Source organism: Vipera ursinii (genome assembly GCF_947247035.1).
Source record: "Vipera ursinii genome assembly, chromosome: 8".
Classification (NCBI taxonomy): domain Eukaryota; kingdom Metazoa; phylum Chordata; class Lepidosauria; order Squamata; family Viperidae; genus Vipera; species Vipera ursinii.
In genome coordinates, this window is record NC_139519.1 from 24,609,452 (window position 1) to 24,681,540 (window position 72,089).

Genomic DNA, 72,089 nt, shown 5'->3' on the forward strand with positions numbered 1-72,089 from the left:
CTGCAGCTTGGCCACCTTGGGTTTATGACTGTCATATTTACAGGCGAAGACCTGCTGGTGTGTGAATGTGTGCATGAGATATTTACTTACACCTCTTTTTGGCTGATGCTTCTACCAGCAACAGTGACACCTCTGGGTTCTGTGACAACGTTTTGTTCCTCCCATCGGCTGTGATTTCTTGTTCTCCCAGGGATGTATTCACTTTTCATGAATGTATAAAGCTGAGCACTTTCATCATTAAGAGATTAATGTCTTCCTTCCTTCCTTCCTTCCTTCCTTCCTTCCTTCCTTCCTTCCTTCCTTCCTTCCTTCCTTCCTTCCTTCCTTCCTCCCTTCCCTTCCCTTCCCTTCCCTTCCCTTCCCTTCCCTTCCCAATATTTATCTTTACTTTGAGAGTGAACACATGCTTTCTGCTACAGTTTTGAAGTACCCACCCTTAATGAGATATTTATCCTTCCAAATCTGAAATAAATTAAACACACACACGCACCACACAAGCACACGCAGAATAGTGAATTCCTGCTGCAATAAGGCAGCCGGGCTGTTTAATATTACCAAAATGATCCAATTCTTTGACATTACTCAGGTCTAAAAAAAGATGCTGATGTTTCCCTTGTGTTCTCCTTAACACCCCTTCCTAGTTCCCACATTCTCCTGCTTTCAAATCCTTCTCAGCCAAACCCTGGTTTTTGGCAGCTGTGGGGTAAGCGGAGTGAAGGGATCCCTCTCCCGCCAAGGCCTCTGACAGAGGAAGTGCCTGACAAAACAAGTTGTGTGACCCTCTGGCCAGGATTGGCTTCAAAGCAGATCAGCTAACAAAACTGAAATTCAACCTGCTTTGAAGCCTCTTCACTCTACAGGTGACAGGAACGGGCCATATTTCTGTCCCCAAAACAGACGATGAAGGACCTGCCCCAGGGAGTCTCTGAATGAGCCCAACAGAGTGACTTTCCTGGGCTCCTAGTTCAGCTTTGGGAATTCTGAGGAGGAGGAGGATGCTTTCCATTCAGTCAACTCTTGGCGATTCTCTGGGCTGTTCTTTCCACGTCTTCCAATCTTGCACTGGTTCTTTGAGTTGCTCCGTGCTCTGGCTGGCGTCAGCTTTGAGGGTGTCCAGGCACCCCATTCTTTGGCACCCTATTCTTTCCTTTTACCTCTCACTCTTCCAGATATAATTGCTTTCTCCAGTGAATTCCCCCCACGACGTGGTCAAAGTAACTGAGACTCCGTTTTGTGATTTTGTTCAGGAATTCTAGTGGTAGCTGTCTGATCATATTCTATTTCAGAGACTTCCAGATGTTTCTCTGAATGTATTCTGGGGTTGAGGAAGTCTGCTTATGGATTCCTCAACAACAACTCAATAAACCATGGAAGCTTCACCTTGGTAGGACCACCCCTATGCCTTTAAATCTCAGGTCTTATTCCCCAGTGATCGCTTCTTCTTTGATCAGCTTTTGGCAGAGACACAGCCAGCCTGTAGAAGGCAAAGAACAACCATTTGAAGAAGCTGGTGTATATTCAAGAAACAGTTTTTATTTGTTTGCTTTGAACTTTTTACTTACCACCCACCCACCATTCTAGTTTCTTTGCCTCCCTATCTTCTAGCTTCTGCTTTGCCCCAGAGCTACCTTACAGGTGAAAGTGAGTCTCCAATCTTCTGCAAAGTTCTTTGGCTCCATAGCTGACAGAAATCCTTTGTATTTTGCCTTTTGGAAACAGTTACTAATAATACAGCTCTCAATTTCCATTTAAATGGAGCCATTCACCTCCGCAAGGCTAAACATAATCCTTAGCTCAATGTATTTCTAAGCCACTCAAGCCAAATACAGCCAAACAAGTCCAAATTGAGAAAAGGGAAGCTTTGCTGTGTGATCAGCTTGTAGAAGTTCACAGAATGGGTTGGTTAAGAGTCCAGCTCTCTCATGAGCTGATCCAACCATCCTTTCTCAAAGCCAAGGAACAGCCATGAGGAGCAGAGCAGAGGATGTAGATGGTGTACATCTACATGAACGGTTGAACGTGCCCCTGACGTGGAAAGGTCAAAGTTTAGTTCCTTCACCTTTGTCCCAAGGTGCTTTTTCCAAAAGGCAACTGGCCTTCCTTGGGTTTTTCCTTGAATTTGTTTTGCTTCTCATCGAAGAAGCTTCATCAGAAGAACTTCAAAGAACTGAAGAAGCTTCCTGGATGATAGGTGACATGCTTTCAAGGAAAAACCAAGAAAGTCCCATTGCCTTTTGGAAAAATACCTTTGGGAGAAGCATGACCTTGGACAACCGAGGATCTCCATAGACATCCCCTCACCTTTCTAACTGAAGAAACACCAGGGTCAGGCCAAGAAAATCTGATACCCTTCAGATCTGTTGGAGTTACAACTCCCAGAATTTCCAAGTAGCCTTGGAAAGTCTGGAAGCTCCGCCCCCAGCACATCTGGAGCTGCAATCTGGGGAAGGATGGATGAGATGGAGCCAAGGGGGCCTGTTGTATTCAGAAGATCAAGCCTATCTCATCATTCATGTGTCACCCTCAGTCGTGATGCCTTGAGGTGCCTAAGGGAAAGATGCAGATGGGACCTTCTCAGTGGTTGTGCCAAGGCCTCGGAGCTCTTCCTTGAGAAGCCCTGCCAACTCTTCTCTCCAGCAGCCTGCAAAGGGTTTCTGTTTAGGAAGCCCTTTTGGTCAGTGGAAATAATTTAGTGATGCAGCTGGTGCTTCATCTGTTAATCAGTTGCTACTTTTAGCTTGCGTTTGTCCTTTTCCTCCACGCTCTTTTTAAACATTCCTTCCCTAAAGAGCTTTTTTTTAGCAGTGCTATCATTTCCCCACCATTTAGGAGTTCATTTCAGGGTGGTGGGGTGCAGATTGGACAAATAAAGCCTTCGCCATGTTGTGGTTTAAACTGAGGCTGTTGGAAGGAAGCTCTGGTGCCAGGCTGAAGGATGAGGCCACATGACCCACTCCGGTTGGTCGTTGCCAATGCTGAGCTAGCAGGCAAAAAAAAAAAAAAAAGACAAAAAGAAGCATTTCTCCTAACTGTTCTCTTTTCTTCTGCTTTGGAAGAGTGACATCTGCAGCTCCTTGACCTTTTCCCTCTCTCTGTCACTCCTCTCCGAGACGAGGGTGCCCCTTTGCTCTTTGATGTCTCATCAACTCCCCGCTTCGCCAGAGCAGTTGCCTCTGGAAAATCAGATAGTCACAAATAACTTAGATGGCACCTGAAATAAATAAAGGATCCAGAAGAAGCACCCGGAGATTGGAAAGATCTCATTACTGGTGAAAAATAGTAGGGTGTTCAATTGCCACAGCTTGCTCTTGTCCCCATTTAGATAACTCAGCTCTTCATATAAGGACATAAATATCTGAACTGGGAGGGAAAATCTTTAAGGAGGTTTTCCCTAAAATCAAAATTGGATGGGTGGGATTTCCCTGAAGACAGGGCTGAAAAGTCTCTTTGCCCTTCTCCTCTTTTGTCAACCCCCCCACCCTACCCCCAGCCTCAAATGTTGCTTTTTTAAAGCAGTGCCAGGAGATGTCTCTATCTCTACGTCTGACCACGCTCAGGGGTTGCACACCAAATCCTTCAGAACTTTCCAGATGCTCCCTTCAAAAATAGAATCGTAATTGAAAGGTCTGCCTGTTGGGTTCGGAGTCTGCTTTTTATTTCAGTCAGAAGCATTTGAACCTTGGCGACGGTTCCTCTGGCCATAATTACTAGTTTGGGTTGTGTGGAGAAGTTGGCCCAACCTCTATGATTTGGTGGTTCTCTAATTACATCAGGGTTGCAGGTCACTGAGCAGGCTGCAGAAAGGAGGACAGGCAACTCCTCCTCGAAAGTGGATTGCGTTCTTTCAATTTTGGGGCTGAAAATGCCTCCTCTAGTTTGCAGCTTGTTTTATCACAGATCTAATAGAACTAGGGAGAGTCTTCATCGTGTCAGATTAGATTTTTTTTTTTAAAAAATGAGAAGTGGGCATTGTATTTTTAGCTTATTTTATGGGTTCAGTGGAGGTAGAACAACAAATGAAGACATTTCATGCTCAGACGCTTCTTCTGCCAATGAAGGACTCTCGAGGCAAGTCACTAATCTGGAATCTCAGGATTTGCAGAGACAATTCTGCCCTCTCTTGCAGAGCAGTTGTGATGGCTGAGAAGATAGATGTCTGCCATCTTTCCAGATGGGTCAGGATAAACCCACTGGACAGGGCTGAAGTAAATGGCAGTTGATTAACGATGTAATTGATTGGTAGCTCTTATTAGCAGGATTCTGCAATGGAGTTGACTGCCAGCTGCACTAATGATTTTAAGTGTAAATTTTCAATGTTCTGGAGAACAGCCAATAGCCAGGACTATTTTCCCTCAGCCTCTAGTCCACCTTGGGCAAAGCTTTGCTGAGCTTCCAGACAGCTTTGAGTTAAGTCTTGAGCTCTGTGCTTTGGCTAGGAGGTCATTTGCCTCTGGTGAAAATTATTCTCTTCCTGGCTTGTAGCAGGAAAGCTCACTAGAGTCCATTGAGCAAGACCTGGAAGCCGGGTTGTCTTCTCCAACTGGGAAACAGAAGTAGACATGTCTGCCTGTCCAATCCAGGTCTAGTGGAGAAGCTTCTTAACTTGGTTTCCATTGGTAGGCCCACACATTGTTTGGGCAGATCTCTCAAACCAGATCTACGTAGAGATTGAAAATTCAAGCCTTTTTCATTTGACAATTTTCATGACATAAAAGTTGCAGTCATATAAATTTGATTGTCTGATATGCTTGGGAAGAGTTACTGGTAAATGGAAATCAGGCCGCCAAAGAACACGGTGGATGGACACCATCAAAGTTGACATCAGCCAGAGCCCAGAGGACCTCAAACTAGTAGTGCAAGATTGGAAGATGTAGAGATGAATGGATAAAATCATCATCATCATCATCATTACTTGTCTTCATAGTAGCAATGGAATGGCCCTTGACTCAATGCTAAGCAACAAAGCCAATTTTTGTCAATCCATTATTTGGGCTGGATTCACACTATGGTTGTCAGGACTTCCTGGCAATAGTCCTCCAGACTATTGCAAATATGAACCCACATTCTTGTTACTCCATGGATGTGTTCTACTTTCCTATTCTACTGGCTGATCAGCTTTTCTCAAAGCGGATATTGTACAACCAGTGGATTTGGTGGTCCAGTTCAAGCTCTTGGAGCCAGAATGGGTTCAAAGGCAATTGTATTGGCCAATACAATTTCCAATGGTCTCGGGAATCTTAAAATGACCAGCTGTAGCTATGCTGTCCCTTGAAGTAGATGCTATTCTTTGCGACCAGTGGTGGGATTCAAGTATGTGAATAACCGGTTCTCTGGATGCTGCTTCCACAAGTCCATTCTGGGCCTTTGCAACAAAAAATTAGCTATTGGTTCAGCCGAAGTGGTGTGAGCCGGCTGAATCCCACCACTGTTTGCGACTAATGCAACAATAATCTAAATCATCCAACTCTTAAAAATATGGTAGGTGCTCCTACCATATTTTTTTGAATACAGGATCTGGTCCAGGTCAAGGGAGTGGGTACATTTCCTTTGCTTTGTGGTTGAAGGTTTCCCATTAGAGTCTCCGGTACAGATTCTCCTTGCATTTGGAACAAAACTCTCTGAGCCCATCCCAGCTCGCAGATCGTCACGTGGACAAGAATCCACTGGAAGACGGACATTCCCAGGCAAGGATCCAAATGGCCGTGGGACAGAAAGCCATTAGGTGGGCCAGTATGCCAAGTTGGATCTCCACACGGCTAGTGGACGATCACTGAGCACAGCAAATTGGCCCTGCGTTTAGTGCTCCAAGCACTTGGGTGAGTAACCATTAAGCAATGTGGGCCGTTAGCCAAGCCGATGCCAAATGGAGAGTGACCAGACACTTCAGGAGGCCTCCAAGGAGCAAATTGGCCTGAGCTTACATCCCTGTTGCATAAAAACTGTACAGCCTGTTTGTTTATAAATGCAAATATGTTTAGACCCGCCTACTTCCCAAAAGGCACAGCTTAGAAAGTATCTATTCACATTCCTTTGTGTAGAATGCATTGACTGTCTGATTTTTAAAAAAAATTCTTCGATCTGTTCTAACAGGTCAAGGATAGGTTCTACCAATTTAACTTCTGCTTAACTGACATTGGCATCAACTCCCAGTGGTGGAAAGGTCATAAAACATAGACTCATAAGGCTGGGAGGTCTTCTAGTCCAACCCCCTACCCAAGGCCATAGTCCTTATACCATCCTGGACAAATGCGGCTGTGACCATGACACACATCTGAAAAATTCATTCCCTACTGCTATCTGTACCCATGTTGATCAAAGGAGAAATGTGGGGTTGTCTCTTATATGATAAACTGCTATCTAATTATTGTTTATCTTTTTTCCTTTTGACAATTACGTAGATCCTGGGAGATGGGTGGCCCTGGCGTACATGTCAAAACAAGATGCTGGCAATCAGTTTGCTGCAATTGTTTGATGGAAATCCTGTGATTGACAGGTGGATACATGTTGTGTATACTTATGCTTGTGTAGATACATAGGTTGTCCTCATTTTGTGACTACAATTGGGGCCAGCATCTCAAGCAGGGTGGCTGCTTGGCGTGTGCTTCTGATCTTCAGCTTTGCTTTGCTTTACTGGCCAGCGAAGATTGTCGGTGCCAGGACTGATTGCCGCATTGCTTTCTTTCATCCCCATCACAACTGCCAACGGTCACTAAACCAGGCAGTTGCTAAACAAGGGCCCCCACAAAGCCATAGATTTGCTTGCATATCTATCTACGGTTTGCATGGTTTGCCTGCAAAAGAGATGAGCTGTCTTCCTCGCCTGCCTTCCTGAATGTCTCCCCGCTTGCTGGCTCGCCAAGAGAGCGGACTAGGTGCAGGGCGACGTAATTGAAGTCGCAGAAGAGAAGGATTAGTGGCTGAGTTGGGGGAGCGGGCAGATATTGTTTGCAGGGATTAGCTTTGCTACTGAACAGAATGTTATTGCTTCATAATTTTGTTTCTGCTTGGGAAGGAAAACAACCCCCCCACCCCCCACCCCCCACCCCCCACGGCCTGGTTTGGTCTCTTTCTAGACAAATCAGTTTCCCACTTCAGGATACAGCAAAATGCTTCTTCCTTTTCTTGAGAAGGGATAGCAAACTCTTTCTTTCTTCTGATAATGCCAACGGTTTGGAGGAGAACAGACCTTTGTACCTTAATGCCACCATCTCCGGGCTTGCTGGAGGACAAAACCCCATCATGTTGTAGAGAGAGTGGCTTACATTTAATAGTGATTATGGAAATGGTAGTCCAATGCATCTGATTCATAAAGCAGAGCCAGGAGGGATAAGGAGAAACGGGATCTCAGCAAATTCTTTAGGTATTGGGCCTATGGAGGGGTCCTGGGAAACATCATCAGAAGGGAGGGGGGTTTGCAGAGAGGAGGAGGAGGAGGAGGAGTGTGGGTTTCTTGGTACTCTGCCAGTTTGGTTGTTTCCTTGCAGATATTTCATTATCCAAAGTACATAACATCATAATTGTATTCTGCAAGAAAACTACCTAAACCCAGAGCACCAAGGACCCCTCATTTCTACCCCGTGCTACAAATATTCTCTTTTATTGGTACTAGATATGTTTCTAAGTGAATTGGCCTACAGTAATTTACAACCTGGCATAAGGGCTGCCCTCATATTTTAGCTAATAGATAATGCAGTTAATCTGTATGTTTCTGAATTCTGCGATATAGTTTCCTCTCAAATGCTGCATATAGTTGATAAAGTTACTTAAAAGTATTCATATCAATGATTAATGTACAAAGAAAGTGGCCTGGTTGTATGAAAAAAACACCTCAATGCAAATTGTGTGTGGTGGGCTGCATACAAAATGAGTGTGAGTTTGTTTTAAACATTCACAATCTAAAAAAAGAGAGAGAGAGAGAGAACACAGTTTGTTTTGAGCACAATCTGGCTATAGAGAGAGATGTACGCCTTGACACCGGTTGAAAGAAAAAAATGGAGCAAAATGGCTGGGATAGGAAGGATACAATTTTAGCTATTAATTCTGCAAAAATATGTAGGCTCCTTGCCTGACGGGGAGAAATCAGATGCTCCCAGATCATAGGAGAAATTTCCAGATATCCCACGTAGGAGTTAGGAAAACGTCTGGTTGGTATTTAGATTAATAAGTTACGAGAGAGAGCCAACCTTTCTTCTGGTTTGTAGAAACAAAGCCTGAAGTTGTTAAGCTCCCTTGGGGCTAAATTTGCATACAGCATTCATGTAATGACCACATTTGTTATGCAACTGTTCAAATACATTTTGATTGGCACCTCAAATTATTAATTACAGTCCCTTCTGCCAACATGCATCTGAGTAGAACCTTCAATTTCTCTACAGAAGGTTACTTTCACATTTGATGGGATTTCATATCTTGATCTTTGCTAGGAATGTAGAATAGAATAACAGAGTTGGAAGGGACCTTGGAGGTCTTCTAATCCAACCTCCTGCTCAGGCACCATTCCAGACAAAGGGCTGTCCAATCTTTTCTTAAAATCCTCCAGTGATGGAGCACCCACAACTTCTGGAAGCAGGTTGTTCCACTGGTTTATTGTTCTGACTGTCAGGAAATTTCTCCTTAGTTCCAGGTTGCTTCTCTCCTTGATGGGTTTCCATCCGTTGCTTCTTCTCCTGCCTTCAGGCGCTTTGGGGACTAGCTTGACTCCCTCTTCTTTGGGGCAGCCCCTGAGATATTGGAACACTGCTATTCTTCTCAACACTCTTCCCTCCCCTATTGTATTATGGTAATCGGAACTGGACACCATATTCCATTTCTAATATGTTCAAAGCAATCCTGCCCTATCAGCTGGCAAAGGGAAGCCGTTCTTAGCAGTGGGCAGGCTGGCTGGGGACTTCTGGGGGTTGAAGTCCATGCATCGGGAAAGGTTGCCATAGTAGCTTAATGAAACAGACACAGGTACAAAGTGGATTACTTTCTAGTCAGACAAAAGTTCCTTCTGGGCCTGTCTGTTGACTGCCTGCATGTCCAACAATAAGAAAGATAATGAATTTGATAGCAAAAGTGGCATAAATCACGGGCTCTAATAAAGGAAGGATCAGTTTACTCTTGGTGCTTACAGACGTCAGATGCCCAAGGAAATATCGCATTTCTTTTTTAATATCCAGTAGACCAAACAGTTAATTGAATTTGGCGCTTGCGCCATGCCTGAAGCCAAACACCTGGGTTGTCCTCCATACGAGGCTCTGTTGTGTATGCGCCAGTGACTGAAATAGCTCTTGTTATTCCAAAATGTGGAGTTCTCAAAGGTCACAGAGCCCCGTGCTGCACGAGGTGAACTCCCTGAGTCGATCTCAGCTTAGGTTACCCCAGGATCTGTTTAGCTTTCATAAGATGAGAGGACCTTTTTGAGGCCAGGGAGGGGAGGAGAAGCTGTACCTCACTTTGGAATGGTAATCATTAGCCAGCCGTGAAGGATCCGCTAGGGCTTCCCAGGCAGCCTCTGGCGTTCCCTGGGGGAGCCTTCTGAATTCAGCTGAGTTCCTAAAACAACCTTCCTCTTTGGAAAGGTCACTGATTCCATCTTATTCTCCATGCTTTTGGGATCTCAGTCCTGTCTCTCTGTGAGTCCTTATCCACTATGATGAAAACCTGCTTTTGGGGGGGTGGGGCAATAGGCTGACTCTGTAAAACCGCTTAGAGAGGGCTGCAAAGCACTGTGAAGCGGTATATAAGTCCAAGGGCTATTGCTATCCGCTCCCGCTTGCCTGCTTTTACTTTTTGCTTCAGACAAGTCTTCACAAGCTGCCAGATGAGATTTAAGGAACAACCTGGGAATAAGATGGAGATGGGTAATGTGCAGAAATATGCCAAGCCAGGAGGAGCGTATTGCTCACCCAACTTTGATTTCTTATACCACTTCTTGGATTTCAACACAGCTCAGCATAACCACTGCACAAATACAAAAATACAATAACAACAACAACAACAAAAGAATAGGAACTGGGCAAATTAAAATATCCAATGCATAATTTTTCCCCCTGGTGGTTAAGAGGTTGATGCTGGGCGAATCTCTCTTGGGAATGAGTCCTAAAGCTGGAATTGATCTTTACTAAAGTTGACCAACCCCATTAAGTCCAAACCACATGTATAGCTTAGAGACCCATGTTCCATATTTTATTGCAGTTTGTTACAGTACAAAATACAAATAGAAAAGAAAATTAGAAAAGTTAAACAGGACAGAAGACAGGTGCAGAGAAAAAGAAAGGTGGAAAAAAAATGTAAATGACTTCCAACTTTATGACTTCTGGACTTCAGCTCCCAGAATTCCCCAGCCAGCATGGAGAATTCTGGCAACCGAAGGCCACAGATGCTTGCTGGGGAATTCTGGGAGTTGAAGTCTACAAGTCATAAAGTTGCCAAGGTTGGAGACCCCTGCAGTAGAGGACAAAAGAAAGTTACAACCTCGAGCTTTGGCTTCACATTTCTAAATATTTCCTGCCATTTCTGTAACAACATAGTCATTCCAGTCTTCAGATCTTATAATCAAAGTTTCCCTGTTTTCAGTTTGGAGCACAAAATCCACAAGTAGTTTCCAAGTAGTAACAAAATCATTTCTCTTTCATTAAAACAGTCGATGTTGCCTTCTCGGCCAACTCCATCCCCTTGACCATCCATTCTTCCTTGGTGGGAACTATGAGATCTGTGTTTTGAGTGTCTGGGAACATGATTCCACCTGTGTTACATCTCCTTTAGACCTCTGTCTTTTTTTTTCTGTGGAGTCTAGTCATTTAGCTTGTCCCTTCACCTCCAGCCTCAGTGATGCTATATTTGTATTTCTGAGCTGAGTGGGTAAGACAGCAAGAGACAAAGGTAAACAGGACTCAGGAGCTGGAAGGAGACACTGTCCTTTCATTAAGAGAACTCTGCTGTATGCAAGGCTATTTCATTCTGGTTGCTGCCAAAGGGACAGGATTAGATTGTCAAATAATTGCTAGATTGCTGGGAAGGGAAGCCAGGACAGGAGTATTTGGCAGAAAAACGGACTCCCGCAAGTCACCCTTTCTGAGTCAAAGGCACTTTTTGGAAATGAAGACAAATGGCTGACTATTTAGCAGTACTGAAGCCTTGTCTAAAGCGAAACATGCAAAACAGAACTAGGGGTAAGGGAGGGGAAGAGCGATCCTAAGCACAGTTTTGGGAGGAGTAGCATCAGGGAAGAGGCTGGAGGTGAAAGGACAAGCTAAATTACAGAGTGGGTGAGCTGTGGTGGCACAATGATTAGAATTCAGTATTGTAGGCTAACTCTGCCCCCAGCGAGCAGTTCGATCCTGACCGGTTCAAGGTTGACTCAGCCTTCCGTCCTTCTGAGGTTGGTAAAATGAGGACCCAGATAGTTGGGGGCAACAGGCTGACTCTGTAAACCACTTAGAGAGGGATATGGGATAGTAACAGTGCTTGCTTGTGCCAGAAAGGGACATCATAAATGAGAGAGTCACATATCTTCAACCAAGAATTACTGTTCTTCAGAGATCTCTCTACTACTGGTATATTCCAAGAGTTTAATCCTTCAGTTGTCCTGCTTTGCATTTCTCCATTCTTCTTTTACTTTGAATTCCTTTTCTCAGGTAGTAGAACGATATATTTCACCAGTGCTCTAGACTTATAAATGCCACACATAATGTCTCATTACCTCTGATGGCTGTTGCAGCCCAGAGAACATATACCTCGTATGCACGTCTTCTCACACAATGCACTGCATGATTACCTCCAGCCACCAGCAAGGTGGAGCTGTGTCCACCCTGAACATCACCTTCTCATTCATCAGCCTGGCTTGACAGTTCCATCACTCTGTGGCTGAAGGAAGGAAAAGGAACATCTGGAACTTTCTCTTGATAAAAACCAATCCTTGGGCTATGGGCATTCTCAAGAGTCAATGTGGTGAACAGCTTATTGCATATCTGACTTCCAGCCCGGAAGACACACCACACACTAAGTTCTGGCCACTCCTCCTCCTGGGTCTCTGATCTTGGCATTTGGCAGAAGGGATAAATATAAAGGAACTAAATATAATCCTTGGAAGAAACAACAGAGAAGGGAGTGGCCCTCACTGCTATTGGGTTGGACAAGCCAGCTGTCACCAAACGATCTTGTCTGGTGAAGATACAAGCCGTGCAAGCAAAAAGGAGAAAGGAAGAGGAGGAAATAAAAGAGAAGGTTGCACGGGAACCTTGTTCTATCTCTGCCTATCTATCAGCAAATAAGAGCCAAGCATTTGACCCACTCCGTAATCCAGATCTGTCGGATGGAGATAAAACTGAGATAGTAATTCAGATGTCTCCACTTTGAGAGCTACAGTACAATTTTCATCAAAGCAAGTCATTTGTCTTTATTAGCTTGCTTGCTCTTTGAGGCTAATTGCCAGGTCAAAGTGGCCCTAAAATAAAAGGAGAATGGTCATTGTGAAATGAGCACAAGTAAAATATCTCCAGTGATGCAGTTCAGGTCTTTGTACCCACAACTATTGCAATTTCTATGGGATGGCGCTGGAGGTACTAATTTTTTCCCCCCAGGTAAGGCACTTTAAGGGACCCTCTTTCTTGTTTTTGAAAAGTTGCCTGCTTTCCATGTCTACAAGCAAAATAAATCGACAGCCAACCCCTTCCCTATTCTGCTTTCAAAAATGCTTCTCCATTTTGTATTCCCAGGTGTCTTTAAATAGTACACCCAATTGCACCTCCCTCCAACATCCAAACATTAATTGACTACTGTTTATGCACACTAAAATGTTAGGTGTGAATGTTCCCCAAAGCCCTTCTGCTAACAGCTCAATTATCCCTGTATTTCCCAGATGTGAGAAGAAAAACAACCGGTGGATCAGATCTGGGTCTAAACAACATGGATTTGATGAAACCTAAATACTGACGGGACAAGAGGCCTGTTTTAGGAGCAGCTTTTCTGCCTTTATTTAACAGCAAAATCTATTTTTTTTGCTTGGGTGAGAAGGAATATCTAGAATATATGTAGAAATATCTCTGGTTGTTCAAGAGCTTGCGGCAAGAGTTTGCAATATCAGCTTGTGCCTCTCTTGTGGTCTTCCTGATCTGTTTATAAAAATGTATCACTACCGCCGTCAAGGCAGACATTTAATTTTCTTGCTATGCTGAGATCAGTGAACTGTTTGAAGAAAGAAAAAATGAAGCTGCTTAGCAGGAGAAACCAAAGGACAGATTTACAGTTAGCAGCTTATTTGCCTAGAAAAAAATGGTCTGTTGTGAATGTCCCATCTAGAAATCAAAGTGGGGGAAGTTTTGCAATGGGTGCCTCAGCTCCCAAAAAAGCATAGAGCATTCCCACATTTTCTAGGAGTGCTTGGGTGGACAGTGTTTGCTGCCATCTTTTGTATCCCAAATTAGCCTTGTTGCTAATTCGAGGCTTCTACAAGCTTCTACAGGATTGTATTTTTCAGGAAAACATTGAAATGTTCTGTGCAACTGTGGTGCAGACGTAGCTTCAGTACCTGTAAACGCCTAGACAGATCCTTCAAAGTAGCCAAAACCAGATCAGATGGGATTGTCTCAGTTAAACTTTGAGGTAATCCTTCTTCTTGATGGTCTGATCAGTCCTTCTCCTGGGTCTCTCATCTTGGTCTGACCACTCCTTCTCCTGGCTCTCTGGTCTTAAGTCCTGTTTCTTCTCTGCATCCCAATTCCATTTCTCTGCCAGGTTGTTAAAAGTAAAGGCAGGTCAAGACTGAAATGATGATGATAACTTTATTGTCACTTTGAATGTACACCAATCGGCATACATCAAAATGAAATTTCGTTGCATACAGTTCTCAAAGGGTCACCACCTCCGATATATACTCCTTGTTTGGGGCCCGCTCAAATTTCAAGAGAAGGGAGATTCAGGTTGAATATTAAACAAGTTTAATGAATTTCTGCATTGACTGGGGATTGGCTTAGATGAACCAATACCTCCAAAGGTCATTCATTTAATGTTGGATAATTATTGCGTCTGTTGCTAGGCACAGCCAGTGAGCCGGCTGAAAAGTTCAACCAAGGCTTCTCCGCAAGGTTGACTTCTTCAGCAGTCAATCCTCCGTTATACTTAGCAACCCTTCGGAAAAGAAACACCCCAAATTGCTTTGGCCTGTTAAATACTATTAACTCCTTGATGGCATACACACTTTCTTGGACAATTATTAAAGTACGATCTGTGGTAAAGTGCATATTAACTCATGACTGAATGTGGCTAGGGGTGTGTAGATTAAACAATCACGTCAGGAGAAAATGAAAAGCAGAATATCCAAGCCGTGATAATTACATTATAAATAATGGTCGTTCACCAAAGAGTTGTGTGTTGCATATTTCTGCTGATTACATGCTACCGATATATTAAGTGCATTGTATTAATACAATTAATCTCGCGTGTGGGTATTATACAACGAAACAAACGCTTGTCAGCAGAGTTAATTCTAATACACACACAAACCTGTTTGGCAGCAAATTGCTCCCTCCCGTAGCTCTCCCTGCCAAGCAATTAACAACACCATTAAAAGCAAAGGCATTCTGCACACTAAAATTAATGACAAGTGCAAATTAAAAAGGAGAAGGGTCACTAATGTTCCCAGCCCTGGGCAAAGTAAGGGCTTTTATTATATTTTTAATTTCTCATTTCTCTCTCTCTCTCTCATTTTCTCTATCTGGTCTCTGGTGTGGGACAATAGGAAAAGCTCTCTTTGTGTCTGTCAGATGAAGCTGTGAAGAGGAAATCCAACGGAATTTCTAGAGCCAGGCTGAAAAATTGTGATTATTTTCCCCTACTGGCTCAAATGCCACTGGAGGTAAGAGCAGTGGGTTCCAACATTTCTCTCAAAGGAGCTGTCCCATGCAGGGAAGAGATGTTACTGCCCTGAGTCCATCGCCAGAGGAACCCTGTGAGATGCCATCTTCATTGGTGCTTTCTCAGGCAGGAAGTGTGGAACACCACCTGCAGGAACCTCTTTCCACCCTCTCCATCAAAAAAAAACAACAACAACAACAAAAAACAAACAAACAACCCAACTCTAAAGGACTCTCAGGAGAAAGCGGAAAGAAATCCCCAACAACATGAAAGGTAAGACAGAAGCTGGAAGCCTCTTTTGCAATGGAGGAAAACTTGTGAGAAATTAGAGGGGAGAGTTTGGCACAACTGTGGGATGAGACATTCCATTGGGTCTCTTGTCTCCTGGATCATTAAGTTGAGAGAAGGGCAGAGAAAAATATCCTGCCAGGCCAATTCCCGCTGACCTTGGGTTGAATTCCCATGGCCCCCGAGAACTTGACCTCTGTCCTTTAGGTAATTGTACTCATTATGCTAGTTTGACCTTCACACCTGGAAGCTTTTCTTGCACGTAATTTACAACTATCAATACTCAAACTGCAACACTTCCTTCCTTCCTTCCTTCCTTCCTTCCTTCCTTCCTTCCTTCCTTCCTTCCTTCCTTCCCATCTGCTTTTTCTTCTCTGCTTTCAGTTGTCTCCTTCTGTGCTGCCTTTTGGCCCTGAAGATGAGTGATAAAATAGGGTGTTTTGCACGGTGGGAAAACTACAGAAAGGGATGAATTTTCACTTTCTTAGAGGTCAACAAAAAACCCATTGAAGAACAATGATTCTTGTCACATCAAAATCACTGCTTAGATAAAGAGCTGTCTTAGATAAATGGCCTGTCTCCTTGCAGGAGAGGGGGCTACTTCTCAAAAGTCCAAGTTCTGTCTACTGAGAAACAGAAGACGCAACCTGGCAATTATATCTTATTTTTTTAATTTTATCTTTTTAAAAAAAATGTTATATATATACGTTTATGAAGTGTCACCGGCTGATGGTCTGTTGGGATGACTCGTATTGTTTCGGGTCATTTTGGTCAAGGATGACCATGAACCATCCCATCTTGGTGCTTCAAAAGAAATACACGGATGGCTTGGAGAACATGAGCTGGACGGACGTGCATCACTGGATGAATTAATCAGATGTGAATCCTCTCTTCCAGCTCCATGGAAAACATTGTGCCGCCCTCCCCTTCCTCCTCCCTGGCCAGGTCACACCACAACCTGGCACGTTCTGTTTTAGAGAGGGGGGAAAGAGCCCAGCTTCCAACACAACCTTTGGAGATTAGAAACATTTGTTTGGCACACCATTTGGCTACACAAAGCAGGTCTGACAGCTTCATTATGGAGTTTTACAAACTGTTACTCCGTATTGAAATCCCATCGCGGCTTAATTTCAGCCCTCCCCCCAGTCTTTCCCCCCTTCCTTTTGTGGCTTTGTTGTGTAGTTGGTGAGAGAAAGCCGCAAAGGAGGAGGAGGCGGGTGAAATGAACTTGACTGCCTGTGATTGTCAGGCCTTGTTGTGTGTCGCGTGTGCAGAGGAGATATGCTAAGTACACAGACAAGCGAGATTGCAGCCTCTGCTGTGTGTCATAACTCACTTCTCTATGGTCTCAGCTTTACATCATCCTTGGGGAAAAAGAGGATTTTTCTACAAAAGCCAGCCCACAAATCAAATGCTAATAAATCACACAGCCATAACTACAGAAATCCTGCCTCTCAGACACATCTCCAGTTAAACACAGAAGTAAATACAACTTCTGGCTTGGCACCAAGTGAGAGAGTTGTGTGTGTTTTATTTTTTTTCAGCCATAAGACGATGGGGAAAGGCGGGGGTGGGGGGGGAGAGAAAGCAAATGCTTTGCACAGGCCAATGGAGTCATGGAGGGTCTCCTTCTTGGTATCTTTCCAAGGAGTTGTCATCCAAATGGTTTTAATTAAAAACCTCGTTGCTGGGAGAAAGGGTGAAAATGGAAGTTTCAGCTAAGTTAGCTTGATCTGAGCGGGCGATCTTGTATCTATTTTTACCTGTGAATTTTTCTGAGCTGACACTTGGAGAACAGCCGCTCGTCAGTGCTCTGAAATGGGATGATTTGCATAAGGCAAAAGTGGAGCAGCCCTTTTCAAAAAAGTTTCCACGGACATGGGTGGAACAGGCAGATATTGGTGAGGAAAACGATCACCCTCTTTGAAACCAACATAGTCACCGAGAAACGTAAACTGGAGATTAGAGTAGCAGTTGAGGAAGGAATTTTGATTAAGATCTTTTTTTGTGGTGATCGTACATTTTGCGATCATACATTTTGCGATTCCTTCCAGATGGGAGGAAAGAGAAGAAGAGGAAGACCAGCAAAAGGTGAATGGGCTCAGTTACCGTGGCGACAGAGACATCCTTGGAAGACCTGGAAGACCAGGTTGGGGACAAGGAGGAAATCTATCTATAAGTAGTCCTTGACTTACAACAGTTCATTTACTGACCGTTTCAAAGTTACAACGGCCCTGAAAAAAGTGACTTATGACCATTTCACACTTACAACCATTGCAGCATCCCCAGGGTCACCTGATCAAAATTCAGATGCTTGTCAACTGACTCATATTTATGACGGTTGCAGTGTCCTGGGGGTCACGTGACCCCCTTTTGTGACCTTCTGACAAGCAAAGTTGATGAAGAAGCTGGATTCATGTAACAACTGTGTTACTAGCTTAACAACTGCAGTGATTTGCTTAACAACTGTGGCAGGTAAGATCATAAAAACAGGGCAAAACTCACTTAACAAATGTCTCCCTTAGCAACAGAAATTGTGGGGTTAATTGTGGGGTCATCGAGTACTACCTGTACAGAGTCACTAGGAATCAACAACTTGATGGCACATCATCCATGCATCCACCCACCCACGCATCCATCCATCCATCCATCCATCCAGATATTCTTCAGTCTTCAAGATCCCAAACCTTTTGTGAAACTCACTTTATTCCATGCTGTGACATCCAACTCATTTAGAGGACTCAATCGGTTTTCCTAGCACTGTATTTCAAAAGCTTTAGTTTTAGTCTGTGAGAATGGTTTCAAAGTTCAGTCAACTCAATAGGTGGATGGATTCCCCCCTTCTCTAACAGGGAGGCTGGAGCAGTTGGATGTCCTTGAAAAGCTACGGACAAGCATGATGTTGTGGAGATCGTATCCTCTAGTAGAAGATTCTTTCACCAAGGAGGAGGTGACGATGGTGCTAGGAAACGATGAACTAGCTTTGAACTTTCTTGAGATGGCAAAGGAATTTGCAGGCAAGAGATTAAGTGCTTTTAAAAAGGTGCAGGTGAATTATTAATTTTAAAACTTTGTTTCTGGTAGATCTGAAGGTTAGCAGGTAATTTGTGAACCAACCCCACACAGTAGCAGCTGAAGCCCACAACTGCGGTGCCATCAGCTGCAAATAGCACACAGGTTTTTGCTAGCACCTTCTGAGGTATCAGGATGACTCAACTTACCAGCCTGTGGTCATTTTTTAAACACAGCCAAGATCCTGCCGGGTGCTCAGTTCTTTCAGCTGAAGGGCCAAAAGAACCCAGAATAGCAAAAAGCATAAATCTTAAATCAATCTGGATTTCCCAGACATCTTGTATAGTAACTCAAGGTTCTGCTTACCTTCTCACGCCTCAGACTTCAGTGTGACCCTCGTTTTAAGGGAGGTCGGTTTTATTAACCTGCGGAAACAAGAGACAAAGAGAAAGAGAAAGGCTGATAGACACCAAACCTAGAGAAGCTACCCGGTAACTTCATGGTAAAGTTACCCGAGTCCTTCGGGAAAGGGCGGTATATAAATCTAACAAAATAAAATATAAATAAATAAATAAAGTTCAGTGGAGATTTAACTCCTTTATTTTATTTATCAGTTCAATTTAGAGGCTGCCCAACTCCGTCCTGACTCTGGGAGAGTTACGGATAAAAATGAAAAGTCAACAAAAGAAATCAAGGGGAAAAAAGCAGACAGCTTGGTTCAAACACTATCCATATCCATAGGTTGTATATAGTACGTTTAAATGTGTGTGATGTAGGTGTACACTTTGAGAGCAAGCAACTAAATTTCATTTTTAATGTGTGCCACTGTGCCCACAGTAAAAAATTGACAATGAAAGTTATCTATCTGTCTCTTCTCGGAGATACTTTCTTCCTCTTAGGTGAAGGATTAATCTGAAGCCAACTTTCATTTTGTGCATTTTTAGCGTCCCCTGCGAGTTGCTCTTTTTTCCCTCTTTCAACCCCTGGCAATTTCTTCCTTTCCTGGTTTATGTTTAGCTCCACTGGAATCACGGATGCCACCTGAGCAAATCAGCCTTTGAGGTAATGTGAGAAGGTTGCTCAGGATTGAAGGCCGTGGTCTTGAATGACTATTATTTGTCAGGAAATCGTTAACAACCCCTGAGCAATTTCCCTTTCAGCCAGGAGAGCAGGTGATGGGTGACAACAGGTAGGTTAGCCAATCCAACCTGGGGGAATCACAGCCAGGTGGAGAAGGAACTTCTCTTTCCTTAGAAACTCAGAGAGTTATCCTCCCACATCCATTATTTTCTTGGGGAGATGCCACTTGTCTGTTGGGGATCTTAATATCGGTGGGCAAAGCTCTCTTGAGGCTTCCAGTCTGGTGAAATTTGGCCACTTTGGAACCTCCCAAGAGAAACTATTAAAGTCTGTCAAGATTTTTGTTTACAAAGTTGTTTAAAAAGTCAGAACTGAAAGGCACAAAAAACACCCCTTTAGCACCAATTGAACTGAAACAGGGCAGGATCCTTCAAAGTTCACCCATTTTTTGTCATGCAGAAAAAGCTGCATTATTAGTTGATTTATTATGATAATTGGAGTCAGAAAATTTTCTCTCTCTGCATGGGGATTTGGATTGAACCTTCAGAATTATCTAATTCAACCAATTTAAAATGTAGAACTGACCTTGTGGTCTGCCCTGAAGGTACCTGGTGAATTATTGTTGGTCTGAATGGCTCCTTCTACATTCAGACTATGCTCCAAATCGGAATCTCGGGTGAATCTCAGTTTGAAAAATGCACATTGCTTGTAATTCCCCAACAATCTCGTATTTGCAACTTTACAAGAGAAAAGGTTCTTCCTTGACAACTGCTGGAATCCTGTTAGATGCTGTTAACATCTGCCATTTCCCCCAAAACCCTGGGAATAGCCAAGCGCATAAGAGCCTATAAGAGGTCCAGCATTTATTCTAGGAAGGCTACAAAAAGTGGTGGAGAATATTCAGGTGATAACTTGAACAATTGTGCTACAACATTCCTGGTTTATCAGTTAAGACCGAGTTTCTCAACCTTGTCAACTTTAAGGTATGTGGACTCCCAGAATTCCCCAGACAGCAAAGGCATGAAAAAAGGCTGGGGGACTTTGGGCCAATCAACAGGAGACGGTGCGTTCTAGTCCCGCCTTAAGCATGAAAGGCAGCTGGCTGATTTGGGGCCAGTCAGTTTCTCTCAGCCCAACCCACCTCACAGGTGTTGTCATGGGGAAAATAGGAGGGCAGAGAAATATTAGGAATGTTTGCCATCTTGAATTACTTATAAAGTAATAAAGGTGGGATAAATATCCAATAAATAATAAATTCAGGGATCTGGCCCCATTCTAAGATAGAATTGAGGGAGAGGATCAATGGTGGGATCCAGCCGGTTCGCACCACTTCAGCAGAACCGGTAGCTAATTTTTTGTTGCCCGGGCCCAGAATGGACTTCCGGAAGTGGCATCCACACAGAGAACCGGTTGTTCACATATTTGAATCCCACCATTGAAGAGGATGCCTAAATTCTCCACCCCCACCCCCATTTCAGAGTTCAGAACATCTCAAAAGCCTCCCAGGAAGAATTACAATTATGCACAGTTGGCTGGGAGGCACGTTCCTTGGAGGAGTGGGGGGACATTTTAGGAAACAAGCTAACCTAAATATATATCTAAATATATTGTTCTGGGAATCTGGAACTTTTTCAAACCACGAGAAGGCATGAAAAGCACAATATTATTTGTGGGGAAGGGAATGTGTGCGGAAGAAGATAGTTTACATACCAAGGGAAAATTGCCCATCTGTTTTTTCCAAAATGAACCAGAGGAATAATGGAGGCTAATGTCTCCAAATAGATTGTATATTTACACAATGGAAGAATCCTCTCTTCTCCCACATCACCTTTTTTTCATTCAGTCAGGAGTGTCTGGTTTCAAGACCAGGTGATTTCAAAGCTTTCTTTTGATTAAAAATAATCCAGTCCTTTGAGAATGATGGACTTTCTGGTGCAATTAGTTGGCCGTTTTAAGAACAGACTGCTGGATGAGATGGGCCAGGGATATATTCCGCTTATATTCTTAGTTTAAGAATCTGAAAATTAGGGGGGGGGGGAGAAAATCCATGTTTCTTCCTTTTTCCAGAGTTTGGAGCATGAAATTACATAATGAGCAAGTTCACAGAAGTAGATACTGGCTGTCATGATTCGAATGTAGTGTTAATAAAACATTTCCACAGCTCTCCATAAATAATTTTATTCCTAGCCAAAAAAACTCTGCCAAAGGCAGAAAGATTGAAAAACTGGGGACCCTCTTTTAGTGATTAGGATTAATGTAGTAAAACTAGCTGTTTTCTGGGTTATGCTCTGAGCCAAGTACATCTAATTTCAAAGATATCTTTCCATGATGATAAACTGCATTAGCAATCCAGGCCTCCCTTGGGACGACTGCCTGCAGACTCTCCTTCTAGAAAGGCTGCTGAACACCTACAAGTCGAAGTCACCCCAGGCTCTGCTCACGGTTGAAGTGACACCTCCTTTGGGTTCTCCAGTTTGAGCTACACCGGAGCTTTCCAAGGTGCTACTGGTTCTGCTTGGGCTTTTTAGGACAGAAAGTTGTGCCTTCTGCTCAGCTTGAAGTTGTTTCACCTAACCCTGCTTAAGTGGACTTGGTTTTCCGTTGGCCAAATCTGGAGTTCTGCCAAGCATCCCCTACTTCTTCTGGAACAGCTCCTAGCATCTAATGAGGGGTAGCATCCTCTACATCATGTTGAAGTGTTTTCCTATAGTTTAGTCAGAAGAACAAGAGAAGAGAAACTAGTTCTCAAGAAAGCTTTGGTCAGATTAAGTAGTATTGTTTGGTTTCAGAGGAAGAGGGGCTTATGTAATTTAAAATATTAACCTCCTTTAGTCTTTTACTGAGTTACTGTTGATTGATTGTGGGGTCCTTGGTGCTCTCTGAGCTTGGTGGTTTTCCTGCAGACATTTCATTACCCAGCTAGAGAACACCATCAGCTCTCTGAAGTACACATAAGGAAACATCTGCAAGAAAACCCACCAAGATCAGAGAGCACCAAGGACCCCACAGACCACCACCTCCTCCTCCTCCTCTCCCTCTCCCTCCTACTTCTCTACTCTGCAACCCCCCTTCCCTTCTAGCACTGATGAGGTTACCTAGTTGGGTCACGAAATGTCTACAAGATAACCATCAAGCTCAGAGAGCACCATGGAACCTGCAGTTCTCCTCCTCCTCCTCCACCACCACCACCATCACTCTGCACACCCTTCTAGCACTGTTGCCTAGTTTGGTAACCCTAACTCTAACAAAGCACTAAAAAGCAGGGTTGGTTGTTTTTTTTGCAATTTGCAGGATCTTTCCTGAAGAAATAGCTCTTGAAGTTCTGGAGGAAGGTATCTGGGCCATCAGTACAGGGCCCTCCATGCCAGCTGGGGAATTCTGGAAGTTGAAGTCCACAAGTCTTAAAGTTGCCAAGTTGGGAGACCCCTGGTGTAGGAGAAAATGGATCAAAGGAGGAGATGCCAAATTAATTTTCCCATCATCTGCCACATTCAGCCGTCCTGTTTTCAAACCTATCTCCAGACAGCCCACCCAGGACCTGATTTTGTTGGACTAAGCTCCTGGATAGTTTCCGAAGCCTCTCCCTCCCCTCCCTCCTTTTCTTCTGCAGTGCAGCCTATCTCTGTAGACCTTTGAAAGGCAGACTGGGATTGGGGGAGGCAGCCTCCAGCCTCCCCCCCCCTTAATGTCTCACTCCGTGAAAGAAATCCAGGAAGAAGAGCCGGTGATGTAACGTTCCCCTCCAGGGAAGGAATGTCATTGTACGAAATGACAGCCACCTCCCTCCCAATAATTAATAACATCACTTACAGGGAGGAGTGTGTGTATGTGTGTGTGTGTGTGTGTGTGTGTGTGTGAGAGAGAGACTGTTCACCCACAAAAGTGCTAGGAAACACAGAAAGAGCAGATAATTTGTAATCCGAGAGAAGAGGCACACTTAAGGGGCCATGGCTGGATTTTCTCATGAAAAGGAATTAAAGAGGCTGTTGAGAATGTGGGCAATTTTTACAGCTTTAATTAGCTAAGGTCACTCCTGTTTTCCTTCTGGTGTTCCTCATCCTTCCCCCTTCCCTACCATTAAACACGCACAACAACCAACTGTAAGGCTCTCTGGGTGTGCAATTATGTTCAGCAATTTGCCACCTCTACCTTGAGCAGGCCTCAGAGCCATCTACAACAAGGTGAAATTGGAGCGTTCAAAATACAAAGCATTTGGCTACGGATGGATAGTCTCCAAAAGGTACGTGATGTACGTTGCCCATAAAAGTAAAAATTAATATGTCACTGAAAGCAATCGAGAAGAAAAACTGCTTACTAGCCTGGAGACCAAGCTTTGAAAAAGTGCATTATGGATGATCAGTTGGAAATGGGATCTCTACTATACTGGTCCTTCCTTTCTCCATAAATTGCATGCATTTTCTGCCTGTGGGAAAAGATACGCATTTCCAATAAAAGAGAATCTTTGCAGCTCAGGGTAGAATTGTGGGGTCCTTGTGCTTTTCAAGTTTGGTGATTCTCTTGCAGATGTTGCGTTACCCAAGGAGATAACATCATCAGTATAAGTAGGGAGAGGAGGAGGGGGATAAGGAAGCCTGTGGGGTCCTTGGAACTCTCTGAGCTTGTTTTTTTTTCTTGAAGATGTTTTGTGATCCAACTAGGGAACATTATCAGTCCTAGAAGGGAGTGGGGTTTGCTTTCTTTTTATATACAGTGGTTTGCCTTGTCAGTGTTGGTGGGATTGTGAGTTAACAACCAAGCTGTGAACAACACCCCAATTAAGGAAATACTAACGCAAGCAAACAATCAAATAGGGAACCACAGCCTAATCAAGGAACCCCCCCAAAACAGTCCACCAACACTGACAGAGCAAGCAACTTGCTTATAAACAAAAAGTACTCATGATGTTACCTAGTTGGGTTGTGAAACTTCTGCAAGGAAACAGCCACGCTCAGAGAGTGCCAAGAATCCCACAGATATGCATTTTTTTGGGTGAGTCCTTTACCTCTTACTGATGCTCTGCTGTCTTCAACTATGTTGCTCTATACCAGGTTTTTTTTAATGTTGTGCTCTCCTTTGGGCCCTTTTAACTGAAAAGGGGAAGATGAATATCTTGACTAAATCAATGAATTCAGAGCCACCTCAGCTGACTCTACAAATTTTCCTATCCTGCCTCTGCAAACATCAAATTTTAGAATAGGAAAGTAGAGGAAGCATTTTTCAGAAATCTTAATTGAAGAGGAAGGAGGAAGATTAAAGCTGCTGTGCAACTGTGCACATCTGGCACACACAAACTCGAGCTGGGCTCTCCAAATCCTCTTCCCCAACCACCCCTGCCTCGGTTCGTTAAGCTGGGAGGGAGGGGGAAAGCCCTCCCCACGTCAAGGACCTGGAGTCTGATTAGTGCTTAAATCTCCAGATTGGAAGATAAGCTCTGGCTGGTTTTAAGAAGGTGGGACTTTTGCCAAGATGGAATGGCCAAAGATTATGCTCCACCTTGAGAATAAAATATGGCCTGAAAGACTGGCTCTGGGTATCAAGAGGCAGGAGGTGGTGAAAGGAGGGAGATCTAGTCAGCTGCAGGCAGCGGCTCTCTTGGTACAGATCAGCTCTTTTAATATGCAGAAACTGTTATGAGCTTCTAATGAGGGTTCAGAAGTTGTATGGGATGAAATTGTAGATGTAGATAGTAGCTGTAGATGTAGATTGAGAAGTTGTGGGGGCTTCATCACTGGAGGGTTTTAAGGAAAGACTGAAATGGTCTAGGGCAGGGGTAGGCAACCTTGGCTCTTTTATGACTCATGGACCTATGTAATTTTATCAACTTTTTTTTGCCACAGTTGTTAAACAGATCAGTGCAATTGTTAAGTGGCCATGAAGTGAATCTGGCTTTTTTCATTGACTTTGCTTGTCAGGAGCCGGTTTGGAAAGTGGCAAGTGACGAGCGTGGGAATCCAGGACACTACAATTATTGTCAATAGATGCCAAAGCCAGGTGCCCAAATTTTGATCCTGTGGCTGTGGGAATGCTGTGACGGTTGTAAGTGTGAGGGCCAGGAGTAAGTCGCATTTTTTTCAGTACCCTCGTAACTTCAAACAGTCGCTCACAGTTTGTGTGTCAAGGTTTACCTGCCCGTCCAAGCCAGCCATTTTATAGCTGATTATTTAATGCCGAAGCAAGGAAAATCCTTCCTCTTATTGATATTGTAATTACACCACTCCAAAGCCATGTAGGGATGGGTGGGGGTGGGGCTCCTACCACTTTTTTTTTGGTCACTGCTAATAATGCGTGATTGCAAATGAACAAGCGAGGGTATTAATTGCTGCACATTAGCGGTGCCGTTTTCCAGCGAAATTAGTACTTCGACTGCAACGGGGGGGGGGGAACCAAAACCGTATTTCATCGCTCCCGCCTGGAAGGGGGATCCTGCCCTCGCCCCATCTTAGGCAGTCATCAGACAGGGTGTTAATCAGGCTAACTTGGCATAATGATGATTATAGTTTGGGATCAATTAACGTTCACCTTAAAAGTGAAGCTCTCGGAGGGGAGCAATTAAGGCAAAAGCTTCAAGGCGGGGCCAAGGCTGTGGGGCTATTGACAATTATGCTCACAAAGGAAGTGAACCTGGGTGCGATTGAACCCACGTTGCATTGTGTGTATCTGTGTGTGTCTGTGTGTCTAGGTGATCGACAGACTCAAGGTGGGGACTGCAGTGGTGTGACCTGCTCATAACGTCTGTTGTACTGTCACAGCCACCATTTTGACTTTGTTTCAGCCATACCTTTGTGCAAACACCCCCTGCTCTCCATTCTGCACTTTTGTTTTCTTAAAAATCAGCCCTGAGGTACTCCTTTTGGAAACAAGGCGAGAGGAGTCCACTATCCAGAGGGAGAGAATTTCCAAAGCCAGCCAACTTAGTCCTCCATTTACAACCAGTCACTTAGCAACTGTTCATAGTTACCTTCCCCAAACCCCATTTCAAACACATCATCCCTGCGGTCATTTGCTTAAACAACCTATTTCCCCATCTCTCCCCCACCACTGCCATCCTGCCCCATGGGGTCCTTGCAGGCCTCCCCCACCCTGAGGAATGCTGTGCTCCACTTAACAACATGGTCATTTAATAATCGCATCAAGGAAAGAAGGTTGGGGGTCATTAAGCAAGGTCACCACATGATCACCTCACTTAATGATTACCACAGCTTATGAGTGTAATGGACAGGGTCCTTTAAGGTCGTGGGTCAAGGACTATATTTGGTCAGGCTGGTTTCCCAATCTGTTCTTGGGATCCAGTTCTAGAAACAGGTGAAGGGAGGCAGAAAGATCCAGACTTCATGGATCTTATCTCTCTCTCTCTGTGTGTGTGTGTGTGTGTGAGAGAGAGAGCTATTTGTCACTTTGTCATGGACCTATCACCATTCAGCAGTTGCTATTATCTTTTTTTTTTGTTTAGAGTTTTTTCAGGTCAAGGTGATTTGCTTATAAACTTGAAGGAATCACAGCAGGTCAAAGAGAAGGAGGCTGTACTGAAGGTTGGGAAGCCACGGCCCTCTCCGTGTCTCTTCTGCCTTCTATTTCCTTCTTGTCAGCTTCTCAAATGGAAGATGGCGGTCCCCATATTACTTTGACAAACTTGCTCATCCTGCTGTGACTTTAGCAAATGAACTGAGAAGGGAGTTGAAATAGTTTTGTCAGGAAAAAGCAGTGGATGTAAATGAAGTGTTCATCCCCTTTGCTCCTTGCATTATCAGCCGCTAAGAGGGTTGAACTAACCTTTCTTCTCTGGTATTTAATGGTTCTTGCACCTTCTGACATAAGCAATTGGAGCTGACACAGTCTTCTTTCATTAAGCCCTTCAGATGAGCAAACGGAGATAAACATTTTAGCATTTGAAGGAAAGGGAAAATAAAATAAAATAAAACAGGCAGATGGAACAGATTGTTTGTTGAAGTCACCTAGAGACTGCTTGGAAATTTTCTACTCACCTAATTTATAGGTATAAGAGGCATGGACTTTCACCCAGATACTTCTGACCAATAAACACAATTAGAATCTTGGATATTTTTCTGATTCATAATTACTTATGGAGTAATTGAGGCTCTTGTCCCACCATTTCTTCTGTAGACAGGATGGAGATAGGTCAACAGAACGGACCTTATCGTACACTATTAATGTTTGTAGACACCCAACTTGCTAGAGACCTTCTTCGTTCTTCTTCTTGATGAAGCTGAGAGGATTGCCATGGGAGCAACACAATCCTTGAAAGGGGCTCAAGGGTCCAGTTGTCCAGTAGACACCAAAGTTGGATGGAAAGGTCCAACTTTCCAGCTTGTCCAGTAGACACCAAGGTTGGATGGTCCCACTTTCTCTATTCTGTTATGATCTTCATTGGCCACCTTGCACTCCCTCTCAGAGTCGGCCAAACAATTTTCAAACAATTGTTATGATTTTGACTCTTTCTCTGACCAATTTCTGCCTGTGGATTAAATAGATTGCATCTCTGCAGCTAAAAAACACAACAACCAAATGAATAAACAAAACTACTTTCTAACAGTTAATGGAAAAAACTACTTTAACAGAATAACTTCGATGCCTCTAGGGGTGTCCCTGCCAGGAGGGGGGGGGGTTCTGTGCAATTGAACCCCTGCACACCTGGACAGGTCTTTAATCATGCAATCACAGTTGCCACCTTGTCACTTTTGACACCCCCTCCCCCGATGCCTCTGAATGCTTCATTCTATTACAAGCCCAGGCACTTTTGAGATCATAAATTCTTCTCCCTCTAGCCTTTTTTCCCTGCCATATCAATCCTTTCTACTTCTGTGAACACAACAATTGAAAGGCAACATGCCCAGCGTGTAGAGATTTTCATTCAAAGCAATTCACCTGAAATTTGCAGAAAACACAGCCACGTGATGCTCCGTGCAGAGTGCCGTGGCCCCTTGGGCCACTCCCTGCTCCATTTTGACAAGAGGAGAAGAGATGATCTTCAAGACAGGTGCAGAAATTTTCTTCCTGTTTGTTCTCTCTTCGTGTCCTGCTGAACACCAAAATACCTTTCCGGTTCCAATTCTGTTCCTTACAATTGGCTTGAGAAAATCCATCATCCACAACACGGGTCAATGCTTCTCAGTTGCAGAAATCAAAGATCTAGTCTGTAATAGATGAATATGGGGTCTCAATCTTCTGCAAGCTTGTTTTAGCTTAACCTGTTGTAAGCACGGGGTACTTTTTTGGATTCAGAAAAGCAAAGAATGGCCAAAGAGTCTTGTTCTCACAAACATGTGCTCATTTGATTTTAGGGTTGACATAACTGTGGTGTATTCAGCCCTACCTGATTAGTTTGGACCAGGAACATTTTAGCAGCCATCTCTGATTCGAATGCCTTTTCATGGATGCCATTTTGATTTTTCTACTGGCAGAGGGCAACACAAAACAGAACCTGTTTCTTCATTATAATCTCAATATCCAACCATTTTTGTCCGTCTTACCAGCTAGTCTGGTAGAATAATGGTTTCATTTTTAATTGGCTGTTTCATACATGGGAGATTATTAAAGTCACACACATCCCCACTTGAAGCTGCAGAGTTTAGATGGATTAAAAGGCAAACTACTATATCAATCAACTGAATGAAGGAGGAAATAGAACAAATATATTTGATAAAAATAACACATATGAACCTTTTAAAGGAAGAGCAAGATGAGACTCACAAATGCGTATGTCACTGGATGTGATGATGAAAAAGGAGGAAGAAACAAAGTAGGGTATAGATTGCGATGCCAGGAAAGGCTAAAAGCAAATTTCAAAAATGTGTCAGCGGAGAAGAAAAATGGAAATTGATGTGCAGAGATGCCTGTTCTGGGTAAGGCACAGTTTTGCAATTTTCGGATAGCTTTGAGATTTAGAAACATTATATGCATCACGTATTTTTGAGATTCCCTCTTTAAAATACTTGCAAGCTTACAATTTTTGATTACACAAATCCATTTTTAATCAATGTGTCCAATGATATAATAGACAGACAGATCGGTGGTATTGTTTCTGGCACGTGAAAACTAATAGTTTGATCTACAGAATCATCACTTTGATTGCCATGATCTAAATTGACATTTAAAAAACAGGAATCACATACTTCTGTTTTTTTAAAAATACCATAATAATCATGGTGCCAATGTTGGAATTCTATAAATTTCCATTTCATTTGCAACTCTCACTTGCTTGCGTTTGGTTCTGGATAAGTTATATCATAAATTGAAACTACACAAGGGAATACCAAGCCAAAAATAGTAGATTGGGAAGTGAAACTGAGCAACGAAATATAAGCCAATATTTTGTGGGAAGTTCATTCATTACGGTCACTAAAAAGCTAAGGAAAACATCTGGCACCGGAGGAGCAAATTACACAGGATTTGCACATCAACTAGCTCGCTATTATTATTTTTTTTGAAAGCATCTAAAGTGGTTCCAATGTGACAACAAATTGAGATTAAAGAGCCACCCTATACATAATTTAACAAAAATCAAAATTTACATTTCACAAATATGCAACCATCTACTCAGCTGCTGCCACTTTTACGTAGGCACATCCTTTTAGTGTAAAATGCTCAGGTACTAAAGAGAAGAGACAGAAAACATTAGTGGAATGGAAACTAATCAAGGAGACAACCCACCTAGAATTAAGAAGAACTTTCTTGACCGCTGGAAGAAACTGTACAGTCATTTGTCCAGAATGGTATAGCAGGGGGTTGGTCTAGAAGACCTCCAAGGTCCCTTCCAAATCTGCTATTCTGTTAGTCTGTTCTGTTATTTCTTATCAACAACAGAATACAGAAAGCAGCCACAGACAATGGTTCCATGTAGGGCTGTTCCCCTCCAGACTGTGTTTTGGCAGGATCATTTTTCACTTCCCAGCCTCAGCAAATTTATTTCTTGCTTTTTCTCTAGGCGTGAAGCCACCATCTAAAATCATGGAGTGTCAGCAGGGGCACAGACACACCCAAATGAGCACAATTAACTTTTGCAGTGGGTGTTCCGGAACCCACTTTATTAGAGGTTCATTACTGAAATGCAGCTTCATGTGAAGGCAAGTTGGAAATCCTTGCATGAGTGGATGAGAAAAACTCGGGGCAAAGTCAGGATGGCAATAAAAGTCACAGCAGGATAGAACAATAGATTTGACACTGTTTTTTTTCTTTTTTTTTAAAGCCATTTTTATTGGGAGAGGGTTTGTTTTTAGCCTTTTTAACCACCTGACTCTCCAAAATGGAGTTAAATCAAACTCCTAGCCAAAGGATTCTGTGACAGTGTGGGGACCGATCAGGGATATTATTCTTGAGAGCTTTTGTAGTTCAACGCTTTCTCTTTTTTCAAAGCTGGCTTTGATCAACAAAACTGGCTGTCATCATAAAATGGGTTTATTTCTAAGTTGCCACGAGACTGTTGGTTGTAGTGCAAAAGAACAACTTTCTTTTCCTCCTTAGAAATATTTAAAAACTGGGATTTCGGCATCAAATGCACTTTTCTGGAAATGAAGTGTTGTGATCTCGTTGCCTTTATCAAAAAGCCCATGTTTTATGTGAAAACAAATATATCAATAAACCTGGCTCTTCCAGCTTAGCGTGAAATGAAGGATCGTGCAAACTTTGGAGCTGATTAGCAGGGGCCATGGGCGCTTCTGTTCAGAAACCGAGTGGCATCAAAGCTTGTTTTGCAGTGGCGTGTTCAGACAAACCCACCAAGGGGAATCGCTTTGCTCCTGAGTTCCTAGTCACACCTCTGAAAGAACCAGGAGGGGATTCTGAAATGGGACTTTCTCCTCTTTTATCTTCTTCCAAAATCCATATTCAGCCGTTCTGGTGTTGCTGGGCTGAGTCAATCACTCCCTTCAGCAGAAAAGTGTTGGTGCTGAGTGATACGCCAGGATAATACAGACGCATGTGTCACTTCTCCTAAAAATCTACTACGTTTGAGTTCGATTCAGGAAAGGCTGCCAATTAGATGCTTCTGTTGAAATATGCTTTGAGAAGGCTAGGTTGGAGGGAGGGGAAGGAGGAGAGCTTGCAGAACATCCAGCTTTGACAAACGTTTAATACATGGGCAGAGAAGGGATTGTGCAGAAAGGGAGTCTCGTGGCTGTTGGGTCCTTGCGAAACATTCTGTTATTTTTCTGGGTCCCGTTTCCCCGGAAAAGAGGATGGGTCCACGGTTTGAGAGGGAGGGTCTGAGCTGCTGGGCCAGGATAACTCCCAGGCTTTAAAATTGCATGTGAGAGGCAGCACAAAATAAGAAAAATAGCATGAAAATAAAGATAAATGAGACCAGCATCCATTTTTGAATAAATAAGGTAGGGGTGATAGTGTTGGGAAGGGCTGAAACGGGGGTCAAGACCCACTTTTGAAAAACCAATAAGTCACATTTTTGGCACCCTCCCTTTTTTACAATCCTGTAATCCCTTAATTCAGGGTAGAGTTGGGGCAACTGGGTGGAACTGAGCATTTGCTGGCTGGATGCCCTTCCTGACACTACGTGGAGTTTGCAGTCAAGGATGAAAATTATTTTTTTATTTGGTTTCATTTTCCTTTAAAATAAATCAATGATTATTCCATAGCCATGCCTGCAATATATTTCCTACTTTGCTGGATGGAATAGGACATTGACAGCCCCTTTTGAAGGTCTGTGGGACCAGGTTTAAGGTTTTTAAGAGCCTCTTTTGATCTTGGACTTAGGTGGGCATCTCTTAGTGGGCTCCTCTTCATTTCTATTTAAATCTTCTTGAGGCTTCTGAGATCAAAAGGGGCTCCTGGGCTCCCAACTCTCCACCCTGGTTCTGCTTCCTTCCGTCTTGTCTTGTCTGAGTTTTCATCCTGATACTGAAGACATCACTGTCTCTAGCCAAGTCAAGTTGCCTTTTTTTCAGTTCCTATGGCAACCAGACTGGATGTGATCTCCATCAAAGCTGCCACGGGCTCTCACTGGCTTTGAAAGGCAAGCAAGCAACATGAAGAGAAAACTGGAACACTCTGTGGAGCAAGAGAGCCAGGGAGGGGGGACTCACACAAAACAAGATGGTGCCCAGAGCAGATGAACGAATCCCTACCTTTTTTGTGTGCATGGGTGATGCAGCTGCCTTTCCTCCTCCTCCTCCTCCTCCTTCTCTCCATTCATTCAGCAACTATTCAAAGTTATGGCAGCACTGGAAAAAGTGACTTATGACCTTGCACGTATGACCATCACAGTGTTCCTGAGGTCACATGATCAAACTTCAGGTCTTTTGCGACTGGCATGGATTTATGATGCTTGCCATGACCTGGGATCACCTGAACACTGTTTGCAGCATTCCCAGCTGTGTTCCAACAAGAAAGATGGATTTGCTTAATGACCATGTGATTCGCTTAGAAACCATGTGCTGATTTGCTTAATGATCATGCCCAAAAAAGGTCATAAAAGGAGGCAAGATTCATTTAATAACTGCCCCACTTAGCAACTGGTGTCAGCTGTATGTCAGGACTACCTGTATGCATATCCAACCTAGAAACATTTCCTTTGTGACGACTAATTTTTGTCTTGTATCTCTTCAGCCACAAAATTCCACCTCACAGCGACTTCGTTTAATCTGAGTTGGGAACAGTCACTTTGGCTTTGCTTTAACAGCATCTGTTTCCATTCAAGACCCTCCAGGGGAAGCAAAGGAGGCCTCGAGCAGAGAATGTCTGGAATGCATGCCGATCAGCGCACGACTGAAAGTGAGAAGGATCTCAGTCTGTCCCGCATCCCTCCTGAACGTTCTAGCGAAGGATTTGGGGAGAAATCTTGCAGTCATCTTGGCTGAAAGACTCCGTTTGATTTCCGAGGAGGAGGAGGAGGAGGAGGAGGAGGAGGAGGAGGAGGAGGAGGAAGGAAAAGGGAAGAAATGGCACCACCCCCTTCAGGTTGCTTGGCTTGTCTGCATCAGTGTTCCTCAGTCTCAACCTGAAGTTCAACCTTAGATGGGTGGACTTCAACTCCCAGAATTCCCCCAGCCAGCAATGCCACCCATCTTAAACACCTCAATTCGGGGAGCTGACGTCCACCCATCCTAAAATTGTTGAGGTTGAGAAACACTGGTCTATAGAGGGATTATTAATGTAGCTTGTCACGTACTGTGAGTAAATCTGAGCAGCCATCTTCGCATTGATTTTGCAAATTAATAGATTTGGTTTCCTAGAGAGACCTTCAAGTCCTCTTCCCAGCAGATTTCTGAAATGGAGAGACACAAAGAACAGGAGGGAAGAAATGAGATGAAATCTACAAACGCATCTCCTGGTTTGCCTCTGAAACTTGCACTTGAGAAATGTTTGTTCCCTCGAGAATGTGAATTGTGATGTCATTGCATAACAACAACTCCTTGGCACCATCTCCAGCAGAGCAGAGAGAGAGGCAGGATTCGCACAAGCATTGAACTCTCCGTTCGAAATGACTGAATGGATAATAATAGCATCATCTACTGTTGCAGGTTTATGATCTTCAGTGCAACAAGCTGGCCAAACAACACGCCTCGGGCATCCATGGTTTGTCCTGGGAACAGGGCAAGCACATCACAACACAACAAGCAAGCAGCCCCTGCAACCAGCTGGGCCGGTGCAAGGGAGGAGGGGGGAAGGAGGAGGAGGAGGAGGAAGAGGAGAAGCAGCAGCAGCAGAAGGAAAAGGAGATTATTCTTGCAGGATTATATTTGCACGTACAAGCGTGCACACATTGCAATTGGGAAATCACTCTAGGGGGCCCTTGTGCATCCTGCTTTTTAACATGGTGCTCTTAATGAGAAAGTAATGCCAGCAAACAAACCCATTGGCAGATCGGATACAGTTCAATGTAGGAAAATTGGACGCGTCTCTAGTTCTCCCCTGCAGAAATATCCATTTGACTAGGGGTGGGATTTATAATAGGAGCTGGAGGGGGGAGTGAGTGAAATAAGAGCAGAACAACCTTAAGGGAAGCCAAAAGGGACCCGCTCTAAGCTGGATCCCTAGCAGCCATTGTCTTTGTGTCAGGCTGTTCGTATCCTGACTCCCAAGGATGGCTTTGCATCTGATTCACGATGAAGGTTCAGTAAAGGAGATGTGGGCCTCGAGGCAGACTGCCCTTTGGGAATCACAGAATCACAGAGTTGGGAGGGACCTTGGAGGTCTTCTAGCTCAACCTCCTGCTCAGGCAGGAAACCCTACACTTTCCTTGAGGGCTAGAAGTGGGCCAGTTCAACAGCCGTTATGATCACCATCATCAAATCTGGAAGATTGCATGGGAAATAAAAGGCGGGATTGAGGAGACCCATCCCAAAAAAGGGGAGGGTGGGAATTTCATCAAGATGATCTGTAATGGAAGGGGGGGTGCCCCTCCCGGGCAGAAAGCAGCAGTGGAACAAACGGGGGTGGGGGTGTTGACTTGTAAGCCTCCGGTGAAAAGACAGTTAAATCAGATGGTATGTAACATCCCAGCATTGGGGGAGAGAGACAGAAAAAAAATTGTGATTCATGCTAAATCTCCAAGATTTGCAACGTCTAAGTAAAAGCAAATCCTCACTGGATCAAATACAGGCATCTTGTTTCCAGCATGGCCACCCAGGTGCCCTGGGAAATCCTCAGCTTGGATGTCAGTACAATAACTTTCTCACCATTCTGAGTAGCTGATCATCTCCGAGGTCTGTAATACCTAAGATATAGACATCCTGGCTAGTAGTCTTGGCAGTCCCCTAAACCTGTTCCAAACCCTCTTTTTAAAGTTTGTGTGGAATGTGCAGCGGTCCTCTTGAAGTCTGTTGAGAGTGCAACGAAAGGTTTGGCCCGAAGAATCCCACTTCCTTTTTTCTCATTTTTTTTAAGGACTCATTTCACAATCTTCTTCCTCTTCCCTCTATGGACCATGAGGCCCAGCTTCTTTTTTTTCTTGTGGGTCTTCAACCCTCCATCCTGGCCATGACAAGGATTATCTTACCTGCAATCACAGCACTGTGAGGTCCTTGGTGCTCTCTGAATGTGGTTGTATTCTTGCAGATGTTTCATTACCCAACTAGGTAGCATCATCAGCGCACTATTGGATAATGAAATGTCTGCAAGAAAACAACCAAGCTCAGAGAGCACCAAGGACTCCACAGTTCGACCCTGAACTACTAATATTCCATTGGTGATCACAGTATTGCCTAGTGGTTAGAGGGTGTGACCAATAAGGGTTCCCAGATTCTGCAGCTAATTGCTATCGCTCAGCTTGATCTACTTCAGAGGACTGTTGCAATAATAAATCAAGTGGTATAGGATGGGGAGTAACTATGCTTGAGGATGGGACAGTAAGATATATGGAAGAGAAAATCTGTTTATACAGTCTTCCCATCCCCTCTTTCGTTTGCAAACTCAATGTTTGCAATTCTGAGTTTTCATATGTGAGATTATAAATTGCCCTCAGGAGGGAAAAAGTGATCCTTCTGATGTTCTGAAACTCACCACAGATGTGTTTTCAACTTAGTTAAATGCCTGAAATTATTGTGTCTGTGACAAACCCTCCTCTTTCTTTCATTTGTTGACAAATGGTGTGTTGACCCCTTTTTTACATTCCACAGGACTTGAAGATGGTGCCAGCAATTTCCAAGGAAACCAAGCCACAGAGCAACCAATTCTGGGCTTCACTGCAGGAGAAACATCCCCCCCCCTCCACATTTTGGTTTGTTGTCTTGCAAGTCGTAGGCACCTAAGACTTGGCACCATGCCTTTCACTAGGAAACTTTTTGGACCCAGAAAAATAGAAAGATCTGACACATTTGACAGGGTGGAAAATCCATTGCACACTTTATCTCACACTCTTTAAAGGGTGAAATGTGTGTGTGTATGTGTGTTCTTGACAGCAGCTGCAGTTGGGGTGAAACAAACTCTCCTTTTGCACCTTCCCTGAGATTAAATGGAAGGCCTGAAGTGGCTTCCACTCATACGTTCCAAGAGGATTAGGAGATCCTGAATAACAGAATAATGTAGTTGGAAGGGACCTTTGAGGTCTTCTAGTTCAACCCCCTGCTCAAGCAGGAAACCCTCTATCATTTCAGAGGAATGGTTGTCTAATCTCTTCTTAAAAGCCTCCAGTGTTGGAGCACCCACAACTTCTGGAGGCAGGTTGTTCCACAGGTTACTTGTTCTAACTATGAAGAAATTCCTCCTTAGTTTTACGTTGCTTCTACCCTCGACTAGTTTCCATCTGTTGCTTCTTGTCCTGTCTTCTGGTGCTTTGGAGAAGAGGTCTACTCTATCTTCTTCATGACAGCCCCTCAGATATTGGAAGATTGCTATCAGGTCACTTTTCATTAAACTAGAAGGATTCCTGGTGTCCAGACTTTTGCACAGCTCAGTTAGAGATGATGGGAAGTTTTAACTTCTTGGGGGGAAACCTGGGACCAGGGGCATTCCTGAAATTTGCTATCTCTCTGCTCCCATCCTGGGGAATTTTGGCTGGCCCTCCCTCTCTGATCCTGGAATCCAACTGTGGTCCAGTGCAGGCAGAGCTGCAGCCCACTTTGAGGAGTGTGGAAAGCAATGGTAGCTTGTTGCCATGACAAATGGGAAGATCAGAGGATTTTCAGTGTACATTTCTTGTTTAAAACAACTCGGCTTCCCTTTTACTGTCTTTTTCTGAAACATCCCTTGGGATTTATCGCAAAGCAATTGGAGAAAGATTCACAGTACACACGGAGAAATTCAGTGCACATCAGAGAAGGCGGACACTACCATTTTCTTTTATTTCAGAAGAGAAGATGATTTTTTTCCAGCACATATAGGCCTCTCTCTCCATGCAACCCCTCCAGAGAATTGGGCTGGAATACACACAGGTGTGTGGGTGTAAAAAGAGACAAGATGGCAGCTGCAAGTGTGATCAAAACTGTGTCCCTCTTCTGCGTCCATTGGGACATTTGTAAAAGAGGAGCTAGTTTCTAACTGTACAGTCACACCCTTCATCTAGACTTGTCTTGACCCCTTCAGGAGATGCCGTGAATTGGGTCTTGTGAAGTGAGGAACCCCAAGAGAAGTTGGAGCTGGGGGAGAACTGAGGTCCTTTAGCACATTGGAGATGGAGCTTACAATTCAAAAATTCAAGCTTCCACCAATGATGCGGCTGTTTGTCAGGGATGTGACGAAGATGACAGAAAGGGCTTCATAACGATTGCACAATTAGAAAACAGAGTCGATAGAAAAGGTCTGGCTATGTTCTCCACTCCTGAGGTTTTCCTGACCTTTGGGAGAGATGGTTCTGCTTGTGTGTCAGGTCCTGGTAGACTTGGGGGCACCTGCATGAGTCATAATTGTGTGGTAAGAACATGGTAGCTGAATGAGTTGATGCAATTCAACTGTCAGATACATATGTTGAATATTTCTTTTCTTAAAGCCATTGTTATCTCTAACATTGCTATTTTTTTCCTAGCAGCCATCAGAATGCAACAATTTAATCAATTAATCAGAATAGAGCTGGAAGGAACCTCGGAGGTAATAATAATAATAATAATAATAATAATAATAATAATAATAATAATAATAATAATAATAACAACAACAACAACAACAACAACAACAACAACGATGATGATGATGTTGGAAGGGACCTTGGAGGTCATCTAGTCCAACCCCCTGCTCTAGCAGGAGACCCTATACAATTTGAGACAAGTGGCTATCCAGTCTCTTCTTAAAAACTTCCAGTGTTGGAGCATTCACCACTTCTGGAGGCAAGGAGTTCCACTGGTTAATTGTTCTCACTGTCAGAAAGTTTCTCCTTAATTCCAGGTTGCTTCTCTCCTTGATTAGTTTCCATCCGTTGCTTCTTGTCTTGCTTTCTGGTGCTTTGGAAAATAAGTTTAATACTAATTAATTAAAGTTTAAAATAATTAAATCTTCCTGTAGATAATTTCTTACTGACTCCTGGTTGAGTTGACTATCGTGTTTATGAATTTATGAATCCATATTATGGATTTCATGGGGAAATGACCGTCTTAAAACCCTACATACTTAGAGGTACAGACACAACAATTCCATTTAAGATATTTAGAAATGTTCAGGAGGATTTTTAAATGGAATATAATACATATATCAACAGCGGTGTATCAGAACAGTTGGAGAAAAAACCCGAAAGGGCTACAACTGGATAGCAAAAGAGCGTCTCCACGGATCACTGTCTGAAAGAAGTGGAGCTGAACTGGTTATTTAAAATAGGACATGCACAATTAAACACAAAGTTTGAAGGCTGCTTTTTTTCCTTTTTTCCCCTCCTTTTAGCTTGAGAAATTCATTTTTAAACATCACCCCCCTCATCACAAGTTGGGCTCTAGCTCAGGGGATGAAACCAAGTGAGGCCTTTACTCAATTTTAAAAATGGTTAATTAGTTTTCAGGCAAATGAAGGGGGAGTCTAGGATTAAGCTTTTGCTATTATTAAGAGCTCGGCTATCTGTCACGGAGGAGATGTCGGCAGATAAATGGCCTGAAACCGTTTTGAAAGCTGGGAGAAACTTAGGAGTTGGCAAGGAAAAAGGATGAAAACAAAAAGGAAGATGGGAAGATAGAAAATTAACTGGATGAATCCTTCTGTTCCAGATTGTATAAACACAGTTCAGGTCCGGTTTTGTTATATTTTGTTATATTCCAGCTGGTTATTCCTCTTCAGTGGGCGAGGCAACATAATTTAAGATAAAAAAATTATCTATACTGATATCTGAGTAAACTATGAAATCTGATCCTGAGTGGGATATTGCATATGGGGAACATTAAGAGGAAGATGGGGGAACTGTTTTCCTCTCCAAAGGATTTTGGAAGGATCAGAACTTGTATCCAAAGCCACCATACGTCTGGAATGTGTTCGATCCAGAAATCAAGGAGAGAAGCAACCTAGAACTAAGGAGAAATTTCCTAACAGTTAGAACAATTTATCAGTGGAACAACCTGCCTCCAGAAGCTGGGAATGCTCCAAACACTGGAGATTGGACAGCCATTTGTCTACAATTGGATTGAAAGGTCCATCTGGGATGAATGTTCCAGGAGTGTAAGGCTAAGTAAGTGTGCAATACCTCGATGTACCTCTAGATCAGGGGTCTTCAAACTTGGCCCTTTTATGACTTGTGAACTTCAGCTCCCAGAATTCCTCAGCCAGGCACGCTGCCTGAGGACTTCTGGGAGTTGAAGTCCACAATTCATAAAAGCGCCAAGTTTGAAGACCCCTGATCTAGATTATCTCTAAAAGGACCAAATCTCCTTTCCCACACAGAACTCAGAAGCTGAATTTGCTGTTGAATTCAAATGAAATAATAGAGATAGCAATGGCTGAGGGCAGCTAATGATCTACCTCCATCCTGAAAAAAATGAAGTACAATAGGTATCTATGATGAAGCAGATGTTGCCCTTTGTCTCTTTGCCTTTCCAAGAGAGCTCTCTCCTTTCTTTAGCAACATGCTCAAAGGAAGCATGTGTGAACACCTGCTGGGATGCAGTGGAGATGAAGCAATTTTGAAAGGCAGGGATTCTCTGGAGCTGACTGGAATCCTGCTGGGTTCTCTCCAGATGTAGCACTTCCTTGAAAGCAAATGGGCTATGAGGACCTGCTCGGCTGCGTTTGTGTGTGGTGTTAATCCACCTAGAAACACAATCTCTACTATCCCTCAAACAGTTTGGTTGGTAGGAGGTTGGAGAGCTTTGCATGGCTGTTTAAAGGCAAACTGGGCTCCGAGCTCTCTTTTGGATGAAAAAAATGCTCTGTAACTTGCAGAAATGTAAGGAGTCTGATGCCACCTTTTTGCAAAAAGGAAGGTGAGCGGAAGAGAAGGAAAAATGGTTGCGATGGAAGAACAAGATATGGAGTCCTTGGCGCTCTCTGAGCTTGGTTGTTGACTTGCAGATGTTTCATTACCGAACTAAGCAACATCATCAGTACTAGTAACAGTGATAGCAATAGCAATAGCACTTAGACTTATATACTGCTTCACTGTGCTCTACAGCCTGCTCTAAGAGGTTTACCGAGTCAGCCTGTTGCCCCCAACAATCTGGGTCCTCATTTTACCGACTTCTAAAGGATGGAAGGTTGAATCAACCTTGAGCTGGTGAGAATCAAACTGCTGAACTGCCAGCAGCTGGCATTCAGCAGAAATAGCCTGCAGTACTGCACTCTAACCACTGCGCCACCACGGCTTATTTGTGATGTTGCCTCATTGGGTCATGAAAGCTACAAGTCAACAACCAAGCTCAGAGATCACCAGAGATCCACTGAGAAGACCTTCTGAGAAAGACTTTGAAGGGAAGCTCAAACTTCAAAGTGGAATTAAGAATTCTACTGATGAAATGCTGTTCCGGATTGTTCTTGGTAGTGTCAACTTGCTAAAAAATTAGATTGGGAATGGCTTTTTAAAAACAGTGGCCCTTTTTTTCACAATAACGATTCAGTGGGAACTCAATTGCCCGTGGATTTCTTAATGTATCAGAGGGTCCAAAGAAGACATCTGTCCCAAAGCACACAAAACCCACATATCCTTATTTAAACACCGCTGTTTTGAAACTGTCAGTTTCTGGACAGATTTTTCTTTTATATAAGAGTGAAGTAATACAAAGCAATCTGTTCCAGAAATCAATTAATTGCTAATCACAGTGTGTGGGGTTTTTTTAATAATAAAAAGAGGTTATTTCAATCAGTTTCCTGTAATTTTGGGAGCTATTAGCTGACCTGGCCATGATATAATTATATATACAACATATTAACAGCTTGGCATATAAATCTGCGGTGCCTTAATGAGCTGCAAATCTTGATCACGGTGTTGAAAGCAAGTTCAGAATGATTGCTGCAATGTCTTTGCTAATTGATTAATGAGGAATAAACCTCTGAGAGCTGAATTATATCCTAATAAAAACAACTGAGAGGTCTTGCGAGGCCTTGGTGAGGCCTGCAATGGAACTGTGGAACAGGATAGCGGCGGCATTTACAAGAATTTCAGATGAATTGTTGAAATAGGTAGCTATGATGGAGGGATAGGCCCATGGTGATAGGGCACATGTGACGTTGGAGCATACATTGCGGGCAATCTCACGGAACAGCTGCCCTTGGAGAAAAGGTTTACTTATTCCTAATTTACCCCTGAGAAGACGATCAATCATGGAGACTCATTTTCCAGGCATCAAACTGGTGAGTTTTTTTTCCTGCCATCTATCTCCAGATCCCCAGAAAGCTTTCTATCATCTCGGCTCAGAAGTTTCCTTGAAAAAATTCCTGCACTTCATTTAAGATATACAGCTTGCATCTGAGCACAAGGCTTCTGATAGTGAGGGTGGCTTGTTGGAGATATATATCATGTGGCTTTGGCACCTCAGCTGGCAGCCTTGGTGATACCGCTACTACTAGTGGTAGTGCAAAAGACCTATTGTCAAATGTGGGAAAATCTGGAGTCCGGGAAGTTCAAATGAATCTATAGGTTTATTGCCAGCTGAAGCTCTCTACAAGAATCTGCTAGTCAAAGCAAATAGGTGGTAGATAAAAGTCAATGGCACTGAAGTCAGGCTGGACTTAGTTCTCTAGTGGGTACGAAGGGACTCAAGACCGATGACACATTTGCCTCCCCCCCCTTTTAAGCCTTACATGGTACATGGCCAGATTATGTGAGTGTGTTTGCAACTCCCACAAGGTTAGATAGGGTGGATGGATTCTAGGTCCCCCCCCATAAATGCCGTCATCTGATGGAACCTGGAGACTCATCTTCTCTGTAGCCACCCCCGACCCTTTGGAAGACCCTCTTGCCTGAAGGCCATGAGGACCTGGCTCTTCCCCCAGGGATTGGGCGTGGATGCCGGTTGAACTAGGAGGCTGGCAATCTGGTTTGTCTGGGACCTGGTTGGGAGAGATGTGTTGTTTTTATTCTTGTTTTTCTAGGTTGTTGCAAGCCTCCCAGGATCACTATATGAGATAGATGACTATGTAAGTTCTTCAAATAACATAAACCTGAGAATAATTCTGCAGTGATGCTCTCCATTTTGTATTTTCTTTGCCAGGGAGAGTGCAGAGCACCTGCGCTGATTTTCATGCCCCAGGAAAGCTCAGGAAGTGCTTAGCAGAAGCAGATCTTGTCTGGAAAATGGGTGGAAAACTCATTTCCTTTAACGCTGAGGGACACAACAAAACCTCAGGAGGAAATTACTCTCCAGGCCATGGAGGAATAGTTACTTCTTTGGTCAGCTGGAGGATAAAATGCCATTATTTAAGACAGATCATTACATGCTTTCGCTGGCTGAAATGTTCTCCAGCTTTTCCACTGACAACAGCTCCAGAGGGCTTTAAGCTCTGAATGTTTCCAATAAAAATGCCTTTTGTTAGAGAAGAGGAAAGACAGTTTAAGGCTGGGCTACATGGGAGTTATTACGAAGACTCCATGTAGTCAGTTAGATCCAAATATGTTGCCTTCGTCTTTGGACCACGGTAGAATTCTCTGGACAAAATGTTACCTGCCGATTTTGCTGATCAGTGGCAGAGAAAGTTTTCGCCCTCACCTCTTCTCTGGATATTTTTCACTAGAGATGCCAGGGGGAGAATCTGGCATGCAAAGTGGTTGTGCTGTTGCTTGTTTCTTGATTGTTGTGGCATTTTGTTAGGGAGGATCCAGGAGGGGGGGAAGCATCCTCTCCTGAATAGGAGTGAGTGAAATTCAGAGAATTTTGGGGCGCAGCTGAAGTTTTTCCTCCTGTTTTCTTCCCTTGACTGGGAACATCAGGGGTGGGGTGCTGGCTCTTCAAAACAGTTCCAGCTTCTCGTGCGGCCCATTGGGAAAATCAATTGCCCACCCTTGTGAAGGGGGTCTAGTAAAATTATTTCTGGGGGTATAGTGTCCTTAGGGAAGGAGGGACAAACCTGGGAGAAGATCTGCCCTTGAAGACAAAGCTTGCCAATCAAAAGAGATGACCAGAGGCGCATCAACTAACCTTGGGAACTGGATGGAAAGCCTCCAATCAGGGAAACCCCAAGCTGTGTCCAAAGGAGATGACATTCACTGTGGGTTTGTGGCAATCTCCCCGAGGTGAAAGCATGGCAGCTGGTTAGTGTTGTGGGAACAATTCAGCTGCAGAAGGTATATCTGTAAGCCCTGGTTCTTCTGGCAGTGACTTTTTTTTTTGGAATGGCCCAGACCCAAATTTTAGCAACCTACTCACGTTCTTTAACTTTTCTTTTTGGGCAAAGAGCTAGAAAAAATATATCTGGCAACATTTGCTTCTCTGCTCTTCACATCCTCAGTTTTTCCTTAAATGGAGAACTTGGAGGAAAAGCATCTTTTTTCCCCTCCAGGCATTCTGCCTGCGATGGTGTTCAGAATCATTAAGAAAACTTCGGACGTTTTACCTCAGTATGGTCCACTGAATTCCTGGAATGGATAAACCCTCTTAACTGGCACTTGTTTTTTGAGTTTTGGTGGCCTGCAGCTGATACCTGAATGAAATAATATTGATAAATTACATAGCCAACTTTTATAATTTTATTCCGCTTGGTCTGCCAACTGAATTCAAATTGTACTAACTCAGCCTGGTTTGCTTTACAATTAATTTTAAATTCAGTTAATTTAATGGCATCCTTCCTTCCTTTCCAAGAACCTTATCTGTTTTCTTGGCCTCATCCCAACAGCAAGAAATCCAAATGAAATTGAAGGTAGGCACCTCATTAAGTGGATATATATATAAATGATATATATTTCATTTTTGGTTCTCCAGTCCTGCTACCCTCAACTGTTTGACTCCTAAACTGTCTCTCCAGGAGGGTCTGAATGAATGGCGATATAGCCATCTTCATTTCTGAAACTGTGGGTCTCATCTAGAGGAATCTCTAAAGAAAAGGGAGGGGATAGGGAGAATTTTGGGAAGGGGGGGCTCTCTGACCACAGCCTCTCAACATGTCTTTAGTTCTTTGAATTTGAGAGAGCAAGTTCTCAGTCCCCTGCCCCTAATTCCGATGGGAAAATCTGGCCAGGAAGAACTGAATTTATAGAGATCTGTATATTCTTACAGTATATTCTGTATATTCTTACAGTATATTCTGCTGCACACGTCCAGTGAATAGGTGAATGTGTGATCCTAGGATGCATGAAACTGAGATGATTTGCACCTGGGGACATGGATGGATTGTTCCCCTTGTTTTTATGGGATGAAAAAAGCCCAAGAGGTTCACGTCCCTTGTGATGCTTCATTGATACCTGCAATGGAGGTCACTCCTTGTCCTGACGTAGAGCTTATTAAGGAACAAGAGTACGACAGCAGAACACAAATCTCTGATACCCCAAGAGAGAAAGGAAGCCTGCTTTGTAAGATGGTGGTCCCACTTTTAATCCCTACAAGGGTTGGGAAATATTTCCATTGGAAGCCTCCAAGATGGACAACCAGTAAATCAACACCGAATTAGACGGGCTGATAATCTTATTCAGTCAGAGGCACTGTTCCTCTGTTCCTAATCTGATCAGGGTCCTGGGAGGTTGTGCCAGCTCAAATAAGTTTTAAATATGAACGAAGAGCTAAAACATCATCTGTCCCAACAGCTGCCTGGAAAGAATTATTTGACTGCTCTTGTTAATACCTTCCCACACTCGCCTAAGGAAGAAAACAACACTCTGCTCTCTGAGGATTTAGGCACTGTAAACATGAGGTGAGCATTGTTCCTTCTGAAGTTTATGTGAAATTCAGACATCAAAACCACGGTATATTCTCACCGAACCCGCATCTTCACATTTCTCCTTTTATTGACAGCCGCGAGACCTTCTCTTTTGTGGTGTGCTTCAGGAAAGGTTGTGTGGCCCACAACTTTGGAAGTGCCAGAGGCTTGGTGAATAGAGCAACAGCTGTTGAACTTCGGGGCTGAAGCTTTTGTGTCTCCGGGTCTGTTTTTTCAGTTGGCATTAAAACACGGTGTAAAATACCATTCCTGTTTTGGGGCCTGTTTCATAAATATTGCTTATTGCTTCATTTGGCAGGACCAATCCTGACCTGAGGACCTGCAGAATTGATGAAGAACGGCTGCCAGGGAGTGAAAAGGAGGAGGAAATGTCATCTGTAGCTGGGCTAAGAGGTGGCATTTTGGAAACTAAGTCAACGGTTAACTCTTTAGTTGGTCCATCTGCATTGGAGTATTCTTGACACCCAAAGAAAAGCAGGTTGCAAGGATCCTTCAAGCAGAACCATTGGAGATTCTAGTGCAGGAGATAAACAAAGCTACCTTATTCTGAACCAGATCACTGGCCTTTCCTAGGACTGGCCCCACCACTCAGTGCTATGAAGCAGCTGCTTTGAGGAACTAACCAAGATGGATGACAAACTGGGACCAAACTTCCAGTTACTGCTCTTCTGAGCTGCCAACATGAGATCCTTTCATCCCAGGTTCTAGCTGTTTGAAGTGGCTTGCCATTCCCCTTGGCTACCTTGTGGGCCTTCACTCCAAAAGAGACCTTAGATTAATGCCCTCTGATGTCTCCAATGTCTTTGTCGTCAGTTTCCCAACAGTTTTAAGCTTATTATGAGAAGAAAAACTTCTGTCTAGAAAGTATCCACTTTCAATGCACCATGCGTAATTTGTACCTTTTCATTACGGTCATTGTATAGGGTTTCCTGCCTGAGCAGGGGGTTGGACTAGAAGACCTCTAAGGTCCCTTCCAACATTATTGTTATTGTTATTATCTTTTGTCTGCCTTTCCTTAAACTATATAGATCTGCAAGTACAGAAGTCCTCAACTCACAACCACAACAGGCATCAGAATTTTCATTGCTAAGCAGATTGTTAAGTGAGTCACGCTTGGTTTTACAAGCTTTGTTTGCCATGGTTGTTAAGCAAAGCAATGCAGTGAATCATGCAGTCATTAAGCGGATCTGGCTTCCCCAAATGACTTTGCTTGTCTGAAGCTGAACGGGGAGGTTGCAAATAGTGAACCCATGGCCCCAGAATGCTGCAACTCTCACAAATACCTGAATTTTGATCATGTGACCGTGGGGATCCTGCAACGGTTCGTAAGCCTGAGGATTGGTTGTAAGTCACTTTTTCCAGTCCTGTTGTGTTTATTTATTCACTTAGATTGCAGTACCTTCTTGATTTGCATTATGTGGATGGTTGCCTGAGACTTCTTTGTGCTAAGTCCTTAGGAGGACTGTTTTCCTCAGGCCTTCTCCTGGTGATGTGTTTTAAGCCAGGCGATATAAGGATTGTAGAAGAATTAGCCAAATCTTACTCCCAAGTGTAAGATTCCTACACTCTTTGTGGAGGCTTCTCCCTTGGCCCCTAGTGCCACTGAAATGTTGAACAGTTGCTAAACAAATATTGTAAGTTGAGGACTGCCTGTACAGTCCATTTCTCTCTTCAAATAATGCTTTCGCTATCTCTTTCTGACCCTTGTCCGTTTTTAGGAGATGGGAAGGCATAGAAGGTGGGAAGGCTCTGTCAAGGCATCACAGCCCGGCTGAGGCTGCAGGAGCAAGGGAAAGTCCAGCCACATTTCTGCCTTGCTTGGATGGCCCTCTGGTCTTTCTGGTGGCTGGCAACAGTTGAGTGAGCAAAAGAGCCTTTGGCCAGCAGCCATGCTGCACGGCTCCCTTCCAGCTGATAAGTAAGAGTCAGAAAACCTGTGAGTACAATATAAACATTGACATTGGATGCTTTCCCAGAAAAGAAAGTTAGAACAGATGAGGTTGCAATTTTTTGATAAGACTCTTGGCTCTAGAATGGTGAGCCTGGATTTTACTTCAACCCTCATTTGACACGAGAAACCAAGACCTTCTCAAGGGTTGCCTGAGCTGCTCTTGATGTCAGGGAAGAACGAAGCAGCCTGACTCTCAGCTTGGGCTACTTTCATACAGTGGAGAGGCACAGCAGGAACTTAGATGGAGGCAAAGTGTCTTCGAAAAGAAGGGTGCTGATGCTCAAGAAGACAGCAACTTGAGGGACAAGTGGATATATGGGTGGGGAGATGCTCAGGAGCCAGGTGTGATTTTGATGAATCAATAGAAGAAGGCCTCTAGGAAAACACCAGGTGAGCCTGAGGGAGGAGTCAAACGTGTCATCAGTCTTGAGTGCCCCCACAAGAGATCTAAGTCAAGTCAACCTTGAATTCCTTTGACTCTTATCTGCCACCAATTTGCTTTGACCATTAGTAGTTCAGATTCTTTAAGAGAGCTTTAGCGTTCAATAGACCAATATATTCTTTTGAACTCCTGATTTTCTGCACTTGAGAAGGCCAAGATTCTAGAGCATGAATGAAGAGAGTTAGGTAGTGGTGGACCATCCACGTTTCCTGCAAATTTTCGTCAACAGCAGATAAAAAGACCAAATTGGCAGTGTAGAGTAGATGTCTTTTTGCCTGAAATCATAAATAATTGTTGTCCATTTGGATGAAAAATGACCTTTCTCTGAACTCTTGAGAGTCTTCTGCTTTGGGAGATGAAGTTGGTGGTTAGTCAGAAGAATGATAGTGAGGAGAACTCATTAGCTGATACTCCAGCACGTTCTCGTCTTTCCAGGTCTTTTAGGATGTGGTCTCAGCCAATTGCAAAGCTGTTTCTTTCTTTCCCTTTTCTTTCATTTCAGCTGAAAATGAAAAAGATTAATTTAGAACAACATGGCACAGTATCTTTCAATAAAATATTTAAGATGTTTTGAAGGTACAAAGAAAGGATAGGAAAAGAATCCTTCTACTTTCATTTACATTGTGCTGATTTTACTATGATGGTTCCCGAGTTCTGTTGGAGGTCAATCCTCTCTTGAAGACCATTGGAATTGTTGGGAAGAAGAAGCTCTTGATGGCTGAATTCTTCTGCCGTTGGAAGCCATTGGATGTATCATATATATGAACATAACTTCCTTTCATGATTGCCTGATGAATGGATTTCTAATGCCTAATCCAATATAATTCATTTACTTCTTGGAGTGCAAGCCAAGTCTTGTCAGCCAATGATGACCTTGGCTCATAGCCCGGATTGTGAAGTTGCCATTATACATTTTTGAGCCTCCTTTGCTTCCCTAACAACAGCAACATTCACACCAACTAGAGTCGTCGGAGCAGAAAGGCAGGGAATGGATTGATTGTGAGGAGGAGGAAGAGGAGGAGGAAGAGGAGGAGAAAGGGACTACAAGGCCCCTCTAATTCAATCCACTACAATGTGCAGAAAAGCAATTAAATCATCTACAAGAGTTGGCTGTCCAATCTCTTCTTAAACACCTTCAGAGATGGAGAATCCAAAACCTCCACCAGTAGGTCTTTAGGTAAATTATCCTACCTGGTGGCATTCCTTGTAAGGATTTTGATTCATCACTTATTATTTTTCTTTGTGTGCAGGAAAGAAAGGGAACCCCCGCATACACACCGAACAGTGAGGACCTGCCTATTAGGCAATTATGAGACGTACTCTGGGGACGGTTTGTTGAACAGAAACACACTGTTGAACTTGACACTGTCACTTAATAAACACGTTTCAGGACCCTCTTCAAAGGGGAGATCTGCAACTCGTACTTAGGAAGCTTACTTTCTAAGCCACCTCCTTCTGACATTAAACAGAGTTTAAGGCAGGTTAATTACAGCTTGTGAGTTCATCTGGCTTTTAACGTTTTCCAAGAGCAAAGTGTGAAGGTTTGTGTGTGTATGTGTGCAGAGAGAGAAAGGTTTGGAGTGAGGGGAATTGGGGCTTCCCCTTGCATTTCTCCCACCAGTTTTCTTGTGTGCCTGCTTGAGGCAATTTGGGAGGGAAGAATGATCCCAAATCTCCAGACAATTATATAGAGATTGTGAATCCTAAGTATGGGTTTACTCAATGTTGCCAAGCCAAGTCTTAGTGGATGTAGGCCAATTAACACCAATAAATTAAGCCTTGCTTCAAGAGAGTTTTTAAAGCTATCCTTAGGAGGTCCAAGACTCATGGAGATGTCACTGATTAGGACAGGACTAAAGGCCACCAAAGATATTCAAGTTTCTTTTCAGAAGATTTTTACAGTAGGGAATATCAAAAATCCTGCCTTTTCAGTCTGGCTGGGAATTCTTAGAATTTCAATGTCCAGCGTCTATAGAGGCCACGAATGGCTGTGATAGATTGACTCTATGCTATCACATTAAAACCTAGTGAGAACCTGGCCAAATGCTTCCTTTACTTCCACAACATGCTTAGCTTTAGAACGGCTTTGCTTTTCCCATTTCTTTATTCCTAAAGTAAAAAGACTTAGCTTTGCACAAGATTTCCATCTTTTGTTCATTTTGGTTCCCCATTTTGGCATTTCCTATCCCCGTCCCAGCTCTGCCGTGTCTTTTTGGAGACTGGAATGTTAGATAGAGATAATCAAATGTCTGATTCTCTGACTACATTCTCAATCTATTTCTCACCTCTTCAAGCAAAGAGAAAGAACAAACTTGAAGTATTAGAGCTTTATCTGTAATGAGTTATTATCTGTGGAACGATGGCCGTGTCCTTTTGCCAAACCATCTTGGATCTGGATTTAATGAGGCCTCATTGTTTGGTGTGGAAGTTTAGCTGTGAATTCAGAAGAGTATGGAAGAGACGTGTGGTCTTTTATGTGACAAAGCTACCTAGAATGCAGTTTGAGAGGAAACATGATAGCGCATTAAAAATGTTTAAAAGAAAAGTACTTTGGCAGCAAAACAGGAATGCTTGTCTAATGCCAGAAGAATGTTCTCCCTTTCTCTCTCTCTCTCTCTCTCTCTTTCTCTCTGTCTCGTTGTCTCTCCAAGAAAAGTTCAGCAGTTCAGTTCAGTGCTAGCCAACCTGTGATGGCTTATCACACTCAAGCTAGGCCTCCATTCATGGCTTGTAATTATTTGCACTTACAAGGATTCAGAAGTCATGTGGAGGAGGGATTCCATAAGAGTAGGTATGTTGAGAGGCACAGGAAAGTCAATTGAGTGTAAGGGGCATGGGATGGCTAAGAAGTAGGAATGATGGAGGAGGAGGAGGAGGAGGAGGAGGGGGAGGAGGAGGAGGAGGAGGAGGAGGTATAACCAAGAAGGAAGAGGTGCTGAAGGAACATGGATTGAATCCAAACACCCAACAGGTGTGAAAGATGGACATCAAAGGGATTTTGTCACATGGAGAGAATGAATGAAGACTGGAGCAGCAAACAAATTTCTTTGGCTTATTACGCCTTATTCTTTTTCTGTGTCCTGTGCAACGTTGCTTACCCTGAAAACAGCATAAGTGTGTATACATTTGTGTAAGTAATTAATTTGCTTCGACACCACCTAGAGCCATGCACCCTTATGTTATCACCAGGAGTATCTCACAACAAAATGGAGGCAGAAATGGCTGGTTGAACTTCCTCCAGGACATTAACCATCCTTTTTTGTGTGGAACAGAGACGATTGCAGTGTCAGCAGAAAAAAGAAGCTTCTGATAGGGGAAATTGAGTTAGGAACTGCCTCTTAAGAGCTGGCTGGGTCTTTCTGCAAATAGGTCAGGGGTTGAGTTCATCACCTTTTTTTTTTGAATGAAATTAAAATCGGGCTGGACTAGCGACTGAGAGAGGAACCCCCCTGCCTTTTGAGCTTGGCTAAATTCAATAATGTGCTTTTTCAAAGCTTTGGGAATGATGGGGAATGTTTTTCTTTGAGTTTCTTCTTGTTCCTAGCCCAGCTCATTTCTTGCAAGTACTTTTCACCTTGCATTTGAAAGAGATTCTCCAGGAGAATTGTCTCAACCAAAGCCCTAAAGCTGCTACACGGGCTAGGATTTGGCCCAGGCATTCAGCAAGCAGAATTATATTTATTTATTGTATTTTTATTTTTATTCCATTTATATCCCGCCCTTCTCCGAAGACTCAGGGCGGCTTACAAGCTTAGCAGTAGCCTTCATTGGTCATTTATCTTCTCCAAGTCTGTAATTCAAGCTCATATGTTAGGACCACACCATTCTCTGTTTGCTGCTTCAATGCCAGATGTGTTAATATAATAGAATAATGTTAATATAACAGAATAATAATACAACAAAATTAATAATAGAACATAAAGAAAAGAAAAATATAACAGAATAAAAATATCAGAAATGGAAAAAATAACATAATAAAAATAATTTCTGTTTCCCCTCTTTTATGCACATAAACACACATACACACATACAAAAATATAATATTTTGCCTTTCAAGTTGTATCTATAACTGCAGTTAATGGATCATTTTCATAAAGAGGAAGGTGGACAAAAAAGAAGCGTATTTCAGGACATGTCAATTTTTCAATTTACAGAGAATCCATTTCAAGAAGCATGGGAAAAATTCATTGTTTGCAGGGTGTCTGTTTAATGGGAAGTATGAAGAAAGGGAGGGAGGAAGTGGGGGGAGGAAGCTGCTTTGTTGTAATGTCCCTTTGGAAAGCAACAAAACGTTGTGAAGTGGACGGCCATCTCTCTGGCTTTGAGCTGCAGCAAAGGCCACAAGGTTTGTCATTTACAACCCCCTATAAACAATGAACACTGTCAATCTTTTGAGAGACCTGAGATGAGAGGCCAGAAAGCCCCAAACTAAGATGAGAGGGCAGAAAACCCCTAACAGCAGTTGTCAAATTCCGGCTGGCAATTGCGGAGAAAACATCTCCAGCGATGGAGCACCTGATTGCCTCTTTCCAACGAGACAAACAAGCAGAGGTGCCAAGCGGGGATATTGAGTGATTCTGTTATGACAGGCTTGTTGTACGTTTTGGAGAAATGTCAAAAGCTTCCCAAAACAGAACCTGAATCGGATGATCCTCTCTTGGCAATAAAATTACCCAGGAAGTGTTTTGTCAATATCAGAGGGTAGAGGCTGGAGTTGAGAGAATACATGCTGCAGGTATACCAAGATGGGAGATGGTTGGCTTCCCATGGCCAGGAAACTCAGTTGAGTGGGCCAAGGAAAACCCAGGGGAAGGGGATGGGGTCTCTGCGCTATTATCCCCTGTCTGCAGGGTCGAAGAGGTTCACCATCATCTTATGATGGAGAAGACCCAAATGATCTGTGAAGAATTCTTCGTTTGTAATTCAGGATGAAAATGGGAGATGGGCTTGGTCAAAGTCATTTCAGAGCCCCCATGGGGCAGGAAAATAGAGTTTTTCCTTCCCAACATTACAGATCAGGTTTCTTTGAGGAACATGAGTGGTCGAAGCCATTGAGGTTCCAGATAAACAGTTCATTGCTTAGCAAAATTGTGCAGACCCAGCCATCTGTGGCCTCCCCCAGCTCACTTCTAAAATCCGGACATTTGGACACTGTAAGTGCACCTGATTCTGTAACTCTCACTTCTTTCCCCTGCAGACATCCCATCCCTTCACCTGATTCTTAAATTAGAGGGATATATTGGGTTTTGTATCGGGGTTTTATTTCTGTAAGCTGCCCAGAATCACGCTGAGTGAATTGGGAGACCGTGTACATTTCCCAAATAATTAAATTATCTGGAACATTTATGCAAGGACTGAAAAGTTTCTGCTTCCTCCAACTCACCAACTGGCCTGGTTCACACATCGCTCTAAACCACGGTTTGTTTAGCCATTTTTTCTTAATGAAAAAAAGTTGGACAAACTGTGTTTTAAAGATGAAGCCTTGCTTATCAAGTTGAACTCTAGCAAAACAAAGCAGGTGGTCACCATTGGTTCATATTGTGAGACTCTGTGTGGGGTTTCAGAAATTAGCTAGACTAGAGTATTGGGATTTTGAACTGATGCAGGTTTGGGGCCTGGGTCTCCCCAAAATATGACCTGCATTTTGCTTTGCATCCACAGGAGACCTGCCCGGTTGACAATAGTCTTCCTTACAGGAAAATATATTTGTTCTGGCTAAGCTGAATCTACGTGGGGGGTGGAATTATTTCTTTTAGTAGAAATCTGTTGTGCTTCCTTACTTTTCAGTACTGCATTAAAGCTAATAATATTTCTGGAAGGGAAAAATCTTTTAATGGGACAGACTCAACAGATGGGATGTGAACGGTGCTGGCTGATCTAATTATACACCGTTTTCTTGCTGCAGCGGTGTGGCGCACCTCATACCCTCCGATATTTCTTGTAAATTTTGCACTGTTGTGCCCCTAAGAAATGAAATTATTGCAATAATTGGTTTGCAGAGCCAGCTGTCTCGCTGTGCCTTGCTTATAAAGCGGCGAGAGGCTGGGCTTCTCTGTCGGGTAGGGAAGGGCTGATGGGAGGACGCTGTGCTGGAAGAGCTGATTAACCCTTCTGGGTGTCGATACTTCCGAAAAAGAGGACAATTTAGTGCAGCTGCCGGCTTAACAGCCCCGGAGGTCGGCCTTTCCGAGTTGTAACCGGGAGCTTTTGAGGACACTGCAAAGGGTGGGTACACAGGAAGTCCTCGACTTACGACTACAATTGAGCCCAAAATGTTTGTTGTTAAGTGAGAAATTTGTCCAGTGAGTTTTGCCCCATGTTACGACCTTTCTCGCCGCAGGCGTTAAATGACTCACTGAAGCCATTAAATTAGAAACACGGTTGTTGAAGTGAATCCGGATCCTCCATTGACTCTGCCCGTCAGGTGGCTGCGAAAGGGGATCACGTGACCCCCCGGGATGCTGCAAACCGTCATAAATCCGAGTCAGTCGCCAAGTGTGAGAATTTTGATCACATGACCCTCTGGGGAGGCTGCAGCGGTCCCAAGTGTGAAAAACGGTCATCGGTCACTCTTCTCAGCGAAGTGCCGTTGTAACTTCAGACGGTCACTAAGTGAACTGTTATAAGCTGAGCACTATCTGTACAGCCATTCATTTAGTGACCGTTCGAAGTTACAACAGCAAAGAAAAAAGTGACTTACGAATGCCGGTCCCGGTCCCTGAGGCTGCTGAGAATCCCCCCTTAACCCGTTTCTGAGGATGACAAAGCGAGGGAAAACCTCTCCTGCTCTTGGCCAGGTGGGACCCTTTGGAGGAAGCTGCAGAAGCTCTGAAGCTCCTAATTATTCCCAAGCGTCATTGCATGAATCCTTGGAGCGGGGGAAGAGGAGGAGGCCGCCTCTTACAAACCACAAAACCATCCCTTCATCTCAACTGGCCCCGCCTTCCGGATTCCTTGGAAAATAAAGAGGAAATAAAAGAGAGGAGAAACCACACAGATGCTTCATCAGGGGATTGTCATGTTAGAAAATTGTTTCCTCTCAAAATGATTCCATGTCAAAATAGCATATTTCATTCCAAAATGTTGATTAGAAAACAACATTCCCCCCCTTTGTGCCAAAAGCTGACAAATGTCACTTAGGAAGGAAAGGTACAATTTTCTTTTCAGCGCGGAATTTTGTTCCCAGCTATTTGGAGGAGCGTATTTAATATTTCATGTTCGGGTGTTAATGCCAAAATGGTGCCTTTTAATCTCAAAAAGCTGCTCTTCCTTGAGTGGGGACCACATGTGCCATTTGCTCTGTTTTCAGTTTGGGGGCTGATCTGTTAGCGGGAGAAGGAGAGAAGCTGCCCAGAGTGGGTTATATGATGGGTTTTCATATAAAGGAAGGAAGGAAGGAAGGAAGGAAGGAAGGAAGGAAGGAAGGAAGGAAAAGATAAGAGGAAAGGAAAAAAGGAAGAAACAAAGGAAGAAGGAAGGAAGGAAAAAGAAGGAAGAGGAAGGAAAAATAAGATGGGAGGGAGGGAGGAAGAAAGAAAAGGAGAAAGGAAGGAAGGAAAAAGAAGAGGAAGGAAAAGATAAGAGGGAAAGGAGGGAAGGAGAGAGGGAGGAAGAAAAGGAAGGAAGGAAGGAGGGAGAGAGGGGGAGGGAGGGAGAGAGGAAGGAAGGAAGGAAGGAAGGAAGGAAGGAAGGAAGGAAGGAAGGGGAGTTCATTGTCCCAGAATCGCTTTCCGATTCTGCCATCTTGCTTATTGATATATGGGAAGCTCTGAGGGTATGGATAAAGTTTCCCAACATTGACCAGGTTCTCACCTTATACCATCAGCCATAAGGTGGCTGCTTGTAGGATGTCAACTAACAGTCCCTGAGAAATCACATTTTGATCACCCCATCCAGGAGGGACAAAGTTATTTTGCTACTGGATTGCATTTCCCTTTTCCTTGTCAGTCTTTGTCTGAGCATCACAGGATTTGCTTGTCAGTGTGCACAAACACCTTCAGGGATGTACGCACACACAATCGCTAACTGCTCCAGCTTCAACAAAACTAAGAAACTTTGGTCGCAAATCGCCGAGATGTTCAGAGCTCATCCGTCAGAAGCTGGAATATGTTTTGCCAAGCTGGGATGGATAAGAATTGGACACCCAGCTGTCAAGAGCCGGTAGTGAAACAAGCTGTTTAGAAATTAAAATTGCTCAGCTCAGCCTTTATTTGCCTGGAAGATATATTCTGATCCTAGCAGGGATATAGCAAAGGCTTCTGAATGCAGGCCTTCTTATCCGCAAAAACAACAAGAAGTGTGGATATGTGTGTGGAAGGATTGATTCCCTTTGCATGGGCCAGATAGATAGACTTTTGAAAGTCTGCAAAACCATCTGTCTGTTACAACTCCTCTCCCCAGAATATAATTTAGGCCTTGGCAAGTTATATACGTAAAACTTGAGTCAGATATGAAAGTAGTCATAATCATCTAAGAAGTAAAGCAAGTGCTGGTAAACATACATTCAAGGAAGCTCGTCAACTTGGAGTTGACAGATGCAGGCTACCCACAGCAGGACTGAATCAGAGCCAGAAGTGACTGAGCTGATCGGCTGCATGGAGGTGGGAGAACCTGAAAAGTCCTTATATGGAGGGCAGATGTGTCTGGGTGTTCCGGCTGAGCTGTCGCTTATGTGGTTTTCAAGTAGAAGACGAGAAAGGAAGGGGGATAGCTGCAAGATGGGAGTCACTCTAGAACTCAGAGATCAGCATCTGGCCCAAACCCATGAAAGATGATCAATGTTCCTCCTCCTGGAAAGCTGGTGGCCACTTGGGATCAACTGGGAACCCATTCCCATCTCAAGAGATGCTCCAGTCGGGAGCTACAAGCCAAGCCAACCTATTGTGGTTTAAAAACAGCCAAGGAAGCAGCAGAGATGAGAGGACAGAGTGAATCCTGGCCAGATGGTTGTCCTTTCAGATCACAGCAAGTGGCCCAAGAGATTCCTGGCTGGTCCTATTGCAGGAGAACATTTGTAAAATATTATGGAGAACAAACATCTCCATCACTTTCTTTCCTCTAGTGTTTCTCGCCTTTGGCAGCTCACAGCATCCCTGGTCTATAGAGTCAAGGGGCCAACATTTTTCATGTTTAGTCCTTGTTCTGAAAGTGCCTAAAAGTCAAATTTTATTTCTGTTTGTTTCTCCTTCTCCTGCAGATGGGCCTCAGAACCGCTTAAAGCTCTCAGAGGTGAATTATGAAGGGATTAAAGGTCAAAAAGGAGAAAGATTTGGAATCCGAAAGGGCTAGCAGACACAAGGAAGAAAAATGAAGAGATATTGACTCTCCACCCCACCCCATCTCATCCAAATCCAATTTGTAACCGGAGAGTAAATGGGAGGCAACCATTCTTTCTACTCACAGTAGAAAAGGATAAGAAGTTGAGTCAGTTCCAGGAATTCTGAATTCACCTGAGAAATAAAATAGGACAATAAATTATAGTTTTGTTTTCAGATAGCAAATTGCAGACCAGGGGTGTCCAGCAGGGCTGGCTGGAGAATTCTGTGAGTTGAAGTCCACAAATCTTAAAATTCCCAAGGTTGGAGACCTCTGTGATAGTCCAAATGGAACTCCAGCATTCATTTCAGGTCCCCTAGGCTCAAAATTTATATAATCCCATTTATATATCCCACCCTTCTCCGAAGACTCAGGGCGGCTTACACTCTAAGCACAAATCAATGTGCTTAGCAATAGCCTTCATTCTATGTATATGCCTGCTTCTTAGGGCTTTCGGGGGCCCCCCCAGCGGCATTATTACAAAGTCAGCTTATTGCCCCCAACAATCTGGGTCCTCATTTGGTGTCAAAGTGGTTGATTTCCCATTTTCATTTCCTGCCCGTTCTTAAAAAGTCCAAAACTGCACTGCCAAAGTCCAGGGGTTTGCTGTCAAATATTGCCATGATTTTCAGATATGAGTCTTTTTACAGAGGGACGCTGTCTTTCCACCTTTAGCTCACCACTGAAGTAGATGTACGTAGATGGGGAAAACATGCTCTTTCCAAGATGTCGCTCTGTCACTTGATTGTTTCTCATAAGCACCCAGAAGTTGAAGGCCACCAACTACTAACCCCTGGCTAATGCAATGTGTGAAGTCAACCAAGAGCTTATAATGGAAATCTTTTTGGTATCAACCAAACTGTTTCCTGCAGACAGGAAACCAGCGGTGGAATTAGGAGTGGCCTTGTTATTTAGGTCCTCCACATCAAGCAGTGAGCGTGAAAACTATTAGCGTTCTCCAGTCTGTCTGGCTGGATTTCCATCATTAGCTTGTCCTTTATGAGGCCCTGATTATAGTGGCAGATCATTGACATTCTTGAGGTTAATAACGGCAAATTACAAAACAGCCCAATTGATTGGAATAATTGCTTTGCTGAACCAGAAGAACAAACACTTAGCGCATTGTTTATTGACACATCCAAGCATCCTTGTGCGCAACCAACCATTATGATACCTGGTTTACTGTGAAAAGCCAGCATCACAACCTGGAGGGCACATGTCCCCCGCATCTCCAAACATCTCAGGTATGGACCATCATTCATGGTGATGAAACCAAGACTCATAATGTTAATAAAGTAAGTAATCTAGGATTCTAACCATAATTAGAGAAAATTGGAAAAAATATGCAAAACCCATCATGTTTGTGGTGGAATTTTTAGCTGCCCACAGCATTGGCAATACTCAGCCATGGGAGGTGGGTTTTGGACAGTTGCTCCTGCAGGTATCTCCCTTGCAGTTTTATGGACCTTCCAGGAGGAGAAAGATTTTTAAAAAATGCTCAAGATCCTGGAAACCAAAATGTCCACTTCTCCTTTCCTTTCTCACTGCTAATGCCATTCATGGCTGGTAGAAATAGGATGGCTGAAACGACTACATAGTTTTGAGGACAAATCAGAAGACTTCTGTTCTGTTTGTGTGGAAGGGGAAGTGGGTGGAGCTTCAATTGCATTGTCCTGGTCATAAATTTGGCTCTTTTGACCTTATCTTGACATACACCTAATGGGGGATGTGGGTTGGAAAGACCTGACGACTCTCCTCCACTGAAAGATGAAAAACCCTAGATGAGCAGCTAAAGTTGGCTGGTGGGTGCTCTTACCTATTGTGTGAAACTGATTCCTCTCCATCTCACCATGTTTCACCTTTCCGTCATGTTAAAATGACCATTGTAGCCGCTGCCGAAGGCCTCTGGGATACCTAAGGAGCCCCTAGAGCTTTGAGACCTTTGATGATGATGATGATGATGATGATGATGATGATGATTCAATTAAGACAATGAAAGGCAGTAAATATTGCTGCCTGCAGAGGACCTTTCACCACAGCATTCCAACGTGGTAAGACGTGGAATCCAGAATCAGGTTAAGAAGATAATGTATAGATATTCATAGCCGGATACACTGAGAAACATTCTAGGCTGGGCTAATCTGGGTTGGTTCAGCTTCTTGTTTGGTTAAGCTCAGCCCAGGGTTAAGTGCATTGTGTTAGTCCCCCCTGATAAAAGCTTACTCAAAAGTAACTCCCTGTCTTCAGTGGGGCTTCCAAGTCATTGTAGTGTAATTGCAGCTAGCTATTAAGACATCTGCTTCCTTGTCAGAAACGTGTTTCTGGGGTGACCTTGAGTGCAGATGGGAAACAAGCCACCTTCTTTGCAGACTGCCAGTTCTCTCCACTGTCAGTAAGTGGGGCTCTTTCTGTTCTTCCTCAGGAGAAAGCACCTCTGTATCAGATTTGGTCAAACAATAAATTGGGCATTAATGCACACAAATGGAAAACTGACCCTGCGTCCCCTCGTGAATACATCTCATGCCAGACCAGATAGGAACATAATTTATCCTAGAAATAACAACTTTATGTGGAGCTGTTTGGGCTAGATCCAGTTCAGGCTGGCGTACATTTGGACAGGGAATAAATGACAGAGGGAAGATCAAGGCATCTGCACGGCAGCTGTCGAATATCTGCAAAAGCAGAGAAAATGTTCTTGAGAATGTTCTGCTTTTCCCTAAATTTAGCCGTTAAAAAGGAAGCCAGTTTGAGTGGCAGCGTCTGGCCTGCGAAGGCCAACCTGTGATTTAAGTCGTGCATTTTGCCCTAAAGATCCTGAGCAGAGGATATTCTGGAGTCATTTTTCTGAGAAACTGAATGTGTCCAGATGGATCCTTCAGTGCACAATTGCAGCAAATAAAAGAATAACAGAGTAGGAAGGGACCTTAGAGGTCTTCTAGTCCAATCCCCTGATCAAGCAGGAGACCTTATTTTTTCCAAGTCTCCTCTTAAAAACCTCCAATGTTGGAGCACCTACAACTTATGGAGGCAGGTTCTTCCACGGGTGAACTGTTCTCACTGTCAGGAAATTCCTCCTCAGTTCTAGGTTGCTTCTCTCCTTGATTAGTTTGCATCCGTTGCATCCGGGTGCTTTGCAGAATAGGTGGACCCCCCCCTCATTGTGGCAGCCCCTGAAATATTGGAAGACTGCTATCAAGACTATCATCTGAAGAGGATGAATTTTTCCCTACTTTTCTTGCTTTTCTTCAAAGGCAGCTTGGTATAGTAGTATAGTATTTAGAGGAGAGCTTAGGCTGCTTCTTGTTATCCTCAGCAATGTCTAATCCTTTATTGAATTCTGCTAAGCTTCTTCGCTGCAGTACTATCCCGTGCCAAGAGCAGCTGGGCCTCAATAAAGGCAATCACAGTTATCACCAAAGTCTGTCCTGTAACCTGGGGAAGATCTACTATGCCTTCTGATTTGCCCCCCACCCGGGAAATCCAAGGCTGAAGACGGTCCTTCCTTTGTCTTGTCTACATACTGTGATTTCTTTGGATTTACCCATCCTGTTGCAATGATGATGGGGTGGGGGGAAGGGCAGAGACGGGAATGAACCTAGAAGTATATAGCATCAAAGAATATTTCTCAACTCTGACCACTTTAAGATGACTGGGGAATTCTGGGAGTTGAAGTCCACCCATCTTAAAGCTCCAGGGTTGAGAAATGTTGGCGTACAAGTATAAGGTGCTCAGCACTGTGATTATCTAGCAAAGCTTTCAAGTCAAGCCAATAGCCTTGACCAGCGGTCCCCAACCTGTGGGCCATGATGGGACTGCAATTGGGCCGCAGAAACAGCTGGCAGGCACATGCTGTGCACTTCATTTGCATGAGTAACAGGTGCACTTGCCAGCTGCTCACATTGAACTATGGCCGGCTCCCCCTCCCCCACCAGTTTGCATAGCTGGAAACATTGGAGAACTCTGGCCTTGATGACTCCCATTATAAGGCTCTGCTCTAGAATGGTGGGTTCCTGACCAAGATGGCTGGCAAAAATTCCTTTGGAGTTTAATGACTCTCTAAAGGAATGAAAATGACCAGCTGTCTGCAAGGAGTATAAATCCTTCCATTCTCCACCATCCGGTCAGAGCTGAAGAAGCTCCTTGGATGAGAAGGGAAACTTCTTCAAAAGAAACACAAGAAAGTCCAGCTGCCTCCTGAAAAAAGCACCTTTGGGACAACCGTGACCTGGAGGAGGAGAATCTCCATAGACATATGGCTGGATAAACCAACATGGCATCTATACAGTTTTTATTATTTATCTTCCCCCTTCCCCCAAAAAATTCCTTTTGAGACCTAAAATTCACCGATGTAGAACAGGGGTCTTGAACCTTGGGAATTTTAAGACTTGTGGACTTCAATTCCCCGAATTCCTCAGCCAGCCAATTACTCCTCATGAGTAATTGACTATTGATGAGCCAAGTCTGTCTCAAGTTCAGGGACATTCTAGGGCTGTTCTGATCGTTAGAACCTGGCCTTGAATATAACTCTGAACTCCAAATTTCTGGTGCTTCCTGGAATCATATTGCCAAGCTGTTGTGTATGGGTCTTGAGGAAAGGACACAAAGGATCAAGTTGGCTTCAGTAGGGTTGAACTTCAAAGTGCATCTGGATTTGAATTCATCTTCCCTGAAGCAACCTGTTGAGTGTCTCCATCGCTTTCCCTGATGCCAAATCCCTTCTTCCCCTCCTGCTAAGCTTTGATGGGAAATATCTGGTAGACTCTGAAACTCCAGACCAGACTCGGTGGAGAGCAGGGGCTGGCTGTCTCACTCAACAATGCCAGTCTACAGAACGAGGGAGAGAAGACACAATGGGAGAACTAAGTGGACTTGATAGAAGCCTATAAAACTCAATGAAGTGACAGCTGTCCAACTGCAATATTGTTTTTGCTCCATAAACTCCACATCAGCTCAGATCGCTTGTTTAAAAAAAAAATCCTTTTGCAGATTTGCTCCGAAAGGGAGATGAAAGCAGAGAGAGAAACAATTCCATTCTTCAGGCTGCAACTCACAGATGGTGCATAGATTATTGCTCTTAAAACAGGAGGAGTTTTCTTTGCTGAGTCAGTGCCTGGAATAAGTTTGCATATTTGCTGGAGATGGGAGGTCTTTGGGGAATGTCATGAGAAGTGGGGGAGAGCAGCATGGATGGCTGAAGGCAATCTTCTCCAAGCTGGTTGGAGAAGTGTTCAGATTACAACTGCAGGAATTTTCAGGAAGGCAAAAGCAGAGAGATTGAAACGCTGTGTATTTTTTTCCCCTCCGTTAATCGTTAGGAGTGGACATTAAACCTTATAGCAGTATTTCTCAGCTGTGGCAACTTGAAGATGTGTGGACTTCAACTCCCAGAATTCTCCAGCCAGTATTTGAGACAAATGGTTAGCCAGAACTTGGGGCCTTCTCTAGCTGAGCGTTGGGTCCTTCTAAGCTTAAGTTCTCATCTCATCTACAATCCAGTGCAATGTTTCTCAACCTTGCAACTCTAAGATCTGTGGACTTCAACTCCTAGAATACTCCAGTCAGCATGACATGTTAAGATTGCTAAGGGTGATAAACACTATCCTATGCCATAAAAGAAAGGTGTTGTATACAATAAAAATAATTTCAAACTAGACAATCACTGGGTGATTGGGAGAATCTCCCTACAGGTAGTCCCCAATAGATACAATTGATCCCCAAAATCTGTTAACAGCCAAACAAATATCCAGTCATGTCCCTGCATTTTAGGCATTTGTCAACTGTTTCAATTTTATGGCCATTTGTAGTGTTCTATGGTCATGTGACCGTGTCTTCTAATGTTTCCACCAGTTTCTGGCATTTAGTTCCTGTTTTCAGTAAACAATGCCCATTAGGGAAAATTGATTTGCTTAATGACCGCCACAAAAATATCAGAAAATTAGGTCCGGTCAGGTGAGGCCTTGATTTACAGTCACAATGACTTATGACTGTAATTCTGAACTCAATTACAGTCAGAAGTTGAAGACTACCTGTACCAAATTTAGGAGCAGAAAATATCATTTCCTTTGCAAGATATCCTGTCCCAGGCGAGAAACCCACCCCTGAAATATGGAGAAGAATGTGTGCATCCCAGTTCAAGACCCCTCCCCCGCAATAATTTATCAAGTGTGGGCATCTTGTACACATGAACTTTAATCTAACATGTGCGCACATTTGCATGTGAGTCTCTTCTCCTCCAGACCATGTGATTCAAAATCCTGCCCACCTCCCTTATTCTAACTGGGTGGGGATGTTCTCCGAGGTAGGCATAAGACCTGGGCATGCATTTGGGGTACCTCTCTTTTAAAAACATCAGCTATCCAGAACAAAGATGAGCTTCTGAATGTCTAGCGTTTAGGGGGGATTTAATTTATTAGAAAAATATTTTTGGTGCACGGCAGATGTCTTATCCTCCAATCCCACCGCTTGTCCTACTTTCTGTGTCCTCAATCCTGACGTGATGAAACAAACAGGCTTTGTTTCCTAGCCATTTTGCTGGCAGTTTTGCCCCAAAGGTTCCAATGGGTTAAGCAAACAATAGGGAGAGGAATTAGCAAAGAGCAGATGAGACTTGGCAGTTCCCAGCACCCTCATGAAAGGTCCCATTCATAGCCATTTAATGGTCTCAGTTGGTGGGGAGCCTGGTTTATCTAGGCATGATTGGGCCTCCTTGCACACTGCTCATTTCTGAGAGTTTTCGCTTGGGTTTCCTTTGCACATGAGTTTGCAGAGGAAAGCCACTCAGCAGCCTTGCGCTGAGTGATGCCCAGGGGAAGAAGGACCCCAAACCATTTCCAAGCATGGGGGAACCTGGGATTTCCCAGGACAGTTGCTTGAATGTCTGTAGTTTCTCCAAAATTTGGTCTTTCTAGACTGGCAGGGTCACAGCACTTAGTTTTTCCTGTCTCGGGACACTACAAATTCCTTTGCTGTATCAAAGCTGGGAGTCCCTCCCTTAGTTCTGAAAGATCTGCTGCAAACAATGAAGTGACTTCTCTGCCCCCCCTCCACTTTCAGATCTTAAAGGTAAAGGTTCCCCTGCACATGCATGCTGGTCGTTTCCAACTCTAGGGGCCGGTGCTCATCTCCATTTCAAAGCCGAAGGACGTCTCCGTGGTCATGTGGCCGGCATGACTAGACACCAAAGGTACACGGAACGCTGTTACCTTCCCACAGTAGTGGTCCCTATTTTTCTACTTGCATTTTTACGTGCTTTCAAACTGCTAGGTTGGCAGAAGCTGGGACGAGTAACAGGTGCTCACTCTGTTACACGGCACTCGGGATTCGACCCGCCAAACTGCCGACCTTCTGATCGACAAGCTTTTTCCAACACACTAGTTGCATTTTCATGACATCTTTAATTACTGAATTGCTTGATTTTTCAGGGCTGGCACAAGATAATGATGATGATGATGATGATGAAGAAGAAGAAGAAGAAGAAGAAGAAGAAGAAGAAGAAGAAGAAGAAGAAGAAGAAGAAGAAGAAGAAGAAGAAGAAAGTTGGGAGGGACTTTGCAGGCCTTTTAGTCCAACCCCCTGCTCAGGCAGATCTTATATCATTCCAGACAAATGGCTGTCCAGTCTCTTCTTAAAAACTCCAGTGGTGGAGCACCCACACTTCTGAAGGCAACCCGTTTCACTGGTTAATTGTTCTGAGAAATTTCTTCTTAGTTCTGGGCTGGTTCTTGCCTTGATGAGTTTCCATCAGTTGCTTCTTGTCCTGCCTTCAGATGATTTGGGGAATAACTTGACCCCCTCTTCTTTGGGGCAACCCCTGAGATATTGGTACACTACTATCGTGTCACCCCTGGTCCTTCTTCTCATTAAATGATGTTGTTATGTGTTCAGTTGTATCCGATTCTTGGTGATCCTCTGGGCCAACACTCTCTACATCTTCCCATCTTGCACTATTTGTTCGAGTTTTTCTATGCTCTGGCTGGTGTCAGCTTTGATGGTGTCCACCCACTGTGTTCTTTGGTGGCCTGGTTTCCTTTTACCACCACCTCTTCCAAACATAATTGATTTTTCCAATGAACTCCCCTTGCATGACATGACCAAAGGAAATGAGATGCAGTTTCGTGATTTTGCTTGCCATAATTTATCACGTCATAAAATATCCTAAGTAACCAAGTTGGCTTTGACTGTACAAAGCCATCCTAGTTCAAACTAACCAGGTTTAGCAGATGCAAGTGCAGCTGTTGGGTTTATGGAAATCTGGAGATCAGCAGCTTGTGTGAATCCTATTCTTAAGATATTCCTGTGTCCATAAGTAAGATACTTGTGCATGGGATTCTCTCTCTCCCTCACTGAGGTCCCAAATATTTTCTTTTGTTTAGTTATGTTTCCTTGCAAAAAAAGAGAATAGAAATGGCATTCCTATCGCTGTTTCTACGATGAATAAGAACAGCCCCTCTTCCCCAGTGCCCTTTTCACCAAAGAGCAACGGGCTGAACTTACAAAAGGTTAAATGTTTGCCTGCTAGCAAAAGATGGATCCACTGAACAAAAGTGGTCTCCATAAAACCATCCCCCCTGAAAGGTCAGTCAGAACTATCTGCTCGCCCAGAGAGCTGAACAGGCAGGGAAAAGATAAGGTGTGACTCTCAGAAGCAAAAGGGGACAAAACCAATTAAATAATGACACGAGACAGCAGGCTTTCTTTTCCATTTTACAAAAATCAGCTCCCATGGCAGTATTGTAATTAAGTCAACTCATTTTTTAGATGGGGTCAACTAACTGGGCAAGTAAGGCATTTGGAGAAATAAAGCTTTAAGTCAGGGTGAGTTCTTAAGATATGCCACAGTTAGCATTAGTCATGAAACACTGGAAGCTAAGGCTGATGGATCGCTCTCATTCAGAGTCCAGAGTTTTGCTGGTTCTGTTCTGTTTCTTGTTTTTAAACGAAATCATCTGCCCTACTCAGGGTTGGTATTACTGAGGGTAGAGTAGAATCCGTTCATCCAGAATAAATTACGCATCTAAGCTCGGGTTTCAAAGGGTGCCATCTAGAAAACAAAGTCTTGTCCCAGTTGCTTTGATCACGGAAGACTGTTCCTCCTGGAAGAACGCCCATAAAGTTTTTCTTGGTTTGTGTTTTGAGATGGAGCCTGTGTTCTTCAGCAGGGCCATTTGCCTTTGAAGGGATTGAATTTTCAAAACAGCTTGAACAGTTGAGTAGCCACCTACTTAAACAGAATCAAAGACATCTTTGTAGGACATCTAGTTCAACTTTCCCTTTGCTTCAGGAAGGCCAGTGTTACCCACAAAATTCGACTTTTCTAGATAATTGGTGAGAAAGTGTTTCTGGTGGTTTAAATCCCACCAAGCCATCTTCACATTGGTAAGAAAAAGAGATCTAACAAGGGACCCTGATCTTTCCCCAAATGCTTCTTTTGGAGTGTACAGCATGGTGGATTCTTTAGGTATCTATTAGGGCAGGGGTCCCCAAACCCTGGGTCATGGCCCACTACCAAGCTTTGAGCTGTTCAGAATCAGGCTGTGGAAGTGGTGGGCATGTGCTCAAGCACTCACCCACCACTCATGTGGAACCATCCCCTCTCCCCACTCCACAGGTCCACAAAGCCAGAAAGGTTGGGGACCACTGTCTCAGGGCATGCATGCTCTCCCACAATAATAAATTGAAGGGGCAAATTATCTGATGGCTCTTCTTTTGGAGACAAGATTGGTGCACATCACCCAGTGTGGGAGTGAGGAAGTTGCAACTTTTTGGGTCAACTCTTACATTATCCTACTTGTATTTTAAGTGGACAGGCATGTCAGGATGCCTTAAATATGCCAGCTGGATCAAGGAATGGGCTGGACCCAAGTTGCTATACAATTGTTTTCTGCAGATACGTGTACACCTTCACACATTGCAAGCATTTTCCTAAACAACCAGTGAACCCAAAGAGTTGGCCGATCATTCTTGAACTATAAAATTGCAAGGCAATCCTTCATTTCTTCATTATTATTATGCACATAAACTTTTTTTTGAATATTTACAGCAGCTTAAAATGTTTTGAGAAGCTGGCAGTGATGAATAACCTGTGGTGGCAAGTAATATTCCCCCCCCCTCTGTTTTAAAATTAAGTGGGTGGCTTTTTTTGTTGTTGTTTAACATAGAATTTGTGCTGCTTTCCCTCCACACACACACGGCAACACCTTCTCTTAATTGGATCATCGAATTTATTTCTAATTTCAGTCCAAACTTGATGCTTCTTTGAATGTTCAAAGCACATGCCTGGTTCCTGCTGAAATTCAACTCCAGTGGAGCGAGTGTGCCTGTTGAAATCCAGTTTCTCCTCCATGTAGACATTAATTCTTTGCCCCTTTCCTACCAATGTTGCATATTGTCTAGTTCAACGGAGTCCCCCTGGAGATGAATAGCCAGAGAGCATTTCTTTTTGTTTTTGCTTCTAACCAATTCTCCAGACATCCCTCTCCTGCCCTTATCATGTGTTTTTAATAACTATATTGGTCTAAGATGCATGGACCTCTGTCTCCATCCGGCTTATCGTTGTGCACTCCAACCGTAGGAGAACCACACGGATCGAATTGCCATAGTCTCTGCTCTCAAAAGGGCCTGCATCTGCGCTGGAGGAGGGAGAGATAAACTCCACATTTCATCTTGGGGGCCCTTTTAGCACAAGACTATTCCCACCGACATCAGGCATCCTGCCTTCCTGCAGATAACGTTGGTTTCCTTTCTGCAGAGATCATCGGGGGATTGTCGAGATCATTTAATTTACTCCTTCTTGATACTTCCTCCACCGTCTGGCTCTCCTTTTCCTTTCCCCTTCTTTCCCTATTCCACGCATAATGGACCAAGTCGAGGAAAGAAGAGTATTAAACTGCTCCCAAATCCTCGAGGGGAACTCGGCTGGATTTAACGGCCAAATCAAGGCTGGAAATAAAAACCATAAAGCATTCATCATACACCCCTCCCTCTTTCATTCAATAACTTCTGGAAGGAAATCCCTTCAAGGTAATTAGATAAGCAGGTCCCTTGGTTTTATTATTATTATTATTATTATTATTATTATTAATTTTAATTAGAAGCCGGAATGGAGGTGCATTGTTAGGGTTGACTGATGGCAGTTTCTGGACAGAAATATACCAGTTATTTATATAGAGAATTCTGTAGCATTCACCGTTATTTCTGCTCATCAAATTATGTTTCCCATTGTGGAGGTTAACGCATTATTTGGTCCCCGCCGATCCACTTGCCATTAAACGCCAAGGTGTATTATTTGTAAATAACTGATTAGAAGTCAGCTTGGTTGCAGGGATCTGTTATGCAAACTGTTTAGAGGGAGGGGAGGAAATGGCGAAGTGGGTTTCCAGGTAGACACTAATTCATTTCAACAGTGCTTGAATTAGTGCTATATTTGGGATTTCAAAGGTGTCGGCGTTTAGCCTTATATATGCTGAGTGATTCGAGGAAAGTAACACCAGGAAAATCTATTGCACAACATGACTCATAGATTTAAACTAATTGGGGTAATGTCCCAGTCAGTTGATGCCACTTTTGCAGGAAATAAATGATTACAGCAGGGGTACTCAACTTTGACAACTTTAAGATGGCTGAACTTCAACTCCCAGAATTCTCCAGCCAGCCATGTGGGCTGGGGAATTCTGGGAGTTGAAGTCCACCCATCTTAAACTTGCCAAACTTGAAAAACACCTCATTCTAGTGTAAACTTGCAGAATACTTTAAAGAAGGAGTCCATCTGTGCAAAATGGGGGAAGACCAGGTGAAGCTTTCTGGTGGTGCACCTCTAGAACTTCCAAAGTTCTGTCTGGCAATTGGGCGCCTTTGATCTGCAGTTAAAGAAAAGATCCAGAATGTAAAGAAAAGACTTTATTTGCTACATTAAAACCTAATTAAGATTTTTTTAAAAAACCATGCTGTTTTGTTCTGAGTTCTCAACGCTTTCCTGAAGATCGTTTAATTTCTGTTTTGTTGTTTCAATGGAGGAAGCATCCAAATGTCTGCAACTGAATGCCAGCAGTTCCTACCATCTCTCTCTGCATCGTCAAGATGCATTCATTGCATTCTCCTGTTGGCTCCCTTCCTTGTCTCTCCTTCTCCCTTCTGTGCTGGGAACACTCTTCCTTTCCAAGCCAGCTCTAACTGGATTCGTTTCCGATAATGAAACCAGAAACAAATTTTCCTGGATACATTTTCCATCTCCTCCTCCTCCTCCTCCTCCTCCTCCTCCTCCTCCTCCTCCTCCTCCTCCTCCTCTTCCTCCTCCTCCTCCTCCTCCTCCTTGCGATGCTGTGTCCTCTACTTGTTTTACACACACCCACACCCACACCCACACACCCACACACACACACACCAGTTCTATCCAGGTCAGTGTGTGCACCCATAATTAAACGTGATGGTCTTCATGCCACTGCAAGGAATTCTTCCTTTCTTTTCTTCATGAAATCGTGTTTTGTGCTCCACACAAGGCCTTCAGAAATTGCCAGTCTCTTTCACTTCCTGGCCATCTGGCTTGCTGATGTCTTCCACTGATGAATAATAAATATCCTCTGCACATTTCGGTGCAAAAAAACAAGAACACAACTCAGTCATTACATGGACTCAGAGAAAGCCCAGCCATGTGTGTAGACTGCACCTCTTGGAGAAGAGAGATTAAAGAGGTCGAAATTACAGCCGTCACTTCAGAGCTACAGTTGCAAAGGGGTGGGTTGCATTGTCAAGAGACAAGGATTTATTCTCTGCATGGAGAATTAGGGACTGGGGTCAAAAGTGGAACTTGCTAACAAGCCTGCATTTTATAATATTTTCCCTTACCCTTTGGGAGTCCAAGAAATTTCATACTTATATTTGTTGTCCTGGCAGAGGGCAAGATTTTCCTTCAGCAATGAACTCAACAATCCATTAAAAAACTGTCCTTTCTACCTGCAGTGTGAAAAAGTCTAGAACTGTGGAGTTGGAAGGCAGCACGATAAACATACATTCCAATGTTTCTTAACCTTGACAGCTTTATGATGGATGGACTTCAACTCCCAGCATTCCCCAGGCTGGAGATTTCTATTAGTTGAAGTCCACCCATCTTAAAGTTGCCGAGGTGGAGAAGCACTGATGTCTCTGAAGATTCTGTCATCCAGGTCATGGTTGTTCCAAAGGTGCTTTTTCAAGAGGCAATTGGACTTTCTTTGTTTTCCCTTGAAAACATTTCGCTGCAAGGAATGTAAATCTTTCCATTCTCTACCATTCAGTCAGAACTGAAGCAGCTTCTTGGATGAGGAGTGAAAGGTCTTCAAGGACAAAGGAAGTCCAGTTACCTCTTGAAAAAACACCTTTGGGCCTAGAGAAACACTGCTTTAGTTAATTCCTCTGCACTTTTGTTTTGCAGAAAAATCAATATCCATGAGAAGTGGCTATCCCACTTCTTCTTAAAAGCCTCCAGAGATGTAGAACCCATAACTTCCATAGGGAAACTCCTTTACTGACATATAGATCTTAGTTTGTAGATGTTTCCCCTTATATTTAAATTAAAGTCAGGTAGCTGCAACATACCCCTATTTTTTCTTATTCTGTTCCAATGGTTATGGAAATAATTATTGACCATTTTCACTCTAACCTCCCTTTGTGCATCTGAACATGGCTGTCACACAAAGAAAAATATTTGTAGCTCTGGGTTGACTTGTGGGATCCTTGCTGCTCCCTGAGCTTGGTTGTCTTCTTGCAGAAGTTTCATTACCCAAACTAGGTAACATCCTCATTGCTGTTGAGTTGGATTCATGAAACGTCTGCAAGAAAACAACCAAGCTCGGAGAACACCAAGGACCCCTCTCACATCTTCCCCAAGTCTGCTTTTCTCAAGACTGATCATCCCAAGTTTCTTCTGCCTGTCCTCAAGTATCTTATTATCTTCATTACTGTCCCCTCTGAAGCATCTCTAACTTGTTAAAGGTGAGGAATGTCCTTTTTAGGAGTAGAGGCATATAATTATATTGTTTCTTCAGGTCTCCTTCAAGTTTAGCAAAAGCATTTCTAACCCCCAGATAGTCATTTGCTAATACTTGTCTTGAGGAAGTGAACTCGTGTTTTTCCTCTTATGAACGTGGGCTTTTGGGTGATGGCTGCCAGCTGTGGATATCCTACCCCAAAGGTATCTACTGTCTGTCTTGTTCCCCTGGGAGCATACATAAAGACCCTTTCATTTCCCCCAGTCTTTTAATTTTCTTGCACTTCAGTTGCTGTGTGAATCTTCACTGCTCTTTCAACTGCTTTTAGCAGCTTTTAAAATTGATTGCTGAATTATAAAGTAGTCTGTATTTGTTTATAAATTACTTTTTACTGTGTGTAAAAAGTGACTCCATCAGCAAACACGTCTCCATGTTTGATTTGGTGTAACTCAGATTTCTTGCTAATCTTTATTTCTTTCTGTAAGAACAAGTTGGATCCATGGGTTTTGCTAAACCCTTGCAGTCTTTAATAGCTTTCTAGGTTTAGTTTTTAAAACAGCCAGTTTTCAAATGAAAGTTCTTTTTTCTGCTATATTTCTTTCCCTTAGGAAGGAAGGAAGGAAGGAAAGTAGGAATGAAGGAAAGAAGGAAAGGAAAGAAGGAACGAAGGAATAGAGAAGGGAGGAAGGGAAAAAGGAAAGAAAGGAGAGAGGAATGTAGAGAAAGAAAGGAAAAGATGGAGGTAGGAAAAAGGAAGGAAAGAAAGAAGAATGGATGGAAAGAAGGAAGGAAGGGAAAGGAAGGAAGGAAGGAAGGAAGGAAGGAAGGAAGGAAGGAAGGAAGGAAGGAAGGAAGGAAGGAAGGAAGGAAAACTATAACAGGTTCAAAGCATCCCTGTTTTTGAGCAAAATTGAAAAATGTGTTATCTGTTGGGTTGAGGGTGAGCTGGTAGTAGATGGAAAGGAGTTAAGATGATAAACTAGATGGCACTCTTAATGATACTTCTATTAAACTGGCCTCAAAGGAAATGTACAAACTCAGTTTCAAATCAACAACATTATGAGAATTGAGTTGAACAGATGCAAAACGGCCAAATAAAGAACAAAGACAGTTTAAAAGTACAGAATAAGCAGATGAAAAGAAATCAAATGTAGATGTGGATAAAAGTGTTAATAAACAGGACAAATTTAGCTTGGTGTCTATGATATAGTAAGTGTGAGTTTAGGCAAAATTGCCTAGAGAGGGAGGCTGGGAATAGTGGATGCGATCTAACTTCTTAACAGGCCTGAACCTAAGATTGCTGATTTTTTCTACAAGACACAAGATGTTCTCCTGAAAAGCAAAAACCAGGAACTAACTAATCAACCTTCTTAAGAACGTTGGGCAGGTTTTAGAATATTTTGAGAGGAAATTCTGAAAGCAAGAGTGCCTTGCCATCAATTTACATGAGAAGTCATCTTTTCCCTTTCCTGGCCCATCTTTAAACCAGAATAAGACAGAATAAGTCTCTTTTTCCATTCTGGGC